General features: G+C 46.8%; 4 protein-coding genes and 1 pseudogene across 4 annotated transcripts; all 5 read left to right on the top strand.

Moving 5' to 3' along the window:
• The first annotated feature begins 8,754 nt into the window (after positions 1-8,754).
• LOC129082615 (leukocyte immunoglobulin-like receptor subfamily A member 5) lies at positions 8,755-11,046 on the top strand (annotated as a pseudogene).
• A 9,758-nt stretch (positions 11,047-20,804) lies between these two features.
• LOC129082470 (leukocyte immunoglobulin-like receptor subfamily A member 5) lies at positions 20,805-24,323 on the top strand. The gene is made up of 6 exons (XM_054588164.1): positions 20,805-20,838; positions 21,002-21,037; positions 21,202-21,477; positions 21,623-21,925; positions 23,927-23,974; positions 24,126-24,323. Exons 1-6 carry the CDS (start codon positions 20,805-20,807, stop codon positions 24,260-24,262), a joined length of 834 nt encoding a protein of 277 aa, XP_054444139.1. The 3' UTR covers positions 24,263-24,323.
• Positions 24,324-36,406: 12,083 nt separating this feature from the next.
• LOC129082467 (leukocyte immunoglobulin-like receptor subfamily A member 6) lies at positions 36,407-41,633 on the top strand. Its single transcript, XM_054588163.1, has 8 exons — positions 36,407-36,458; positions 36,620-36,895; positions 37,038-37,343; positions 37,556-37,852; positions 38,104-38,406; positions 39,693-39,815; positions 40,422-40,474; positions 41,505-41,633. Exons 1-8 carry the CDS (start codon positions 36,407-36,409, stop codon positions 41,631-41,633), a joined length of 1,539 nt encoding a protein of 512 aa, XP_054444138.1.
• A 13,094-nt stretch (positions 41,634-54,727) lies between these two features.
• LOC129082614 (leukocyte immunoglobulin-like receptor subfamily A member 5) lies at positions 54,728-57,539 on the top strand. Its single transcript, XM_054588345.1, has 5 exons — positions 54,728-54,758; positions 54,920-54,955; positions 55,117-55,392; positions 55,525-55,831; positions 57,488-57,539. The coding sequence occupies exons 1-5, from the start codon at positions 54,728-54,730 to the stop codon at positions 57,537-57,539; spliced, it is 702 nt and encodes a 233-aa protein (XP_054444320.1).
• Positions 57,540-63,759: 6,220 nt separating this feature from the next.
• Positions 63,760-68,048, top strand: LOC129082466 (leukocyte immunoglobulin-like receptor subfamily B member 4). Its single transcript, XM_054588162.1, is given in 10 exon segments — positions 63,760-63,790; positions 63,952-63,987; positions 64,151-64,426; positions 64,559-64,861; positions 65,162-65,284; positions 65,504-65,554; positions 66,150-66,257; positions 66,823-66,875; positions 67,660-67,817; positions 67,898-68,048. Coding segments are annotated over 10 exon segments (1,290 nt in total).
• The last annotated feature ends 2,813 nt before the right edge of the window (positions 68,049-70,861 follow it).

Genomic DNA, 70,861 nt, shown 5'->3' with positions numbered 1-70,861 from the left:
CCCAGACTAAAGAAGGCTAAAATAATATACTCCACCAAACCAGCACTGCAAAATATGCTAAAGGGATTACTTCAAGAAGTTGAAGAAAAAGAGTCTATGAATACCCAACTCCTTTCACAGTCACCAATACTGGATATTACCAATATTTTTAATACTTATTAATCTGATTGTGACAATAATGGGTTATTTTAATTGTTTGTTTATTATTTGTTGAAACTAAACCTGTTTTTGTATATTTCTTGCCTATTTCTATTATTTTTAAACAGTTTTAAATGACTTTTTGGTATTCTTTATCCATTTATTGATTAAAGGTTTGTAGAAATTTTTTCCCTAAAAACAAACAAAAATAAATAACTATTAACTCTTTTTTAGATGTGTGGCAAATACATTCCCATTCTATTACTTGTCCTTTAACTTTTTTATATGTATATTACTATACAGTCTTAAATGTTTAATATAGTCATATTGTCAATATTTTACTTTATAGTTTCTGGGTTTGAATATTGTACTTCAGGGTAAGAAAAATATTGTATTTTCTCCTAAAACTTCTTAGATTCTACATATTGATTTTTAACTCACCTGAATATTTCTTGTATAACATGTGAAATAGGGTTCTATATTTGTTTTATTTCAAGCAATAGCAGTTTTATTTCATGCACCTTATTTGTTGAATAAGTCTTATTTTACCCATTTATTTGAAATATCAATTTAATCATATATTATATTTTTAGATAGATATATATGTTTGTTTCTAGAATGCTCATTCTATTTCATTGATCTACTTGATTATTTCTGTGCTGGTGTCATTTTTTTAATTGCTGAGACTTTATAATGGTTTTAAATATTTTAATATTTTATAATTGGTTTTGGCATTTAAAAAAATAAATAAAATAAATCTGTATTTAGAAAGAGAAAGAAAGAGAGAAAGAAAGAAAGAAAGAAGGAAAGAGAGAAAGAAAGAAAAAAGAAAGAAAGATGGAACTCCTACCTTTTGTGAGAACATAGATGGAACCGGAGAATATTATGCTAAGTGAAATAAACCAAGCAGTTAAAGACAAATACCATATGGTCTCACCTCTAAGTGGACTCTATTCAACAAAATAAACTAACGAACAAAATAAACCACAGGCATGGAAACATGAAGCAGACTGAAAGTGACCAGAGGGGATGGGGAAGGAGGACAATGTTGGAAAGAAGGGGAAGGGACTAGACAAAGAACATGTATGAAGAACCCATGGACATGGACAACAGAGTGGGAACTGACTGTGGGAGCTGGAGGTGGGGGTGGGATGGGTGCAAGGGGGTAAATGGGGAAAATTGAGGCAACTGTAATAGAATAAACATGATTTAAATTTTTTTTAAAAATCAGAAAAGAGATGATGTAAGCAATCTTACATCTCCTCTCTCACTTCCTGTCTGTTTTTTTCTTTTCTGAACCAGCTTATGCTCCTGGACGATCACCAAACAATTCAAAATCCAAGTCTAGAGAGTAGGAGACATGCTCAGTTTGGGCTCAGGATGTCAAAACCTGTCATTGAAATGCAGGTGCCCTGGTGGTCATCCAGGGGGACTGGGGTGATTTGAGTCCATCCCAACTTCTGTGACCTCTTTGCCCCAAGGCCACACAGTGGCGAATCCCATCCACATGGGCATGGCTGGCTTGGTGCTGGTGGTCCTCAGGGTGCTGCTGCTTCAGGTTCGAGACAGCGAGAGGAGGGCACACAATGCAGCCAGGACATAAATACAGAGGGAACAGGGCACTGTCCAGAGTGGGGGAGTGTGGAACCCATCTGATGCCCCAGGAGGTAGTGAAGGATGGTCTGGTCCACAGTTGGGGAAACTGCTGATTTGTCTAGGGGAGTGAACAAGGTTTGGGTGAGGGAGTTCCTGAGTGCTCCCTGTGCAGGAATCTTCCTCCATTAAATGTTTTCTCTCCCTTTATCTTTGTCAACTCTGTGTAATGACCCCTCTTCTTTGTTCACCCCATGACATGAGGGTCCATCCATATGGCTGGCTTGAGACCACACATCTAAAACTTCATGCCTTTCTCAACTCTTATGTAATAAAATGGTTTTTTTAATTTCTAATCACTACATTTCCAGACAACGATTACTTATTGCCTGATTCATTTTTATTTTTAGTTTTAGTTTTTAATCATTTTTTCTACTGTTACAGAATAACAGATAAATACAGGGTCCAGCAAAAGTAACGCCATTAAATGTGGTTGGTAGGGTACGTGAACGTCTCGCATCAGATGGGCAGGAATTTAAACATTTCACCTAAAATATCATATGGTGTGCTTGAGCATGATATTGTTATGTTACAGAATTACATGCTTATGATTTTATAATAAAAGATTTGGTACAGATTACCACGTCATAAGAAAGGAATGTTATTTGTGCCAGACCCCTGTGTTATTGAGTCTTCATCTCTTCAGTTCATAGACGTTAACCTGGTTTCAGTAATTAATAAAATGACAGAGTTATTTAATTTATTTAATTAATAAAATAAAACTAAATCTGGTACAAGCCTGAGAAATATAAATCCAAACTGAAGCCACCACCCTCTCTGTTCCCACACTCCTTCCTGTCTCCATCAGATGCCACGTGTGCTGTTTCCACAGAAATGTCATCACTTGAAGGGACAGCAGGTGGTGCTGCTCTGAAAGCACATGTTTTAGAGAGCTCGGATTTGTGATGTTTGCCAGTTTCTGTGGCGTAAGTTCTCCCTTCACGGCCAACCCAAAACTCCAATGTGACTTCACCAAATGCAGAGCTGGGAGACTATGAAACCATCGTCACCGAGGAAGAACCATCTGCCCCACCCCTCCCCATGTGCCCTCTGTTGACCTGACAACATACCGCCTACCTATTCTACCTCAGGGTTCTTATAGGGTTAGGGTGGGAGGGCCCTTTTTCTATCCAGTTATCTGGTTAGCTTTTGGCACACTCCAGCTCTGTCCATTTCTCTGTCTAGCTTTTGGCATGCTCAGTGTAAGAACCTTCCCCTGTCCAATCTTGGCTCAGTGACTGCCTTTGGTAACAGAACTGTCTTAATTCCATTCCCAGATGGAAACTCACTGGATGCCTGACCTTGAAAAACACACACAGTATCGGTAAGACTTACTGTCTTTCACAAATAGTGTTGGATAAATGAATGTATAAAAAATGCAAAAGAATGAAGTTGGATATGTACCACACACCAAAATGACTTCAAAATGGATCAGTATGACAGATGATATAAAACTCAGGAGAAAATAGGTAAATCTTCATGAGTGAGGGCTTACTTATATTTTCTTAGAAATGACACCAAAAATACAACAAAGAAAAATACATGTTAGACTTTATCAAAATAATGATGTATGTGAATCAAAGAACACTATCAAGAGAGTGGGGGGAAATGACATACAAAGTGGTAGGAAATATTTGCAAATTGATCTGGCTCAGAATATGTAAAGCATGCATACAACTCAACCACAAAAATAATCCAATTTATAAAAATGGTCAAAGGACTTGAGTAGGCATTTCCTCAAAAAGATATTCTGCAAAGACAATTTCTACAAATGGAAAAATGAGCTCAGGAAAACATGCTCATTACCACCTGTCACTAGGAGAATGAAAATGAAAATGACTGGCTAACGTCAGCAAGATGGTGGCGAGATAAGAAGTCCTGGCTCCGCTCACCCACAGAAGCCACGATTTGACCACCACCCACGGACAAAACTACATTCACACTCTGGGGTGAAGGTGTGAGGTCCCAGCACCCTGTGGAGCACAAACCCAAGAACCATCACCTTGAAAAGGGCGAGAAGAACAACTTCACTTTACCCACATCTGCCCTCCCACCCACTGGCCCAGCTCCACACAGGGACAAGCCCTCCACCTGCCATTTCTCCTGGGGGTGGGGGAAGGGGGGCTCTGCCCCCACAGCCTTTCCATCACTGCCTGAAGGGCCAGCCTCTGTTTGGCTGGCGAGTCTGCAGGCTGGATCCTCCGGGGGCAGCTGAGAAGACAGAAGTGGGGAGGGTTCTCAGGAACTGATGTGTGGATCTCAACAACCGGCCGCCCACAGAGTCTGCAGTTGGCATGGAGTTCCTCAAAACATGAAAACAGAACTTTCATAGGATCCAGCACTTTCGCTCTGGGCACCTAGTCAGAGGAAATGAAACCAGGGTCTCAAAGAGATACCTGCACTCCTAGATTCACTACAGGGTCATTCACAACAGCAAAGATTTGGAAATCAGCTAAGCGTCCATCACAGATGATGGGAAAAGGAGATGTGGTATCTAGACACACAACGGAATACTATTCAGCTATACAGAACCAGAAATGCTGCCATTTGAAACAACATGGATGAGCCAGGAGGATACTGTGTTGAGGGACACAGGCCGGACACAGTGAGGTAAACCCTGCATGATTTCACTTCTATGTATTTTTTAGAGATCTGAACTCAGAGTAAAATAGGGGAGAGTAGTGGTTACCAGAGGCTGGAGGTTGGAAAAAAAAAAGAAAATATTGATCAAAACATGTAAACTTTCTGTTGTATGATAGAGAAGTTCTGGAGACCTAATGTACAGAGTGTTGTTCATTGTTAAAAAATATGGGGTTACCAGATGCCCCAAAAGTCTGTAGAAAGAAAACCCTTTAAAACAGTCCGTGGGGAGCGGACCACGCTGACAGGGGCGAGCTTATCACCAGCTTCCCAGGGACAGAGCCCTGCTTACTGCTCCGCCCAGTACTTCTAAGTCATGACGTTACTTTATTTTGATCCTATTTCACTTTTTTATTGGTTTATTAACCTATTTTCTAGAAAAAAAAATTTGGGACCTATAACTGTTTTGAGAAGATGTTGGTAACCTTAACATCCTTTTTTTCCCTATCCCTTGTCTTAAAAGAGTATTTGAACAAACCCAGCAAGTGCACCCTGTGCAGGAACAACACAGCTCATACTTGGGAGCTGACCAGAGCTCTGAGCTTGGGGCCAAGCACCCTCTGACCTGGAGACTCATCCCAGTTTGGGTGACAGGCCCTGCTCGGCTGTGTGTTACATGAGACCTGAGGAAAGTGCCCATTATTCTGAGACTTGAGTAGTTTTATGATCACAGGCAGTTATGGAAACTTCCTGTCAGACAGTGTGCCCTCAAATATCTTGTTGGTGACAAGTGTCATTTTCAAAAATTGCATGTCATACTCTGGCCAGGTAGCTCAGTTGGTTGGAATATTGTCAGGTACACCAAAAGGTTTCAGGTTTGATTCCTGGTTGGGGTGACAGAAGATGCAGCCTCTCTCTCTCTCTCTCTCTCTCTCTCTCTCCCCCCCCCCTTTCCTTCTGCCTCTCATCAGTAAACTCATCCTTGGTTGAGGATTAAAGAAATTTTTAATTAATTAATTAATTTTTAGATAGGGGAAGGGAGGGAGAAAGAGAGAGAAATATCAGTGTGTGGTTGCCTCTTGAGTGCCCCCTACTGGGGACCTGGCCCACAACCCAGGCCTGTGCCCTGATTAAGAACCGAACTGGTGACCCTTTGATTCGCAGCCTGGCACTCAATCCACTGAGCCACACCAGCCAAGGGCAAAAGTTAAAAATTGTTTTAATTGCAGTGTATGTTATAAGGACATAACTGTTTGCTCTCTGTGTGTTCACAAAGGAGAGCCCACAGAGATAATGCTCCACCGACACTTCTGTTTTTATTCTAAACTTAATACCACGGCAAAGGTGAACTTGTTTGTGGGTTGTGAGTGAGCCTATGTTTGTGTGCACAGGTGTGTGTGTGGAATTGGGGGGTGAGTATGCAGACAACCAGGCAGATGGTCAAGGGAGGTCATGGTTCTCTGTCCATGGGGCCATGTGGGTAGGGAGACCCTGACCTGATGCATTAGGACAAGAAGCCTAGAAACATGACGTTGCTGTGAGACACTGTCACCTCCTTCTGTGACCCAGATCCTGGCAACCTGGGCTGCAGTGGGTGGGGGGACCATGAATGCACCCCATACAATGCCTTGAAAACATGGTGTTGACTGGGGTATAAGTAGGGGACCCCTGGTTCCACCTCAGCCTGGTGCCAGTGCAGGAAACCCCTGCAGCGGGATTCCTTTAAAGCACAGGCCGGCCCTAGGACGGCTGGCAAGCCCCTCCCAAGGCCACGCCTTCCCTCCCTTTCCCTTCTTGAGGCCTGGCCCCTGGGCAGGTGTCTGACAGGCTGCAAACAGAGTGGATGGCAGGAGCTTCACTAAGTCCTTAAGAATAATTAATGAGCAATACATGCATTTTAGCTGTAAGTACAATTTAACATGACAGGATTGGAGGTAAAAATTTTTTTAAAAAAAGTTAATCGTGTGAGTCAGGTATGAAGTCCCCTGTGTTCCCTACACTCACCCAGCTGGCCCAGAACCATGTGTTTCTGTGTCCACAATCTGCCCACCGCACGGGGAGGGGTTCCGTCATGACCATGTGACTCTACATATTGGTCCAAGTCTGATCCTTCCTTCATTGGACAAGGTATCTCTGCTTTTCAGGTTCTCAAACCTCCAACGTCTACATCTAAATCTGAATGTCTGTTCCTTTCCCCCATATCTCAGGTAGTGAGAATTCTACATTTGTGATGGTGGGTTTAGCATCACTGGGGTATAAATGAGGGAAGTGAGAGCAACAGAGGAAGCAGGGGACTTCAGGGTCCTTCAACCTTTCAGGATGCGGCATCGCAACAACTCATATGTAAAGTGGGTGGGGTGTTTTTCCATGTCTAACAGAGCTCCCATGAATGGCGATTTTTTCCTAAATCTTCAAGAGTCTATGCGGTTTGAATAGGAGGGTGACACCCAGCATCAAATGCGCTCTGAGGAGGGAGAAATGACCCTAATGATTCACCCCAAAGAGAAAGAGAGAAAGAGCCCACTTCTCACAGAGACACAAAGTCAGTGGAAACAGTGTAAGACGCAGCCCCTGCGTTCCAGGGCCAGGAGGGAGTATTGAGCTCTCCTGCGGAAGCAGAGTGTTTGCACAGACCTCCCCATCCCTCTTGACTCATTGTCATAAGGGCTCCTTGTGGTCACCAGTCAACAAGGCAGAGAAGGAAGATCACCCTTCATGTGCCCAAGGCAGCGGTCACGTCCACCACCAGCCTGGGTGCTGAGCTCAAGTCCTCACTTTCTTCTCCTGCTCACCCTTAACCTCAGTCTTTCCAACTCTCTTTCAGAATCTGTCCATTTCTGCCTAAAATCTTTCCATGGTCCTCATTGTCTTCAGGGTAAACTCCAGACTCTTCTTTACCTGCTGAGAGCTGTTCAGGATCATCCTGATGTGACCCTCCAACCTCAGCTTTCACTTCTGCTTCCCTCAACCACACAACTAGTTGATGCACAAACACATACAGTCACACACACACTCACACTCACACTCAAACATTCACACGCAAACACACACAGACACACTCACAGTCACATTCTCTGCCGTTGACCATTTCTCTTCTCCTCTGTACCTGCTTTCTTAGAGTCCAAAGGACTAACAAGTTCCTTCCCAAGTTTCCAGCTAAAAGCACAGGACTAGCAGTAACACTGAAATTTCTTCACCTCCTTTCTCTTCTCTACATGTGTTGAGAACTGTTAAGAGGTATGCAAGGAATTCATGGTAAACCCATGTAAACCAGACATGTAATATGGTTGGAAACCCAAGACTGGAGTGCAATTGTTGTTGATATATTTTATTGATATATGTTGCATTTCTCTAATTCATTGGTGATCCATGGCACATATGATCCTTATGACTCAATCTGACCATAATGGCCCTTTCCTACGTATCCTTCTTGTCTTATAAACCACAATCCAATTGCCTTGCATGGCATCCAACCAAACCCTGACCTTCCTTTGCTCCAGTTTAGAGAGTTGCTTTGTCTCCAGGGTTCTCTACAATGTTGTATTTTGTACTTGGTTACACATTTTCTTTCACAGGAAACCCAGAGGTTTCTATGTTCCATAACCATAGATTTTTAATGCTGCCTTGTTTAATGCCCCCTACAGCATTAAAACCACAGATAATATTTGTTGTAATTCATAAAACTTTTTGTTTATATTTGGGAATAAAGAATGTTCTCACTCCCATCTCTTAGGATTTCCCTGGTAAAACAGACACCATTACCTTAACTGCTCTCTCGTCATGGTCCCCAGTTGTTCTCACATTTTTTTCTGATTTCTCCTATGTAAGAAAATTAAATAATTGCACCATTAACCTGAGAATGCTCTTTCAATGCTAAGAAGAGTTCTCAAAAGGGAGAAAACCATTGTCCTGGATCACGGATGTATTTCTGCTTCTGGCAAATACTCAGCTGCACTAGGTGATGAGTAAATATTTGCTTATGGACAAGTCAATGACCAAAATAAATGCTGATTGTGGGAAGCTGAGAAAATAAGTAGCAAGTTCTATTTAGTGTCAGCTTGTTGAGGGTGAGCTGAGGACCAGAGCCTAGGTCCCGCCCTCTCTGAGCAGGAGCTCAGACCAGGCAGAGGGTTCTGGGAGTGAGAAGAGACCCCAGATCAGGGGCCAGTGTCTCTAGAGGATGAGGAGTCCTCCTGAGCCCTAGTCACAGAAAAACTCAGAGCCGAGTCCACGGTGGGGCCGTCCCCTGGCTGTGGGTCCACAGAGGTGGGAACCCGGGAGGGCAGTGGCAGCCCCTGACTCACCACATCCTGTGCGTCTCTGTCCTTCAGGCCCAGGGTCTTGTCCACCTGCAGAGCGGGTGCACTCAGAGCAGACGGCACGATGTCTATCCTCCCTGCTCTTCTCTGCCTCGGTCAGTTGTGGGGATGGGGCAGCAGAAGGGGATGGTGCAGCTGCACACGCTGTTCACAGGGAACCTCAGGCTCAGGCAGCTGGAGATATGGACCACTGATGTAAGGGAATCAGCTCTGACATCCGGGTGCAAATCTGACAGGGACTCTCTTCCAGGGCTGAGTCTGGGCCAGAAAACACGTGCATGCAGGTGAGTCCTCCCCAGGCTCCCTGCCCACCTCCTACTTCACCCTTAGGTTCAGGAGGGTCCTAGGACAAGGGGATAAAAGAGGAGGTATGTGGGCTGAGCTGGGGAATGAGGGTAGGGAAGGTCTTTCTGATGCCGCCTCTGATTCCTCCAGGGACCCTCCCCAGACCCACCATCTGGGCTGAGCCAGGCTCTGTGGTCCCTTAGGAGAGCTCTTTGACCATCTGGTGTTGCGGTATGCTGGGATCCCCAGAGTGTTGTCTGTATAATGAAGAAATGGATACACCCTTGGATAGACAGAAGGGGCTGGAGCCTGGGGACCAGATCAAGTTCTTCATGGAAGACATCAATGCAGGGAGATATTTTTGTAAATACCAGAGCTCCACTGGCTGGTCAGAGCTCAGTGATCCCCTGGAACTGGTGTTGACAGGTGAGAGGATGCTCAGGGGTCCCAGCCTCAGGTTCTGCTCTCAGGAAGGGGGATGCTCTCAGGGTGTCTCCCCATCACAACCCAGCTCTAGGGGACTGAGCCCCATTTAACACTCTGCCTCCTTCTCTCCTAGGGTTCTGCAAGAAACCCAGCCTCTCAGCCCAGTCGTGACCTCAGGAGGGAAAGCGACTCTACGATGTCGTTCATGGAAGGAATTGGGCAGGTTCACTCTGACAAAGGAAGGGGAAAGCAGGCTTTCCCAGACCCTGGACTCACAGCATCACCCCAGTGGGCAGTCCCAGACCCTGTTCCCTGTGGGCCCCGTGATGCCCGTGCACAGATGGATGTTCAGATGCCATGGATATTTTAGAAAGCAGCCCCAAGACTGGCCTCACCCCAGTGACTGCCTGGAGCTCCTGGTCTCAGGTGAGTGGCTTCTGACCCCATTTGTTCTGAGCTCAGTCGGCTCCGGGTCCTGTCCCCTGGAGATATCGGAAATTTGGTGAAAGTGAGGGTCTCTGAGTGATGGTTGTCCAGCAGAGATCTGCCCCTCAGAGACCCTCCCAGCCCTGCCCACCCCTCCTTCCAGCTTGGGTTAGGAAGGTGGTAGGAGGGAAGGGGGAGTGTCTTGGGGGCCACAGAGCAGATGCAGGAGAAGAGTCTGGATGATCTGCTGACCCCAGGGTTAGTCCCAGACCCTCACCCACTTTTGTCCTCATTCCCAGGACCCTCTGGAGGCCTCAGCCCCCCCACCCACAGCTGGTGGGGCCCTGAGAACCCTGCTCAGAGGGAACACAGAGTAGCCCAGGGAAGTTCTGAGGGTCCATCAGGGGGTCTCATGCCCCCCAGGCACTCAGGGATGGGCGTATGTCCCAGGGGCTGGGAGTCAGGGAGAGATGCTGGAACCACAGGGCCCAGGGAACAGAGGCTGGCAGCCCATTCTCCCTGCCCCCAATTCATGAGTCCTGTGACCTTAGCCCATGGGGGAACTTACAGGTGCTACAACTCATCAACACCTCCCCATTGTTGTGGGGAGCCCTGGAGCTCCTGGTCTCAGGTGAGGGGACATGCATCCTGTCCATCCTGAGCTCATTCAGCTCAGGCTTCTGTCTATTCAGAGTCTGAAACAGTAATAAATGGGGGGTTTAGGGGACTCTACAGAGGAGGATATTTGGGAACCCCTGACTCTAACCCTTAATCCATGGACATGGTTCACCAGCTGTTGAGTTCGTGGGATCTCTCAGGTATAGGGGAATGAACTGATGGGATCTGCCTCTCAGAGAAAACCCAGAACATAGCACTCAGCCATTTCTATATTATTACCATTTTATTACTAATTATGAGCTCTGGGGCACAGCTAACTCTGGTCCAAAGGGAATCCGTGCAGGTTCAGGTTCAGAGACCACAAGAGGCTGAGATAACCCAAGGAGGAGACAGGGAATCTGGCAGAGTAGAGACAGGGCTCATGACAACGACCGTGTAAAAGTTGTGGTCTGAGAGGTGGGGGCATAGGAGGGCACAGGCCCCAGAAAAAAGGGCCATGTCTCCCCAAATCATCATTCACACCCTCATTTCATGATCCCCAGGAACAGCCAACACCATCAGCCCATCAGAAAACAAGTCACACTCCACGGGTGGGGAATAGGAGAAACGTTCAGTTGCGGGGCTGAGTGCAAAGGGTCATCTCCTGCCAGAGGGAAGCAGGTGTCCTGGGTGGTCATCCTGGATCCTGGGGTGACTTTGGTCTGCCATGGTTTCTGTGACCTCTTTACCCATTATTCTTAACCTCCAGCCCCCAGGACCACACAATGGAGAATCTCATCCAGTTCTGTTTGGCTGAAATGATGCTTGGAGGGTTAAAGGTGCTGCTGTTTTAGGCTTTGAACAGAGAGAGAAGGACCTAGGATGAAACTGAGATGTAAAGCAGAGGGAATAGGGCATCGCTCAGAGCGGGGGAGCCATGGAGCCCACCTGATGAACCAGGACTCGGTGAAAGACAGTCTGACCACAGTGGGGGAAACTGTCTGCTGATTTGTCCAGGGGGCTGAACAAGGTTTGGGTGCAGGGAGTGTCTGAGTGCTCCCTGTGCAGGACTCTTCCTCCATTAAATCTGTGTTTTCTCATTTTCTTTGTCGACTCTGTAATGAGCCCCCTTGTTTTCTCACCCCGATGACATGAGCCCAATCCCACATGGCTGTGGGGGTCTACACATCTGAAACCTCATGTCCTCTTCCACAATCATGTCATAAAAAGTTCCTTCTAGTTCTGGATACATGACCAGATGGACATTATTGAGTCCTCATCTCCTCAGTTCACAGGAGTTGACCTGCAACTAATCAATCAATAAATGGGAAGAACTAGATATGACCCTGGAAAGATGAGTACAAACTGATGCCACCACCCTCTCTGGAACCCACCATCCCCCCGTCTTCATCAGTTGCCATGTGTGCCATTTCCCCAGAACAGTCATCTCATGGCATTAGAAGGGACACCTAGTTGGGTACCACCTCAAAAAGTAATCCTTTTTAATAATGACATGATTTGTGGAATTTTCCAGAGTTTGAATATATATAACATGGAATATTTTTCAACCATAAGAAAGATGAACAAACTGGGAACAGATGCACGGACACATGGTGCTGACTGACCACTGTCAGAGGGGAGGGAGGGGCTGGATGAAGGTAGGTGAAGGGATCAGCCAAAGAGCATCGACTCATGATCTATAGGCACAGGCAACAGTGTGGTGATGGCCAGAGGGAGGTGCGGAAGGGGCTGGGTGGAGGCGGACAAAGGTGGTGGGGGGGGGGGGGGGACGGAGATATCTGTAATAGTGTCAACAATAAAGAAAAAAGTCCTGCCTTTTGAGACAACATGTGTGGACCTTGAGGAATTTTGTTAACTCAGCCAGATCACACAGAGAAAGATCAATGCCGAATGATCTCACATACTTGTGGAATCTCTAACAGCCAAACATGCAGAGAGAGAGAGTGGAATGGTCGTTACCATGGGGAGTGTGAGAAAAGGAGGGATGTTGGTCAATGAGCATCAACGTTCAGTTACCAGATCACCACTCCCTGGGGGCCTAACGTACAGCCTGGTGATTACACTTAACAAGTCTCTGTCATATACTGGAAAGGGGCTATGAGAGTGTATCTGAAATATTCTCACCATAAAAAGTAAGTGGCAGGTATTTGACTTCTTGATGCTATTGTTAGCTAAAGCTGAGGTGGTAGCATATTGGAATATATAAATCTATCAACTCAATCCACTGTACACCTTACATTTACACAATGATATAAGTCAATTATATCTCAATAAACCTGGAAAAGTTGTCTGCACTCTTGATTTAAGAAAAACTTACCTAGAGCAAAAAAATTTAATGTGATCTGACGATAGCAAATGTTGAAGAGTTTGTCGATCAATCTACCTATGAGTCCATTTATATACTAACTGAATATCTGTGTATCTGTGTGTCAGTCTCTCTCTTTATCTATCTCTCTATTTATCTACCTATCTATTCATTTATCTGTCTCTATCTGTAAATTACCTCTCTGGTCTCCAGTGTTGAAACAATTAAAAAGAATATGTTGTCTGAAGCCATGCAGTTAGTTGTAATCTGTTGTGACAACTTTACCAAGCCCCCTTCCCTTCCCTTTCTTTCCCTTCTCCTTTATTCTTTCCTCTCTCTCCCTCTCTCTCTCCCCACCACCCCCAATGGGAAAGCAAGAACTGATTTCACTTATACACAAGAAAAGATTTCAGCAAAACCAACACATTGCAAGAATTTTTCTTCTTTTCTAGAAATGCAGAATCAAACTGTCCAGCAAACTGCTTTCTCTTTGTCAGGAGAGTACAAAATATGCAGGTGATACTAGATCTAATAAATATTAGGTGGAAGGCAAATTTCATATTCCTCCTGAAAAGTGTTATATTATTAAATATTTTATACATTAGCTTTGCCAGGGAATATTGACTATTATAAACTGAATAATTGTTATATCTTTCCAAAAAAAACAAGCTCATTTAAAATCCTCATATGATTGTATATCTTAGAAAAAAATAAGTGTGACACTTTAGACATGAGGAGTGTTAGGTGGCGTGGCTCAGCTCAGTCCCTCAGCAGCTGCTACTTTTAGGGTGAGAAGAGCTGGTCCTCTTCCTGTGTGACAATTATCTTGTACTGAACAGACCGTGGTGTGAGGACACTGCCCACCACATCCTGTCAGTTTGGCTCTTGAGCTTCACTTTAACAACTGAAAGTCAAATCATCAAAAGCCCTGCTATAACAATGTCCACTGAGACTTTATCCCTTTTCCTAATGTCAGAACATTAGGAAAATGTTCTGCAAATGATGCTGCAAAGTAAATTCACATCACTTATCATGGAATTCCCAAATCAGGACAGATCGTCTACTATTCAGAAGTCATGCTGACCCAGACTGTCCAGCCATGAACAGAAGTGTGCACGTGTATCCAGGAGGCTTTCCTCAAAATCTTGGGCTACATCCATCTCCCCTGATTCTGTCCTATTTTGTATGTGAATCCCGAGAGGTGGTGGAGAATTCAGCACTGGGTCCTGGACAGCTCCACCCTCATCCTCTGGAGCACACCTGTGTCTCTTTTCTAACATTTCTCTGTGTGTGTGTGTTTCAATATTTTATTGTTATTCTATTACAATTACCCAAATTTTCCCCATGCCCTCCTATATCCATTCTACCCCTCCCCCAACTCCCATGGGAATATACCTAAGACTCCTGAATCACTAATTAAAAAGATATGATGTACGCTTATATTCACAGCAGTTATTTACAATAGCCAAGTGCTGGAATCAGCCTAAGTTCCCGTCAGTAAATGAGTGGATAAAAAAAATTGTGGTGCATTTATGCAATGGAATACTACACAGCAGGAAGAAAGAACAAGCTCCTACCTTTTATGATAGCATTGATGGAGCTGGAAACTAGTATGCTAAGTGGAATCAGCCAGTTGGTAAAAGATAAATACCATATGATCTCACCTATAAAAGGAATCTAATGATTAAAATAAACTAGTGAAGAAAATAAAACCACAGGCATGGAAACACGGAACAGAGGGGAAGAGGGAGAGGGATAATAGTGGGAAAAAGGGGAAGGGACTAGCCAAAGAACATGTATGAATGGCCCTTGGACATGGACAACTGTATGGGGATTGACTGTGGGAGTGGGGGGAGATGAGATGGACAGAGGCAGGCAAAGGGAGAAAATCAGGACAAATGCAATAGAATAAAAATGAAAATTTATTTTTAAAAAAGCTTCCCACAAAGGAAAAAAGGTATTTTTCTACTTTTTTTTTGCTAAAGAAAAAATATTGATTTACTCTTCAGCATGTAGTCCATCTAGCACCAATTTTGTCTATGTCTATGGAGGGAAGCAGGTGTGAGGTTCACCTTGTTCCATTGACTCCCCCAAGCAGGCCCAGCGCCCGTGATGGAAAGACCAGGATCTAACCTCTGCACTGAGAGGGTCTCTGTCATAATCATGTGACCCTGCACTGTGGTCTGAGTCTGATCTTTCCTTCTGCTCCATTGGATGAGGTATCTCTGCTTTTCAGTTTCTCAAACCTCCAACGTCTCCGTCTAAATCTGAATGGCTGGTTTCCTTTCCCTCATACCTCAGGCAGGGTGAATTCTGATCACACTTGTGGGGTTGGGGTTGGCATCACTGGGCTATGAATGAAGGAAGTGAGAGCAACAGAGGAAGCAGGCTGCTCAAGGGTCCTTCAACATTCAGGATGTGGTATTGCAACACTGATATTTAAAGTGTGTGGGATGTTTTTCCGCCTCTAAGGGAACTCTCATGAATGTCAATTTTTTCCTGAATCCTCAAGAATCTCCATAGTTTGAATATGAGTGACACTTAACATCAAAAGTGCTCTGAGGAGAAAGAAATGACCCAAATTATTCACCCCAAGGAGATAGAGAGAGAAAGAGCCCATTTCTCACAGAAACGGTTAGGAGTGCTGAGCTCTCCTGTAAGAGCAGAGTGTTTGCACAGACCCCCAGGCTCCTCCTTCTCCTGTACCCTGGCTCATTTTCATGATGGCTCTTTGGGCTCCCCAGCAATATGACAGAGAGGGAAGGTCACCCTTCATGTCCCCAAGACAGTGGTCACATCCACCGCCTGGCTGGGTTCTGAGTTTCAACTCCTCACTCTCTTCTCCTGCTCACCCGCCACATTAGTCTTTCCAATTCTGTTTCAGAATCTGTCCATTTCTGCTCAAAATCCATCCATAGTCCTCACTGTTTTTAGGGTAAATTTGGACTCTCCTGAGTGGATGGCTGTACATGGTCATCCACGTGTGACCCTCCACCTCAACTCTCACTTTTGCTTTCCTCAACCAGACAGGTGCAGTTACTTGTTTACACACAGTGGTACACTCATGCAATCACACTGACACACGCTTACACACATACACACTCACACATACCCACAGTCACACATACACATACACAAACACACTCAGACACATATACACATACTCACAGAGCACACATGTGTACTCATGAACACACACTCACCCTATGCACACACATTCTAATATATAAACTGACACACATGCACACTCATGTGCACACACTCACACACATGGACTTACACATATATACACTCTCACAGTCACCCACTAACACCTATATACTCACACACATACACACTTACACACAGAGGCAGACACACTCACACCATCTCTTATTGGCCATCTCTGTTTTCTTTCCTATCTGCTATCTTAGAGTTCTATAGAACTAGAAGATTCCTTCCCAAACCCCCAGCTTAAAGCAAGGACAATAAATAACACTGAGATTTCTTCCCTTCATTTCTCTTCTCCACATGTGTTGTGACAGCTAAAAATGTGCACGGATTGTGTGATAAATCCATGCAAGCATTTAATCTAATATTGTTGGACACACAGGATTGTAGTTCAATTACTGGTGACATTATGTTATTTACACATATTGCCTTGCTCTACTCCTTTGTAATACACGGCCCAAATGAGATTCATAGATCACTTTGACCTTAACAGTTCATTCCTGTATATGCTTTTGCCTCACAGACTTAATCCAACATCCTTGTGCAGTGGAGAGCCTGCCCTTCACGAGCCACCATGTCACCCTCCTTCACTGCTGTCAGAGAGTCTCTGTGTCTAGAATTCTCTATAATACTCTTTCCTCTCAAGAATATTGTCACTCCCAGTCCCTAGGGTTCCACTTCATTAAACAGCACTTCCCTCAGCTCTGGCCTAGTGGCTTCCTTGCTTAGAGTGTCAACCATTCACCAGGAGGTTGTGGGTTCCATCCCCAGTCAGGGCACATAGGAGAGCATGACCGATCAATATTTCTCTCCCTCATCAATGTCAGTCTGCCTGTCTCTCATTTCCTCTCTCTATAAAATCAGAAGGGGATATTCAAGATGGCAGAGGAGTAAGTGGAAGTCAAACTGATCTCCTCCCAGGACCAACCTGGAATTAAAACTAAATTGTGAAGAAATCACCTGGAACAAACAACAATAGCGAGAGAGGAGCCTTGTAACCTCGGAGACAGAAGAATCGGTTTTAGTGCAATCTAACTGGTAAGGAGTGCAGTAGAGATTTGAGAAGAAGGACAGGGTGCCCACGGGCAGCAGCACCAGAAAGATATTGAAACCGCCAATTGGACCCCCCTGAGAAGAGTGGGGTCTGAACCAAATGTGGGGATCTCTCGCCCACAACACCAGAGCCCAAAAAGTACATAGAAAACAGCCAGCTATGAAAAGCGGCAGGGTTTCTCTCTGCCAGAGACCGGTGGCTGGAGATGCAAAGAACAGTTTAAAGGACCGACATGTAAATTTTTATTTGCAGCCACTTACCCTGGTCTCCAGCAAAGGCGGGGGCAGAGTGGGCTAGAGATGCCTGAGGAGAGACTGGGGAAGGAGGCTTTGGGGAGAGAACTGAGAGAGTGGCTGGCAGGATCTCTGTGTTGACTCATCCTCTATACGGCAGCAGCCATCTTGCTCAGGCAGAGACCACTCCCTCTGAACGGCACCAGCATCAAAGGACCCAATAGTCCCACCCCGAGGCGGGATGACACCTTGCCTGGTGCTGTCTAAGCTGCCTGCTGAGTGCAGAGTGGCACATACAGACAGTGATACCTGGCTAAAGGGGGCACAGAGAGATCTGGAAACACTTGAGGAGAGACTGGGGATGAAGGCTTTGGGGAGAGAATGGAGAGAGTAGCTGGCAGGATCCCAGTGCAGATTCCTCCCCCATATGGCAGCAGCGGGAGAGGACTCAATAACCCCACCCCCAGGAGGGACTCTGCCCCACCCTGAGCTGTCTAAGGTGATCTGCTGAGTGAAGAGTGACTAGATTAACAGCTGAAGAAGACAGCGACAGACAGTAGATTCCTGGATGTCTCGAACAGACTGCCTAAGGTCAGACAGGGCCAATATCTCACATCCAAAAAGTAAAAACAGCAGTCTCCAACCACAGAGGTTCACACCACAAAGTCAGGAAATCAAGACAGATCAATTTAATAAGCAGACGCAAAAGAGAATAGTCTCACAAATAATGGGAAGACAAAGAAATATGCCCCACTCGAAAGGAAAGGAGGAATCCCTACAAAGAGAACTGAATGAAATAGAGGTAGGTAAACACTCAGATACTGAGTTCAAAACAACGGTTCTAAGGAAGCTCAGTGAGCTCAGAGAGGATTACAAAAAACTACAGGGAAACTACGAGGAACTTACTGCAAACTGTATCAGCATGAAAAAGGACATAGAAACTATCAATAAGAGGCAAGAGGAAATGAAGAATACAATTTCTGAATAAAGAACACAGTAGAAGGAATCAAAAGCAGGCTGCTGAGGACGGAATCAGTGAGCTGGAGAACAAGGTAGAAAAAAGCTCCCAGAATGAGCAAGAAAATGAAAAAAGACTAAAAAAGAAAATGAAGAGGCATTTAGGGAAATGCAGGACAACCTGAAATGTAATAATATCCGTATTATAGGGATACCAGAAGGAGAAGAGGATGAGGAAGGGATATAGAACCTGTTTGAAAAAGTCATGATGGAAAACTTCCCTAATTGGAGGAGAGAAAAAGTCACACAAGTCCAGAAAGCACAAAGGGTCCCATTCAAGAGGAACCCAATGAGGCCCACTCCAAGACACATCATCATTACAATGGCAAACAGCAAAGACAAACAGAGAATCCTAAAACAAGCAAGGGAGAAGGAGGTAGTAACATATAAGGGAGCCTCAATATGACCAGCATCTGACTTCTCAACAGAAACACTGCAAGCCAGAAGGGACTGGCAAGAAATATTCCAAGTCATGAAAAGCAAAGGCCTGCAACCAAGACTGCTCTACCCAGCAAGGCTCTCAGTTAAAATGGAAGGCAAAAGAAGGAGTTTCCCAGATAAAAGAAGGCTAAAAGAATATATCTCCACCAAACCAGCACTGCAAGATATGCTAAAGGGACTAATTAAGATGAAGAAAATATTTCTATGAATACCTAGTTCCTTTCAGAGTTGCCAATACTTGATATTACCAATATTTTTAATACTCATTAATCTGATTGTGACAATGATGTTATTTTAAATGTTCCTTTACTATTTGTTGAAACTAAACCTGTTTTTGTATATTTTTGCCTATTTCTATTATTTTTTAAAAAGCTTTAAATGGCTTTTTGGTATTCCTTATCCATTTATTGATTAAAGGTTTGTAGAACTTTTTCCCTGAAAAAACAAACAAAAAAAAACCCTATTAACCATGTCTTAGATGTGTTGCAAATACTTTCCTAGTCTATTCCTTGTCCTTTAACTTTTTTATATGTATATTACTATATAATTAAATGTTTAACATAGTCATATTGTCAATACTTACTTTATATCTTCTGGGGTTGAAAATTTCACTTCCGGTCATGAAAAATATTAGTTCTATTTTCTTCTAAAACTCCTCAGATTCTACATATTGATTTTTAAGTCACCGGAATATTTCTTGTATCATGTGTGAAATAGGGCTGTATTTTTGTTTTATTTCAAGTAATAGTGGTTCATGCACTTTACTTGTTGAATAAGCCTTATTTTCCCCATTGATTTGAAATATCACTTTAATCATATATTACATTGTTAGACAGATATATACATTTGTCTCTAGAATGTTCATTCTATTTCATTAATCTACTTGATTATTTCTGTGCTCGTGTCATGTTGGTTTAATTGCTGAGACTTTATAATGGTTTTAAATGTTTTTAATATTTTATAATGAACTTTGACATTTAAAAAATAAATAAAATCAATCTACACTTAAGAAAGAGAGAGAGAGAGAGAGAGAGAGAGAGAGAGAACTCCTACCTTTCAGAGAACATGGATGGAACTGGAGAATATTAAGCTAAGTGAAATAAGCCAGTTGATGAAATACAAATACCATATGATCTCACCTATAAGTGGACTCTATTCAATGAAATAAACTAACAAACAAAATAAATGACAGGCATGGAAACATGGAGCAGACTGAAAGTGACCAGAGGGAATGAGGAAAGAGGACAATGGTGGAAAGGAGGGGAAGGGATTAGACAAAGAATATGTATAAATGACCCATGAACATGGACAAGAGATTGGGAATTGACTGTGAGAGCAGGGGGTGGGTGGGGTAGGTGGAGGGGAGTAAAGGGGTAAAAATTGAGACAACTGTAATAGAATAAACATGATTTATAAATTAAAAAATAAAAATTTAAAAAAATTAGAAGATATATCTTTCAATGAGGATTCAAAAATAGCCGTTCCCTCAACCACAGCCTGGTCATGGTTCCAGGTACTCTCACATTTTTTCTCATTTCTTCAGTATAAGTAAAACCATTTCCTCTTTAGTCTTAGAATGCTTATTTTCTGCTAAGAAGAGTTCTCAAGATACAGAAAATCAATCTCCTGGATCATGAATGTATTTCTGGTTCTAGCACGAATACTCGACTATACTAGGTGTTCAGTAAATATAAGTTCATGGAAGAGTCAGACCAAAAGTAAATGCCCATTGTGGTAAGATGAGAAAAAGAAAAGTAGAGAGTTTTATTAAGAGTCAGGCTGTTGAGGGCTGATGAAGGATCAGAGCCTGGGTCCCCCCATCTCAGGGCAAGAGCACAGAACAGGCAGAGGGTCCTGGGGGTGAAAAGAGACCCAATATCTGGGCTGAGTGTCTCCAGGAGGCAAGCAGTCCTCCTGAGACCTTGTCATGGAAAATCTCAGAGCCAGGCCCAGGTAGGGGCCGTCCCCTTGCTGTGGGTCCACAGAGGTGGGAACCCGGAAGGGTGGCAGCAGCCCTGATTGACCACATCCTGCGCGTCTCTGTCTTTCAGGCCCAGGATCCTGACCACTGCAGAGGGGAAGCACTCAGAGTGGACAGCATGGTGTCCATCCTCCCTGCTCTTCTCTGCCTTGGTCAGTTGTGGGCATGGGGAAGCAGCAGCAGGAAGGGATGGGGCAGCTGCATATGCTTGTTCCTGGGGAAGCTCAGAATTCAGGCAGCTGGAGTTATGGGGATCTGAGGTAAGGGAGTCAGCTCAGACAACTGGGTGCAAATCTGACAGGGACTCTTTTCCAGAGCTGAGTCTGGGCCAGAAAACACACGTGCAGGCAGGTGAGTCCTCCCCAGGCCCTTTTCCCCACCTCCTACTCCACCCCTGGGACTCAGGAGGGAACACAGAGGTCCTGGGATGAGGGGATAAAAGAGGGGGGATGTGGGCTGGGCTGGGGAATGAGGGGTGAGGAAGGTCTTTCTAGCACAGCCTCTGATTCCTCCAGGGACCCTCCCCAGACCTACCATTGGAGCTGAGCCTGGCTCTGTGATACCCATGAGGAGCTCTGTGACCATCTGGTGTCAGGGGACACTGGAGGCCCAGGAGTACCACCTGTATAATGAAGAAACAGATATACCTTTGGGAAGACAGAAACCTCTGGTTCCTGGTGACAAAGTGAAGTTCTTCATGGAAGACGTCTATCCAGGGAGATTTTGTTGTAAATACTTCAGCCCCACGGGCTGGTCAGAGCTCAGTGACCCCCTGGAGCTGGTGGTGACAGGTGAGAGGACACCCAGGGGTCCCTGCCCAAGGCTCTGCCCTCAGGAAGGGGGATGCCCTCAGGGTGTCTTCCCATCACAACCCAGCTGGGGAGGGACGAGAGGGAGGTTGAGCCCTATTTAACACTCCCCCTCCTTTTCTCATAGGATTCCATGGGAAACCCAGCCTCTCAGCCCTGCCCAGCCCTGTCGTGACCTCAGGAGGCAACGTGACCCTCCAGTGTGGCTCAGGGGAGGAATTGGACAGGTTCACTCTGATTAAGGAAGGAGAACGCAGGCTCTCCTGGACCCTGGACTCACAGCCGCATACCAGTGGGCAGTCCCAGGTCCTGTTCCCTGTGGGCCCCATGACCTCCAGCCACAGGGGCACGTTCAGATGCTATGGATATTTTAGGAAGTACCCCCTGGAGTGGTCTCACCCCAGTGACCCACTGGATCTACTGGTCTCAGGTGAGGTGCCTGACGCCAGACTGTCAGAGCACAGTCAGCTCAGGGTCCTGTCCCCAGAAGACATCAGAATTCAGTGAGTGAGGGACTCTGATTGATGGTCACCCAGCAGAGTTCTGCACCTCAGAGTCCCTCTAGGTCCTGTCTACCCCCATCTTCACCTGGTATCAGGCGGTAATTGAGCTGGAGGCATATCTGGAAGGGGGCGTGAGCAGATGTAGGAGAGTCTTGGTGATCTGCTGACCCCAGAGAGTCCCAGACCCTCACCCCCTCCTGTCCTCATTCTCAGGACCCTCTGGAGGCCCCAGACCCTCAACCACAGGGCCCATCCCCACAGCTGGTGAGTCCCTGAAAACTCTGTTCAGAGGGAGCACAAAGCAGCCTAGGGAAGACCTGAGAGTCCATCAAGGGGTTACGTGTCACCAAGGTACTACGGTTGCGTGTGTGTCCCAAGGGGTTGGGAGTAAGCCAGACATGCTGAAAACACAGGCCCCAGGGCTCTGAGGCTGGCAGGTGACAGGAAGGGCAGTCACGACAGAGGAACATGTTGTGTCCTGGGCTGGGGGAGGAGCCAGGCTCAAGTGGGAAGAACATAGCCCCACCTCTCACCCCATCCTGAATTTCCAGAAGTCTCTGAGGAACGGTCCCTCCCCAACAAAGAGTCCGACCAGCAGAGCGGTAAGTGAGGATCTCCGGGGGGTGGGGGCAGGTGGTAGGTGTGTCCATGGAGAATGGCAGCTGAGTCCTGGGAAGTTCAGGCACCTCTGGAGGCTCTGACTTGGACACGCCCTTCCTCTCTCTGTGCCTCAGTGTCTCCAAGTGTAAAAGGAGAGAATCGTGGCCCAGAGCTTAGATTACTTTTCAGTCTGACTCTGGCCTCTTGGGAGGGGGACCTCACAGGGAAATACCCAGTACGTGATGTTATGGGGCCTGTCCCCTCTGCAGCAATGATGGTGACAACATACAGGGAGGGACAAGGGACTGACAAGACATGGTTCAGTGTTTCAGGCCCTTTCCTCAGCTCAGATGCTTAGCTGAGGAAGGAACAAGGGCTGGAGTCAGTCCTGGTTTGGGTCCCAGATCTGCTGCTCTCACTGTGGGGCTTGGTGACCCCCTCTTTCCCGACTGTTGGGTTCATGTCTGTTCATCCCTGGTCCCTTCCTGATCAAAGGCCTGTGGTGACATTAGGTGACATAAGGGGCCTCACAATGTCAGGAAGGCAGAGCTGCAGCCTAACCTGACCTCCCTCTTTCTAGAACAGCTCCATGACAGGTCATCCCTCTTGGTCCAGCAAGGCCTCATGGTGACCTTAGAAGAGCAGGGGATCCTGCTGTGTCAGTCACAGAACCTGAGAAACACTTTCCATTGTCCATTGAAGGATCAGCCCATTCTCTCCTCCCACCATTCCTCATGAGTAGTCCCATGACAGCAGCCCATGGGGGAACGTACAGGTGCTGCAGCTCACACAGCACCTCCCCACCGCTGTGGGGAGCCCTGGAGCTCCTGGTCTCAGGTGAGGGGACACAAACCTTATCCATTATTTTCAGAGTATTAAACAGTAATAAATGAGGGAGTTTACAGGGTCCATGCAGGAGGATATTTGGAACCCCCTGACACCACCCTTTAACCATGGACCCTGGCTCATCAGCTGTTGAGTTACTGGGATCTTGGCTTCAGCAGAACAAGCGTCTGGGATCTGCCTCTCAGATGGAACACAGAACACAGCACTCAACCATTTCCACGCTGTGACCATTTATTACTAATTGTGAGCCATGGTGCACAGTAAACTCTGGCCCAAAATAAATCTGTGCAGGTTCAGAGATCACAAGAGGCTGAGATAATCCAAGGAGGAGACAGGGAACCTGGCAGAGTAGAGACAGAGCTCATTACATGACCGTGTAAATATTGTAATCTGAGATTTCAGGCTACTGAGAGCACAGACCCTAGGGGGAAGGCTTGTGTCTCCCCAAGTCCTCACTCACACCCACATTTCAGGATTCTCAGGGGCTTCCAATGCCATCAACCCATCACAAAACAAGTCAGACCCCAGGAGTGGGGAGTAGGAGAAACTCTCACCTATGGGACTGTGTGCAGAGGGTCATGTCCTGCCAGAGGAAAACAGGTGCACTAGGTGAACATCCTAGATTCTGGGGTGACTTTGGCCTGCTCTTACCTCTGTGACCTTTCCTTCCACAATTCCTAGCCTCCAGCCCCCAGGACCACACAATGGAGAATCTCATCCGCTTGGGTTTGGCTGGACTGATGCTCATGGGGTTCGAGGCCCTGCTGTTTCAGGCTTTAAACAGTGACGGAAGGACCCAGGATGAAACTGAGACGTGAGCACAGAGGAAACGGGGCACCGTCCAGAGTGGGGGAGCCGTGGAGCCCATGGGATGACCCAGGAGGTGGTGAAGGACAGCCTGGACCCCAGGTGGGGAACGCTCTGCTGATTTGTCCAGGGGACTGAACAAGGTGTGGGTGAGGGAGTGTCTGAGTGCTCCCTGTGCAGGACTCTTCCTCCATTAAATCTGTGTGTTCTCTCCCTCTACCCTTGGCTCCCTGTAATGACCCCCGTTCTTTTTTCACCCCTAAGTCATGAGGGTCCTTCCCACATGGCTGTTTGTGTCCACACATCTACAACCTGATATTCTCTTCCAGTTTTATGTAATAAAATGTTCTTTGTTTCTAAGAACTACCTGACCAGATGGATGTTATTGACAAATATCTCCTCAGTTCACAGGATTAATCAATAAATGGAAAAAATTAGATATGACTCTGGAAAGATGAATACAAACTGGTGCCTATCACCCTCTCTGGACCCTACAATCCTTCCCATCTTCACCAGATGCCACGTGTGCTATTTCCCCAGAATGGTCATCACTTGGCGTTTGAAGAGACAGCTTAGTGAGGTGCCATCTCAAAGAAATTATGATGTTAAATAAGGACACGATTTGTGGGCTTCCTCCAGAGCTTGATTATATATAAAATAGAATACTGTTCAACCATGAGAAAGAAAAATAAAATAGGAACAGAAGCCTGGACCCATGGAGCAGATGGACATCTGTCAGAGGGGAGTGAGAGAGGTGACTGGATTAGGGGAAGTGAAGGGATCAGCCAAAGAGCAGACATGCATGACCCACAGACAGAGACAACAGGGTGATGAGGCCAGAGGGAGGGTGCAGGTGCTGGGTGGAGGTGGGCAAAGAAGGTGGGGGATTGGGGACATCTGCGAAGTGTCAACAATAAAAATAAAAGAAAAAATCCTGCCATTTGAGACAATATGATTGGATCTGGAGGGCATTTACTTAACTCCAGCAGATCATACAGAGAAAGAGCAATACTGAATGAGCTCATGTATATGTGGAATCTAGAAAGGCCAAATGTGTAGAAACAGACGGCAGAATGATGGTTACCATGGGGAGAGCGGGAAAAGGAGGGATGTGGGTCAAAGTGCACCAACTTTTAGTTACGAGATTACCACTTCCTGGGGGGTCTAACGGAAAGTATGGTGATTACAGTTAACAAGACTGTGTTATATACTGGAAAGGGGCTATGAGAGTGTATCTGAAATATTCTAACCACAAAAAATAAGTGGCAGTTATATGACTTCTTCATATTATTGTTTGCTAAAGCTGAGGTGGTATCATATTGCAATATATAAATGTGTCAAATCAACCCACTGCATATCTTACACTTACATGATGTTATATGTCAGTTGTAAACCAATAAACCTGGAAGTGATTGTTGCAAATTTTAAGGGGTTTTTTTTGCTTTAGTTTTTATTATTTTTATTCTATTACAGCTTTCTCACAACTTTCCCCTTGCCCTCTTCCACTCACCTCTCGCCCCACACTCACACTCTGATGTAGGAAACACTTACCTACAGCAGAGAAAGACAGTGAACTCTGACAACTGCAAGTGTTGAAGAGTTTGTGATTCTATCTAAAATGAATCCTTTCATTTACTATCTTTGTGTCCATGTATCTGCGTGTCAGCTTCTCCCATTATCTCTCTATCCTTCTATCTCTCTGTTTATCTATTTATGTACCTATGTATCTATTCATTTATATATCTCCATCTGTCTATTATCTCTCTGGACTCCAGTTCTGTCACAATAAAAATAATTCTGTTGTCTGGAGCCAAGCAGTTAGTTATAATTTGTTGAAACAACTTTACCAAACTCCCTTCCCTTCCCTTCTCTTTTCTTTTCTCTTTCTCCCTCTCTCCCTACTTTTCCATAGTGAAAGGAGGAACTGGGTTTTCACTCACACACAACAAATGATTTCAGCAAAAACAAAACATTGCAAGTTTTCTTCTCTCCTAGAAATGCAGAATTAAACTATCCAGTAAACTGCTTTCTCTTTCTCAAGAGAGTACAAAATATGCAAGTGGTACTAGACATAATAAACATTATGTGGGAGACAAATTTCATATTTCTCCTGAAAATAGTCTTGTATTATTGTTTTCTACATTAGCTTTATCAGGGAATATTGATTTTGTGAACTGAATAATTGTTATGACTTTCCAATAACAGCAATCTCAGTCAAAATCCTCCTATGATGGAAGAGATCAGGAAAACTAAATGTGACACCTTAGGCATGAAGGGTGTTTAAAGCTGTGGCTCAGGTCAGTCCCTCAGCACCTGCTAGTTTCAGTGTGAGAAGAAGCTGGTCTCCTTCCTGTGTGACATTCACCTTGCACGATACAGACTGTGGTGTGGGGACCCTGCCCACCACATCCTGTCACTTTGCCTCTTGAACGTCACTTTAATAACCGAAAAACAAATCCTCAAAGCTCTGCTACAACAAGGTCCACTGAGACTTTTCCCCTTTTCCTAATGTGAGAACAGCACAAACCTGTTACTGCAAAGCGAATTCACAATAGCCATCACGCAATCCCCAAGTCAGGACAGCTCATCTACTGTCCAGCGGTCATGCTGACCCAGACTGAGTCCAGCCTTGAACATCCATCTGCACGTGTATCTACGAGGCTTTCCTCAAAACCGTGGGTCAACTCAATCTCCCCTGATTCTCTCCGTTTTTGTATGTGAATCCCAAGAGGTGGTGAGAATTCAGCACTGGGTCCTGGACAGCTCCACCCTCATCCAGAGCAAACTGATCTGCATCTCTAACTTGTGTATGTTTCATTATTTTATTGTTGTTCTATTACAGTCATCCTCGTTTTGCCCCTTTGTGTTCCTCCATCCATTCCACTCCTCACTCCCATGGAAATATACCTAAGAATCACTATTCACCAATTCAAAAGAAATTTTTTACCCCTATGTTTGTAGCAGGGTTATTTGCAATAGCCAAGCGCTGGAAGTAGCCCTAGTGCCTATCAGTAAATGAATGAATCAAAAAACTATGGTTCATTTACACAATGGAACACTAAGCAGCATAAAGGAAGAAAGAACTCCTCCCTTCACCACGACATGGATGGAACTGGGGACTACTAATACGCTAAGTGAAATAAGGCAATTGGTTAAAGACAAATACCATATGATCTCACCTATAAGACAATTTGAATGAACAAAATAAACCAATGAAGAAATTGCAACCACAGTCACGGAAACGAGGAATGGACAGACAGTGACCAGAGTGGAGGGGGCTGAGGGATAATGGTGGGAAAAAGGGGAAGGGACGACACAAAGAACATGTATGAATGTCTCCACAGACATGGAGAACAGTGTAGGCATTGACTGTGCTAACAAGGGCGTGGGATGGGCAAAGGGGGGAAAAGAGGGAAAAGTGGGACAACTATAGTAGAATAGCAATAAAAATGATTTTTTTAAAAGCGTCACAGAAAGAGAAAAAGATATTTTCTACATGTTTTGCTAAAAAAATTGAATTGATTTATTCCTCATTCTGTCATCCAGCTAACATTGATTTTATGCATGGAGTGACAAAGGTGTGAAGTTCACCTTGCTCCATAGACTCCCAAGCTGATCCAGCACCCATGAAAGAAGGACCCGGAGCTGCCCACTGCACTGTGAGGGGCTCTCTCATGATCATGTGACTCTGCACTGTGGTCTGAGTCTGATCTTTCCTTCTGCTCCATTGGACAACGTATCTCTGCTTTTCAGTTTCTCAAACCTCCAACGTCTCCACCTAAATGTGAATGGCTGGTTTCCTTTCCCCCAAATCTCAGGTAGGTTAATTCTGATCACACTTGTGGGGTTGGGGTTGGTATCGCTGGGCTATGAATTGGGGAAGTGAGAGCAACAGAAGAAGCAGGATGCTCAAGGATCCTTCAGCCATTCAGGATGTGGTACTGCAACAGCTGACATTTAAAGTGTGTGGTGTGTTTTTCTGCCTCTAACAGAACTCCCATGAATATCAATTTTTTTCCTGAATCCTGAAGAGTCTCTGGAGTTTCAAGAAGAGAGTGATGCCCAACATCAATACTCCTCTGAAGAAGCAGAAATGACCTAAATTATTTACCCCAAGGAAATAGAGAAAGATCCCACTTCTCAAAGGGACAGTGTTGGGTGGAAACAGTTTCAGATGCAGCCCCTACATTCCAGGTCCAGGAGGAAAGTCTGAGTTCTCCGGCAGGAGCAGAGTGTTTGCACAGACCCCAGACTGTCCCTGCCACCACCCCCTGGTCCACTGTCGTGAGGGTTCCTTGGGGTCTACAGTCAACAAGGCAGGAAGGGAAGGTCACCCTTCATGTCCCCAAGGCAGCGGTCACATCCACCGCCTGCCTGGCTTCTCAGTCCCACGTGCTCACTCTTGTGCAGTTCACCCTCCACATCACTCTTTCCAACTCTTTCAGAATTTGCCCATTCTGCTGAAAATCCTTCCATGCTCCTCATTGCGTTTTGGGTAAACTTAGACTCTTTCTTCTGAACTGACAGCTGTTCATGATCATCCACATATGACCCTCCAACCTCAGTTTCCCCTTCTGCTTCCCTCAGCAAGACAGGTGCAGTTACCCTATGAACACAGTCATACACATACAATCACACTCACTGACACACACACTCACAGACACACACACACAAACACACATATACACACTTACACTCACACATACTCTCATGCAATACACACTTTCACATACATGCACTCATGCACACACATGCACGTAGTCACACATGCTCATGCACGCAGACACTCCCACATGCTCACACACACTCTCACTTGCCCACACACAGACACGCACTCACACCATCCCTTCTTGACCATATCTGTTCTCCTTCATATCTGCTTGGAGTTCTGTAGAACTAGCAAATTCCTTCCCAAGTCTCCAGCTGAAAGCACAGGACTAACAGTAACACTGAGATTTTCTCTCCTCATTTGTCTTCTCTACATGTGTTGTGTCAGCTGAAAAATATGGATATACTGAGTGGTGAATCCATATAAGTCTTTCATCTAATATTTTTGGGCACACAGGAGTGGAATTCAATTACTGTCTACATTATATATTATTTACACATGTTGCTGTGCTCTAGTCCTTTGCAATACACGGCCCACATGAAATTCATTACTCAGTCTGACTGTAACAGTTCATTCCTGTATATGCCTTTGCCTCACACATTTCACCCAACTTTCTTCATAGGAGACATGCCTTCCACGACCAGTCACCACCTCCCCCTCCCTTACTGCTATCACAGTTTCTGTCTCCAGAATTCTATATAATATTCATCTATCAGGAATATTCTCACTCCCACCCCTAGGGTTCCATGGTATTAAACAGCCCTTCCCTTAGCCCTGGTCTGGTGACTTACATGCTTGGAGTGTCGTCCTATACGCCAAATGGTTGTGAGTTAGACCCCCAGTCAGGGCACGTATGAGAGACAACTGATTGATGTCTCCCTCTCATATCAATGTCTGTCTGTTTGTCACTACTTCCCATCCTCTATAAAATTAACAAACATATCCTTTGATGAACATGAAAAAACAGCAGTCCCAGGTGTTCTCATATTTTTTCTTATTTCTCCTTTGTAAGTAAAGTAATCTCCACTTAAGACAGGACATTCATTTTCTGCCAAGAAGAGTTCTCAAGATACAGAAAGTTAGTCTCCTGGGTCATGGATGCATTTTTTGTTCTGGCAAAATATTCAAGTGCACTAGATGATCAGTAAATTTTTGTTTATGGATGGGTGAATGACCAAAGTTAATGCTGATTGTGGGAGGTTGAGAAAATGGGTAGTGAGTTCTATTTAGAGTCAGCCCATTGAGAGTCGAAATAGGACCAGAGCCCCAGACTCCCTGAGCATCAACACATTCCAGACAGAGGGTCTCAGGAGTGAGAAGAGACCCCAGGTCTGGGCTGAGCATCTCCTGAGCCCTTATCATGGAAAAACCCAGAGCCAGGCCCAGGGCAGGGCCATCCCCTTGCTGTGGACCCACGGAGGTGGGAACCCGGAAGGGCAGCAGCAACCCCTGACTCACCACATCTTGTGCGTCTCTGTCCTTCAGACCCAGGGTCTCATCCACATAAAGAGTGGGTGCACTCAGAGAAGACCACAGGATACCCACCCTCCCTACTCTTCTCTTCCTTGGTCAGTTTGTGGACATGAGATTGGGGCAGCAGGAGGGAATGGGGAGGCTACACCCCCTTGCCTGTGGAGAACTTCAGCTTCAGGCAGTCCCAGCGTCGGGGCCCTGAGGGGACAGAATGAGCTCAGATGTCCATGTGCAAATCTCTTACAAGGACTCCCTTCCTGGGCTGAGTCTGGGTCATAGGGCTCACGTGCAGGCATGAGAGTCTGTCCCCAAGCTCCAAGTCCCACCCCTGCTTCCGCCCTGGGGCTGGGGACCCTTCCTCCACGAACGGAGTGTTTTCTCCCCTGACCGTGGCTCCCTTAATTCTCATCCCTGTGACACGAGGGCCCATCCCACTTGGAGATTTGGGTCCACACATCAAAAACCTCTTGTTCTCCTCCAACTTTCTATAATACAAATTGTTTTAATTTCTAACAACCACATTGCCAGATAAACATTATTGAGTCTTCAACAGTTCAGTTCACAGGACTTTACCTAAATTCAGTAACTGAATAAATGGCAGAAGTGAGACACAAGCGTGGAGAAAATAAACCTAAAGCGATGCCTATCACCCTCTCTGGACCCCACAACCCTTTTTCTCTCCCCCAGGTGCCACCAGTCTCATTTTTTCAGAAATTTCATCGCTCAGAATCAACACACTGGTGTTTGATGGGGCAGCTTATAGGAGTGCTGCCTCAAAAAAAAAAAAACCACTTTTGGAATGCTCTCATGGGGGCATTTGCAAATTTCTGAGTATACATGAAATGTGGTTCAGCCACAAGTGGGAAGGAAACCCTGCCGTTTACGAGAACCCTGATGGAAACCGAGGGCAATATGCTAAATGAGGTAATTCAGACAGATAAAGACAAATACTGAATCATCTCAAGAATACGTGGAATCTGACAAAGCCAAACTTGTAGAAACAAAGGGTGGAATGGTGTTTACCACAGGGAGTGGGGGGAAAGGAGAGATGGTGCTCATAGAGCATCAAGTTTCAGTTATGAGATTCCCACTTCCTGGGGGTCTAACAGACAGCATACTGACTGTAGTTAACAACACCGTGTTATGTACCCAGAAGTTGAAAACAAATGTATCTCAAATATCCTCACCACAAAAAAGTAGCAATTATGTGACCTTTTCCCTCATACCTCTTTTTTATTTTTTATTTTTTATTGTTATTCTACTACAGTTGCCCAATTTTTCCCTTTGCCCTCTTCCTCCCAACTCACCACCTGCTCCTATTAAAGCAAAGAAGATATATTACAATATTTAAATGTATTCAAACAACACATTGTCACCTAACACTTTTGTCAATTATATATCAATAAAGCTGGAAAAATTATCCTCAGGCTTTATGTAAACACAACTTACTTAAAAAGCAGGACCAGTAATGGAGTTGACGATAGCAAATGTTGGAAAGTTTGTGACTCTATCTACCTACATATCCATTTATCTACTCTCTGTGTATCTATGTATCTGTCTATCTATATACATATTTTGTGTGTGTGTGTAATCTTCTCATCTGCCAATTAATTAGTCTTATACCTGGACTCTAATAAAATTAATGTCTGTTGCCTTGAACCACATAGTTAGTTGTATTTTATTGTAGCAAACTTACAAACTAATTCACTCCCTCTATCTGTCTCTCTCTCCCCTCTTCCTCTCAAGAAGAAACTGAGTTTTGACTCATAAGCAAAAACAAAAAAGATTTTTATAGAACAAGCAAAAAACAAGAGTTTATACGTTTTCATCTCTCCTAGAAATGCAGAATAAAGCTGTTTATTTTGCTTTATGTTTGAAAAGAGAGTAAAAATATGCGAGTGGTAAAACCCCTAATAGATATAAGGTGAAAGAGATCTCATGGTTCTTCTGAAAATAGTTTCATGTCATTAACCATTTCACACATTTGCTTGGCCCACTAATATGGATACTATAGACTAAATAGATGTTATGACTTTCAAATGGCAGCAGGCTATGTTAAAACCTATATGTGATTGTAGAGTTTAGGAAAACTAAAAGTGACACTTTAGACATGAGGGGTGTAGAGTGATGTGGCTCAGCTCAGTCCCTCAGCACCTGCCAGTTTTCGGGTGAAAAGAGCTGGTCCTCTTCCTGTGTGACAGACACCTTGTGCACTGTTTACTCTGTGGTGTGGAGACCCTGCCCACCACATCCTGTTACTGTCTATTGAGCTTCACTTTAACAACTGAAAAACAAAGCATCAAAAGCTCTGTTATAACAATGCCCATAGAGGCTTTACCCCACTTCCTCATGTAAGAATAGCACCAACCCGATGCTGCAAAGCAAATTCACAACAGTCACCACAGAACCCCCAGAACAGGACAGCTCATCTACTGTCCAGCGGACATGCTGACCCAGACTGAGTCCAGCTTTGAACAGGAATGTGTGCATGTATCTAGCAGGCTTTCCCCAAAACCACGGGCCACCCCCATCAACACTGATTCTGTCCTATTTTGTATGCGAATCCCGAGAGGTGGTGGAGAATTCAGCACTGGGTCCTGGACAGCTCCGCCCATCTGGAGCACTCCTAGACGTGTCTACTTTCTAACGCTATTTTATGTATGTGCTTTTCAATATTTTGTTGTTGTTGTATTACAGTTGTCCCAATCTTTCCCTTAGACCACCTACTCCCATCCCAGCCTCTGTTCCTATGGGAATATATCTAAGAACCCTGAATCACCAATTCAAAAGAAGTTAGGTACCCAGATGCTCATAGCAGTGCTATTTACAATAGCCAAGTGCTGGAATCAGCCCGCATCCCCACCAGCAAATGAGTGAAGCAGAAAACTGTGGAACATTTACACAAAGGAATACCATGCTGCAGAAAGAAAGAACTCCTACCTTTTGCAACAGCATGGATGGAAGTGGAAAATATTATGCTAAGTGAAATAGGCCAGTTGGTGAGACAAATAACATCTCATTTCTAAGAGTAATCTAATAAAAAAATAAACTAACAAACAACTAGCCAAGGAATCATGGAACAGACTGACAGTGATCAGAATGGAGGAGGAAGAGGGATGATAGTGAGGAAAAAAGGGGAAGAGAGTAGAAAAACAACATGTATGAATGACTCACAGACATGAACGACAATGTAGGAATTGACTATGGGAGCAAGGGGAGTGGGATGGGCAGAGGAGAGCAAAGGGGGAAAATTGAGACAACTGCACTAGAATAACAATAAAAATATTTTTTTTTAAAAAAAGCTTCTCACAAGGAAAAAAGGTATTTTCTACATTTTTGCTAGAGAAAAATTAACTGATTTATTCCTCAGTCTGTCATGCATCTAACATCGATTCTGTGTATGGAGTGAGGCAGGTGTGAACTTCACATTGCTCCATACACTCTCCCAGAAGGTCCAGTACCGGTGACAGAAGGACCAGGAGCTGCCCACTGCACCGGGAGGGTCTCTGTCATGGTCACGTGACCCTGCACTGTGGTCAGTCTGATCCTTCCCTCTGCTCCATTCGATGAGGTATCTCTAATTTTTCAGTTTCTCAGGCCTCCAATGTCTCCACCTAAATCTGAATGGCTTGCTTCCTTTCCCCCATATCTCAGGTAGAATGAATCCTGGTCACAGTTGCGGGGGTGGGGTTCATGGGCTGCAAATGAGGGAAGTGAGAGCAACAGAGGAATTAGGCCGCTCAAGCGTCCTTCCACCATTGAGGATGTGGAATTGTAACAACTGATATTTAAAGTATGTAGGGTGTTTTTGGCCTCTAACAAAACTCTCCCACTTGTCAGTTGTTTCTGAATCCTCAAAGGACTCCACAGTTTGATGAGGAGAGTGACCCCCAGCATTAAAAATGCTCTGAAGAGGGAAAAATGACTCAAACAATTCACCTTAAAGAGAGAAAGCCCACTCCTCACAGTAATAGAACCAGGTGGAAACTGTTCCAGGGCCAGAAGGGAGCACTGAGCTCTCCTATGGGAGAAAAGTGTTTGCACAGACCCCAGGATCATCCCTCCTGCTCCCTTGGGTCACTGTCCTGAGGGTTCCTTGGGGTCTCCTGTCAATGAGGCAGAGGAAGGTCATCCTTCATCTCTCCTAGGCAGCGGTCATATCCACCTCCTACCTGGTTTCTGAGCTCTTAGTCCTCACTCTCTCCTGCAGATCACCCTCCACCTCAGTCTCTATGCCTCCTTTTCAGAATCTGTCCATTTCTGCTCAAACCCATCCACAGTCCTCACTGTCTTCAGGGTAAATTTAGACTCTTTCTTCTGAATTGATGGCTGCTCATGATCATCCACAAGTGATTCTCCAACCTCAGCTCTCACTGTTGTTTCCCTCACCCAGACAGGTGCAGTTACCTGTGAACACACAGTACACACACAATCACATCCACTACACACACTTACACATACTCACAAACTCACATGTGTATAGATCACAGAAACCAACTCACACATATACACTCACACGCATGCATACTTACACACATAGACACACTCACATCATCTCTACTTGACCATATCTGTTCTCCTTCATATCTGCTTTCTTAGAGTTTATAGAATAAATGAATTCCTTCCCAAGCCCCCAGCTAAAAACACAGGACAAGACATAACACTGAGATTTAATCTCCTCCTTTCTCTTCTCTACATGTGCTATGACAGCTAATATTATTCATGAATTGCATAGTAAATCCAAGTAAGCCTTTCTTCAAATATTGTTGGACACACAGCTTTGAAGTTCAATTACTGTTGACATATGTTATTTATATACGTATTGCACTGCTCTAGTTCCATTGTAACTTGGCGCATATGAGATTTAATTCAGTCTGATTGGAACAGTTCATTCCTATATATTCCTTGACCTCGCATACTTAATCCAACATCCTTGCATGGCTGCGAGCCCACACATGACCAGCCACCACCTCACCCTCCCTCACTGCTATCACACAGCCTCTGCCCCTAGAGTTCTCTATAATATTCTTTCCTTTCAAGAATATTCTCACTCCCACCTCCTAGGGTTCCACCTCATTAAACAGCCCTTCCTTCAGCCCTGACTGAGCAGCTTACTTGTTTGGAGTGTCATCCCATACACCAAAGATTGTGAGTTCGATCACAAGTCTGGCACATATGAGAGGCAACCTATCAATGTGTGTCTCTCTCATCACTGTTTGTCTGTCTCTCCCATCTTCTCTCTATAAAATCAATAAATATATGCTTCAACGAGCATAAAAAATAGCAGTTTCCTCAACTGCAGCCTAGTCATGGCCTCAGGTATTCTCATATATTTTTCTCATTTCTCCTTTGTAACTAAAGTAATTTCCACTTTAATCTTAGAATGCTCATTGTCTGCTAAGAAGTGTTCTCAAGAGACAGAAAATCAGTCTTCTGAATCACAGGTGCATTTCTGGCACAAATACTTGCAAGGTTGTAAGTGATGAGTAGATGTTTGTTTATGGATGAGTCAAACACCAAAAGAAAATTCCATTTGTGTGAGGTTGAGAAAACGAGTGGTCAGTTGTTGGCAAAGTCAGCCTGTTGAGTGACCAGTCAAGATGAGAACCTACCCTCTCTGAGCAGGAGGACAGACCAGATGGAGGGTCCTGGGAGTGAATAGAGGCCCCAGATCTGCGCTGAGCATCTCCAGAGGGCGAGAAGTCCTCCTGAGCCCACGTCATGGAAAAACCCAGAGCCTGGCCTGGGGCGGGACTGTCCCCTGGCTGTGGGTCCACAGAGATGGGAACCTAGAAGGGCAGTGGCCGCCCCTGACTCACCACATCCTGTGCGTCTCTGTCCTTCAGGCCCAGGGTCTCATCCACAGAGCGGGAGCACTCAGAGAAGATCGCATGATGACCATCTTCTATATTCTTTTCTGCCTCGGTCAGTGGTGGATGTGGGGAAGGAGCAGCAGGAAGGGATGGGGCAGCTGCACACACTTGTTCATCAGGAACCTCAGGGTTCAGATAGCTGGTGTGGTTGGGGCCTTAATATATTGGAATCAGCTCAAATATCTAGGAGCTTATCTGACATGGATTCTCTTCCAGGGCTGAGTTTGGGCCAGAAAACACACATGCAGAATGGTGAGTCCTCCCCAAGCCACCTGTCCCACCTCCCACTTCACTGCTGGGGCTCAGGAGGGAGCAAGAGGTCCTGCATTGAGGGGATAAAAGATGGTGGGCATGAGCTGAGCTGGGGGATGAGGGTGGGGAGTCTTTCTAACAAAGCTTCTGATTTCTTCCAGGGACCCTCCCCAAACCCACCATCCAGGCTGAGCCAGGCTCTGTGATCCCCTGGGGGAGCCATGTGACCATCTGGTGTAAGGGGACCCGGCAGGCCCAGGAGTATTATCTGTATAGAGGAAAAAAACATACGTTCTTAGACAGAGAGAAACCCCTGAAGTCAGGAGACAGAGACAAATTCTTCATCAAGATTACTGATGGAGGGAGATATTACTGTAAATACCGCAGCCTCACTGGCTGGTCAGAGCTCAGTGACCCCCTGGAGCTGGTGGTGACAGGTGAGAGGACACTCAGGGGTCCCAGCCCCAGGCTCTGCCCTCAGGAAGGGGGTGATCTCAGGGTGTCCCCCTCACAGCCCAGCCCTGGGGGACAGGAGGGAGGTGTGAGTTCCATTTACCGTGCTGCCTCCTTCTCTCCTAGAATTCTACAACAGCAAACCCAGCCTCTCGGCCCTGCCCAGCCCTGTCGTGACCTCAGGAGGGAATGTGACCCTCCAGTGTGGCTCATGGGCAGGATTTAACAGGTTCATTCTGACTAAGGAAGGAAAACACAGGCTCTCCTGGACACTGGACTCACAGCAACACCCCAGTGGGCAGTCCCAGGCCCTGTTCCCTGTGGGCCCCGTGACCCCCACTCACAGGTGGAGGCTCAGATGCTATGGTTGTTACAGAAACAGCCCCCAGGAGTGGTCTAACCCCAGTGATGCCCTGGAGCTCCTGGTCTCAGGTAAATCCCATTCCAGTTCCATCCATGGATTGAGACACCAGACAAGTTTTGGGATCTTTGCTGGGAGGGGAGCCCCATGTGAGAGGTGGGGAGAGGGGAGGGTAGTGGCTTCTGGGCCAGAGGCACAGAGAGAGACAGTGGGACCTGGGGCCAGGCCAGGGGGACGGTCCATGGGAGGGGCAGCCCCTGTCACTCACCTCTGGTCCCTGCAGGAGGCTCAGGGAAGCCCTCCCTCCTGACCCAGCAGGGCCCCATCGTGGCCGCTGGACAGAACCTGACCCTCCAGTGCCGCTCGGACCTCGGCTATGACAGGTTCGCTCTGTCCAAGGAGGGGGCACAGGACCCCCCCCAGAGCACTGCCCTGCAGCCCCAGGCGGGGCTCTCTCAGGCCGACTTCCCCCTGGACACGGTGCGCGGCTCCCACGGGGGCCGGTACAGGTGCTATGGGGGACACAACCTCTCCTCTGAGTGGTCGGCCCCCAGTGACCCCCTGGACATCCTGGTGGCAGGTGAGGAGCCAGTGGTTTCAGTCAGGGGCCCAGAGTCTGGTCAGGCCCTGCTGGGGGTCTCAGGTGGTGTTGGCCAGGACAAGGGGCCTGGCCTCCCCAGGGAGGGAGAGAGACAGAGAGAGAGGGGATAGGAGGGGAGGGGGAGATGCAGAGAAAAGAGAGACAGAGAGGAGGGTCCTCAGAAAGGGGCCTGGTGACTCTCAGGTCAGAACAGGGTGGGCGGCAGCCCCTCACCCACCCCCTCTCTCTAGGATGGCTCCCTGACAGACCCTCCCTCTCGGTGCAGCCGGGCCCCCCAGTGGCCTCAGGAGAGAAGGTGACCCTGCTGTGTCAGTCACAGAGCCCAAGGGACACCTTCCTTCTCACCAAGGAGGGGGCAGCTGATCCCCCCCTGCGTCTCAGACCACAGCCCCGAGCTCAGCAGCACCAGGCAGAGTTCTCCATGAGGCCCATGACCTCAGCCCATGGGGGCACCTATAGGTGCTACAGCGCAAACCACAGCAGCCCCTACCTGCTGTCGCAGCCCAGTGACGCCCTGGAGCTCATAGTCTCAGGTAAGGGACCCCTGACCATGACTTTCTTGGCTGTTAGCTTAGGTCCTTGTCCCCAGAGGAATTACAGGGTGAAAAGCAAGGGAGAGGGCTCTAGGGATGATCACGAAGTCATGTGTCCCTCAGAGACTCTGTTGCCCTTGCCTGCCATTTCTGCTCACCTGGGTTAGGAAGGCGGTAGGTGGGCAGAGGGAGTGTCTTTGGGGCCACAGAGCCGATGTAACAGAAGAGTCTGGGTGATTTGCAGAATGGTGGGTTAGTCCCAGACCTTGGCCCCACTTCTGTCCTCATTCCCAAAACCTTCAGTAGGCTCCAGCACCACCCCTCAACAGGGCTCATCCCCACATTTTGGGAGTCCCTGAGAACTCTGCTCAGATGAAGCACAGAGAAGCCCAGGGAAGTTCTGAGGGTCCATCTGGGGGTCTCGTGTCCCCCAGACACTCAGGGATGGACCTGTGTCCCAGGGGCTGGGAGTCAGGCAGAGATGCTGGAACCACAGGGTCCCCAGGGCTCTGAGGCTGGCAGGTGATGGTGGGGTGGTCATAGGGTAGAGATATGTTGGGGCCCAGGCTGGAGGAGGAGCCACGTTCCAATGGGCAGAAAGCCTCCCTGAAATCTCACTCCCATCCTGAATTCCCAGAACACTCGGAGGATCAGGAAAACCCCATCACAGATTCAGGTGAGAAGAGCAATACTTGAGATTCTCTGTGGGGAGGAGGTGAGGGCTGGTTCAGGTCCCAGCTCTGCTGCTCCTGCTGTGGGACTGGGAGGTCCTTCTCTTCTCTGAGCCTCAAGTTCATGTCTGTTCATCCCTGGTCTCTGCCTGCTCACAGGCCTGCAGTGACATAAGGGGCCTCACAGAGCTCAGGAAGGCAGAGCCCCCAGCCAGACCTTCCCAAGGGGACATCAGTGTTCACCCCACATTCCGTGTCCCTGCTGAGCTGGGGGGCAGGTCATAAAGCAGGACCCTCGGCTCCAGCTGAGACAGGACAGGCCCCTGCAGAGGAGGAGCCCAGAGTTCGGAGCTGGTGTCCCCAGGGGGCAGCATGGGGACAGGACGGGGAACCCATGTCCAGGGTCCGGTCCCTGCCCTGCCCCGGCCAGGCTGGGGGCCCTGGGGCACGTGGCTCACCTCTCTGAGCCCCCGGAGACTGGGCGGTGGGTCAGCGATCCCTGGTGCACGAGGGCTGTGAGGGTAGAGGAGATGAACCACAGACCCCCAGCACATGCCTTGCACACAGTAGGTGTTTATTAAATGGCATCTTGGCTCATTCATGACATCACTGGAACCCAAGGTCTCCAATGGCCCCTGAACATCCTGATCAGGGTCTCGGTGGCCCTCGCCCTGCTGCTCACCCTCCTCCTCTTCCTCTTCCTCCGACACCAGCGTTGGAGCAAAAACAGGACATCAGGTGAGTAGGGGACGGGGTGACCTGGGCCACAGGAGAGAGGGGCTCAGAGCACCTGCCACAGAAAAAACAAGTAGAGGGGGAAGGTCAGCTGAGAAACAGATTTCTCCAGAATCTCAGATTAGAAATTCTTGAAAGAAAGCACTCAATGTAGCAAAAATGCACAAATAAATGTAAGTTAATATTGCATGGTTTTCCATCTCCTGAAATAGGAAATTCACATGAAAGTGTGTTAAGGTTTCTTTCTTTCCCCTGGAATCACACAGGGTGGGGACCCTACCCTCCCAGGGCAGAGACTGTCCCTCTGGACAAGCCCTCTGGACAGGCTGATGTCTGACCTCCTGCAGATCTGCTGATGCCCAGGAAGGGCCCCTCTTGAGAGGAAGGGACAGAGGCCTTGGGGGTGGGGCACAGGGGTTTCAGAAGGCGATGGGGGAGAGGACACCCTGGGAGAGTGTGGGGTCAGGGGGGAGGGGGACGGAAATCCCCACTGTCTGACCTGGCCCTTCACCTCACCCTGGGTTAGTGGCCCATCTGGGAGCAGGTGGGTCTGCAGTCTTGAGATCGCGGGGACACTGCCAGAAGACACACCCCATTCTGTCCTAGCAGATGCTGCCGTGAAGGACCCACATCCTGGGGAGGGCGTGGAGCTGGACCCTCGGGTGAGACCCCTGCCCCTGTCCAGGCCTCCAAGGACCTTCCTGTTGCCCAGTTCACTCCAATGGTCCCTCCCCTGTGCTCCCCTTCCCTGGTTCTCAGCAGCATCCACACTGACCTCTCCTTCTGGGCACCAGGTCTTCCTGCTGTGACTCGCTCCTCCCATTTTACTCTGACCTCATGGCCCCTCCTGGGAGGTCCCCTGTGCTGGCCCCTCGTCCCCTGTCTGACCTTGGGCAGCCCCAGGTCTCAGGAGGAGGCACGAATGAGTGACTCACCCCAGGCCCCAGGGCCCCTTCACTCAGTCACGCAGCCGCCGTGACGGGAGCTCCCTGGGCACCGGCTCCATGTAGGGGCCGCGGCGCAGCCCAGAGCAGCCTGTCCCCACACTGGTCCAGCCCACCTGTGGGTGAGGGAGACACCTGCACACAGGTGATGGCGTCCTGGAGGGCCAGCTGCTGTGAAGGAGAATAAAGCAAGAGCAGGGGGTGGAGTGCGTGGTGAGGGGGGAGAGCAAACAGCAGGTGCAAAGGTCCTGAGGCAGGACATGCGCTTCAGCCAGATGGGCCGAGTGGGTGGAGCCAAATGAGCAGAGACAGTGGGTTAGGTTACGAGTCAGAACCATCGATGCCCCAGATGCCCCAAGGCTCAGGAAGCCCCTGCAATTCCGTCAGGACAGTGACCTCATCTGACCTGAAGTTTAAACCCTCACTCTGACACCATGTGGATGCTTGACCGGAGTATTCAACAGTGGGATCGAGGACATGCTGTCTCTGTCTCACTGTCTCTCTGCAGCAGAACAGGCCCCGTGACGACCCCCAGGGAGTGACATGTGCCCAGGTGAACTGTTCAAGATCAAGGCTCAGGCCAGGAATGGCCTCCTCTCCTTCTTCGTCATGGAGATTGTGGGACAAGAAGTGCAGACAAGCAGAAGGGGACAGACAGATGGACATTCAGGTGGGTCCCACCCTCTCCAGGCCGCAGGCTTCCCCAGCCCCAGCCACGTCTCATCTCTCTCACTGTCCCCTGCTCCAGGCCCAGGACGTGACCTGCGCCCAGCTGACCCACTTGACCCTCAGATGGGAGACAAGTGCACCCCCTTCCTCCCCATCAGAGGAGCTCCCAGCTGAGCCCAGCGTGTACGCTGCTCTGGCCGTCCACTAGCCCTGGAAGGGCCCAGACCCCACACTCCAGGGAGGGGGCCTGCAGGGTCCCCAGAAGGCACAGGAGCTGCCCCAAAGGACACTCAGCTAGTGACCCTGTCCAACCTGGTGAGCTGACACAAAATCCCAGTAGTTCCTGGGACCCTCTCAGTGTCCCCTGATTGTATAGTCAATGATAATCGCTATCCCCACCTTTTGGAAATAAAGCAAACACACTTCTCTATAATAGATGTGTGAACCAAAAGTGAAGTGAATGCTTTAGATTAACTGATCATGTAAATATTACACATCAAAACTGTGAAATGAGAAAAGTAAAAATCATGAATAAATATATTAGAAATTAAAAGTCATTTAAAAATCACTGCCCCTAGCTAGTATATCAAGACTTTAGAAAAAGGTGAAATGGAATTGTTAGATCCACAGACGATTAGATAGAAAGATGTTGCACGTATGCTCAATAGAATGAAGGTCTGCCATAAAACATGATGCAGTCCTTCCATTTGTGACAACCTGGATGGACCTAGGGGGTGTTATGCTGAGTGCCACAATTTGGACAGAGTAAGAATTCACTTCTATGTGGACTTTTTAACATCATAAAAACAAAAATAGACCTACAGGTGTCAATAAGCACAAATGGTTGCTGGGGGGAGGCACTGGAGTGGTGGGTGGAAAGGGGAAGATATTCAATCACGTGTGGTAACTTTGCATGAGACACATGGTTGCTGGACTTAGTGTGGGGCGCACATCGTGAGAGTCACGAGTGGAAAGGCCATGCAATACAGCTGCGACCAATACAATATTCCATGCCAATTATATTTTAATAACGGTATTCCATTAAAAATAAGTTGTATTCTCTAGGTCCATCCATGCGGTAACAAAAGGAAACATTTTTTTCTTTTTTACGGCTGAGTTGTATCCATGGTGGAATACACCACTCACAGAAAGACAAATACCATATGATTTTGCTTATATGTGGATTCTAATGAATAAAGTAAACTCACAAACAAAACAGAAACAGACTCGGGGATACAGAAAACAGACAGACAGCTGTCAGAGAGGAGGGAATTGGGGGCTGGGTGAAAAAAGTAAAGGAATTAAGCAAGGAAAAAACAACTCACAGGTACAGAAAACAGTATGGTGATTATGGTGGGGAAAGGGGCCAGGGGTATGTAGAGAAGAGAGACGGGGGGGATAAGTAGTGATGGAGACTTGACTTGGGGTGGTGAACACAGTACAACATATAAACGAGGTACTCTAGAAGTGTACTCCCCGAAACCTATGTAACTTTATTAGCCAATGTCACACCAATAAAGTCAATTGAAAAAGAAAAAAAATCCGGAGCAATGAAGGTAATAATATAAAGGTGATAGTTTTTAAATAATAGAATAACAATATAAAAATCTTTTTAAAAAATAATAGTTTTAATTCCTCACAAATAATTGTAAAAGAACAGCAAATTTTTCTAAATAAAAGTGTAAGAGGGAAAATGATAATGACAGGAGAAGTTACTATTGAGGATAAAAAAAAATATGCAGAGAGAAAGAAAAAGACTTAAAAATTCAGTTTTGAGCCCTGGCTTGTGTGGCTCAGTGGAATGAACCCCAGCTTGCGTGCCTAAGGGTCACTGGTTTGATTCTCAGTCAAGACACAGGCCTGGGTTGCAGGTCAGGACCCAGTAGGGGGCACGCGGGAGGCAACCACATGCTGATGTTTCTCTCCCTCTCTTTCTCCCTCCCTTCATCTCTGTCTAAAAATATATAAATTAGGATTTCAAAAGTAAATAAATGAATGAATGGGAAAAAATAAACTGACTTGGGTTTTGCAGAAAATAAAAATAAAAATAAAAATATATAAATTAAATCTTTTTTTAAAAATTCAGTTTTGAAAATGGTAATCACACTGTGGGAGTGGGGACTCGGATGCGTGGAGGAGGGCCAAAGGGGGGAAAATTGGGACAACTGTAATAGAATAATAATAAAAAATCTTAGCTTGAAAGACCAAGACAACACGGAAGAACACACATATTTCTAGTATTAAAGGTGAAACAGCAGAGAGCAGGACACTGTGCAGCCATTAAGAGATCAGAGCAGACCACTGTGAACAATTTGATGCCCATATATTAGGAATGAGAGAGACGCAAATTAAAACCACAATGAGATATCACCTCACAGCTACCTTTCAGGTTCTCTCTTTGCTTTTAAACGTTGAAATTTTACTTATAACGTGTCTTGTTGTAGGACTTTTGGGGTTCATCTTCACTGGGACTCTCTGTGCTTCCTGAACATTTGAGACTTTTTCCTCCACCAGCTTAGGAATATTTTCTGTCATTGTTTCATCAAACACTTTCTGTATCCATTGCTCACTCTCTTCTCCTGGTAGCCTAATGATGCAGATTATGTTACATTTCACATTGTTTCAAAGTTCTCTTACATTATTCTTCTTTTCTCTAAGTCTTTTTTTCCTTTTGCTGCCCAGATTGGGTGTTTTGTCCTACTTTGTTTTTTAATCACTGACACTGTCCTCTGCTTCCCCTAACCTAATTTTTCTCCCTTCCAGTGTATTCTTGATGTCAAATATGCTTTTCTTTACTTCTGACTGTTTTTTTTATGGTTTCTATGTCCTTTTTCATGCTCTTGTAGTTCTCCCTAAGTTCCTTGAGCACCTTTATAACCATTACTTTGAACTCTATATCTGATAAACACTTGCCTCCACTTCATTGAGCTCTTTTTCTGGGGATTACTCCTGTTTCACTTATATTTTATTTATGGCCCATTTCTTTGTCTTCCCTTTTAGCTGTCTCATTGTGTTTTGGGGTATTTTTTTTGTATTACATAAATCTTCTATGAGTCCCAGTCTTTGTGTGGTGGCTTTATATAGGTCAGAGATGTCCTGTGGGACTCATTATTTCAGTCTCCCTGATCTCCTTAGCTGGGTGCTCTAGGAACATTTATTTTGGGGGTTTTGTGAGCCCTCTGGCTGGGGCTGAGATTATTATATGCTGGCTGTGGTACAAGTGCTGATCAAAATGTAAACAATAAGTAAAAAAAGAAAAAGAAGAAAATAAAAAAATATATATGGTAATAAATAATATTATATATCAAAGACCTATATATTAAAAACATAAAAAATGTAGATTACAAAGGAAAAAGTGAGAAAAACAGAAAGGAAAACAAATAAGGGAAAACCCAAAAAGAATAACAAAAAAAGAGAGAGTATTTGTGTTTCTCTGAGCGGCTTATTTTGCTGAGCAGAGTAACCTCCCACCTATCCACACTGTCTCATTGGGCCAGAGCTCCTCCTTGTGTCCCCCATGCACATGGAACCTTGTGTTTCATGGCGTGAATGCACCACAGCTTTTTCATCCACCCATCTGCTTGGGTACTTGGGCTGTTTCCAGATCCTGGCTATTGTAAATAACACTGCAATGGACATAGGGATACATATATTCTTTCTGATTTGTGTTTTGGGATTGTTAGGCTATACTCCCAGAAATGGGTTCACTCAGTCAAAAACAAGCCCATTTTATTTTCTTTTATTTTCATATGGTAAGGAAACTGTACACTGTTTTTCACAGTGGCTGCACCAGTCAGCATTCCCACCAATGGGGTGTTGGGTTCCCTTTTTTCCACATCCTCACTAGAACTGTTTATTTGCTGATTTATTGAAGGTAGCCTTTCTGGAAGGTATGAGGTGATACCACAGTGTAGTTTTAATTTGCATCTTTCTGATGATTATTGATGTTGAGCACTTCATATGTGTGTATTGGCCAACTGTATGCCCTCTTTGGGAAATTGTCTAGTTATGTTGTTTGCCCATTTTAATTGGATTGTTTGTCTTCCTAATGTTGAGTTGTATCAATTGTTTACATCTTTTAGAAATTAATCTCTTATCTGATGTATCATCGGTGAATATTTTCTCCCATACAGTGAGTTCCTTTTTTTTGTTCATGGTTAACTTTGCTGTGCAAAAGCTTTTCAATTTGATGCAGTCCCAGTTATTCATTTGTTTCTTTTTTTGCCCCTTGCCCTAGGAGAGGTATTGGCAATAATGTTGCTCTGCAAAATATCTGCTGTTTTACTGCCTATGTTTTCTTCTAGGAATTTTATGGTTTTACAACTTACATGTAAGTCTTTTGTTCATTTTTAGTCTATTTTTGTGTATGGTGTGAGCTGATGGTCCAGTTTTCCCAACACCATCTTTAAAAGAATTTGTTGTTTTTCCATTGTACATTCTTCCCTTTGTCAAAAATCAATTGACCATATAGTTGTGGGTTCATTTCTGGGCTCTCCATTCTCTTCCATTGATATATGTGCCAGTACTTATGCCATTACCAGGCTGTTCTGATTACAATGGCTTTGTAATATAGTTTGATATCTGGTGTTGTGATACCTCCAACTTTCTTCTTCTTTCTGAAGAGGACTGAAGCTATTCATGGTCTTTTGGGGTTCCATATGAGTTTTTGGAATATTTGTTATAGGTCTATGAAATTTGCCATTGGTTATTTTAAGAAGGATTGTGTTGAATATGTAGATTGTTTTTGGTAGTATGGGCATTTTAATGATGTTAATTCTTCCAACCATGAAGATGGTATATGCTTCCACTTGTTTGTATCTTCCTAAATTTCTTTCTTCAATGTTGTACAGTTTTCCAATTACAGGCTTTTTACCTCCTTGGTTCAGTTTATTCACAGGTACTTTATTTTTTGTTGTTCTTGCTATAGTAAATGGGATTGTTTATTTAGTTTCTTTTTATAATTTTTGATGTATAAAAGTGCCACTGATTCCTGAATATTAATTTTGTATTCTGGTACCTTGCAGAATTCACTTATTAGACCTAGTAGGGGTTTTTTTTGGGGGGGGGGATTCTTTAATGTTTTCTGTGCGCGATATCATACTGACTGAATAATGAAAATCATTCAGTGAATAATGGATAGTGAATAATGAAAGCTTTTCTTCCTCCTTTGGATACCTTTTATTTTTTCCTCTTGACTGATTGCTGTAGCCAGCACTATGTTGAATAAGAATGATGAAAGCAGGCATCTCTTTCTTGTTACTCATTTTAAGGGAGATGTTTCTAGTGTATGTCCAGTAAGTATGATTCTGGCAGTGGGTTTGTCATAAATGGCCTTTATTTATTAAGGTGTGTTCCCTCAATTCCCACTTTGCTGAGAGTTCTTAATCATAAATGAGACCTCCACCTAATGAAATAGTTTTTTATTTATTGATATGATCATGTGCTTTTTACCCTTCATTTGTTTATGTAGCCTACCCTGTTTATTGACTCGTGGATATTGGGCCAACCGTGCATTCCCAGAATACAGCCCATTTGACTATGGTGTAAAATTTTTTAATGTATTGCTGGATCTGGTTTGCTAATATTTGGGGGGATATTTAAACATCTATGTTCATCAGGGACATAAGCTTAATTTTTTCTTTCTTTGTACTGTTTTTTCTGGTAACAGAGGCATGGACACATGGACAAACTGACCGTTGTCAGAGGGAAGGGGGCAGGTGGGACTGGATGGAGGAAGGTGAAGGGATCAGCCAAAGGACATATGTGCATAACCCACAGACACAGACAACTTGTGGTGACAGCTGGAGGGAAGGGGCCTGGGGATGGGTGGAGATGGGCCGCTGGGTGGAAACGTGGATGTCTGTAATAGTGTCAACACTAAAAATAAGGGAATAAAAGAAAAAAGAAATTCCTGACATTTGAGAGATCATGAATGGAGCTTGATCACCTTTTGGTAACTCAGCCAGATCACACAGAGAAAGGTCAATACTGCATGACTTCACATACACGATGAATCTCTGAAAGCCAAATGTGTAGAAACAGAAAGTAAAATGTGGTTACCACAGCGAGTGTAGGAAAAGGAGAGATGTTGGTCAAAGAGCATCAGCTTTCATAGAAGGGACCTTGAGAGAATCAAGATGGCAGAGGAGTGAGTGGAAGGCACACTGACCTCCTCCCAGGACCAACCTAGAATTACAACTAAATTGTGGACAAATCACCTGGAACAAACAACTGAACAATACTGATAGAGGAACCTTGTAACCTCAGAGAAAGAATCAGCTTTAGTGCAACCTAACTGGTAAGGAGTGCGGTAGAGACTCAAGAAGGCAGGCGGGGCCCCCACGGGTGGCAGCACCAGAAGGATATTGAAATGGCCAGTTGGATCCCTCTGAGAAAAGTGGGGTCTAAATCAAAAGTAGGGGCCTCCAGCCTACAGCACCAGAGCCAAACAAGTACACAGAAAACAGCCATCTGTGAAAAGTGACAGGGTTGCTCTCTGCCAGAGACAGGTGGCTGGAGGCGCATAAAGTCATTTAAAGTGACAATGCATAAATTTTTATTTGCAGCCACTTACCCTGGTCTCCAGCAAAGGCAGGGGGAGAGTGGGCAGGAGACTTCTGAGGAGAGACTGGGGAAGGAGTCTTTTGGGAGAGAACTGAGAGAGTGGAGGGCGGGATCACGATGCTGACTAATCCCCCATACGGCAGCAGCCATCTTGCTCAGGCAGAGACCACTCCCCTGAGCAGCAACAGCCTCAGAGGACCCAATAACCCCACCCCCATGAGGAACTCTGCCCCTCCCTGTGCTATCTAAGCCACCTGCTGAGTGTAGAGTGGCAGCCACAGATAGTAGATTTCTGGTTAAAGGGTGCAGAGCGGTCTGGAGACATTTGAGGAGATACTTCGGACAGAGGCTTTGGGGAGAGAACAGAGAGAGTAGCCAGCAGGATCCTGGTGCTACTCCTCCGCCATACAGCAGAAGTGATCGTGCTCAGGCAAAGACCACTCCTCTGAGTGACAGCAGCATGAGAGGACCCAATAACACTGCTCCAGGAGAAATTCTGCCCCATCCTTGCTCCCTAAGCCAGGCTGCTGAGTGCAGAGTGAATAGATGAACAGCTGAAGGGGACAGCCACAGTCAATTCCTGGAAGTCTTGAACCGACTGCCTAAGATCAGACAGAGACAACATCTGACATTATCAGAGGCAGATCCAGAAAGAAAAACAGTGGTCTCCTACCATAGAAGTTCACACCACAAAGTCAGGAAATCAAGAAAGATCAGTTTAAGAAGCAGAAGCAAAAAAGAAGAATCTCACAAATAATGGGGAGACAAAGAAATACCCCCCACTCAAAGGGAAAGGAGGAATCCCACAAAGAGGACAGAATGAAATAGAGGCAGATAAACACTCAGATATTGAGTTCAAAACAATGGTTCTAAGGAAGCACAATGAGCTCAGTGAGCTCAGAGGGAATTACAAAAAAGTACAGGGAAACTACGAGGAACTTACTGCAAACTATATCAGCATGAAATAGGACATAGAAACTGTCAATGAGAAGCAAAAGGAAATGAAGTATACAATTTGTGAATTGAAGAACACAGTAGAAGGAATCCAAAACAGGCTGGATGAAGCTGAAAATCGAATCAACGAGCTGAAGGGCAAGGTAGAAAAAAGCTCCCAGAAAGAGCAAGAAAATGAAGAGACTCAAAAAGAATGAAGAGGCATTTAGAGAAATGCAGGACAATATGAAATGTAATAATATCCGGGTAATAGGGATCCCAGAAGGAGAAGAGGATGAGGAAGGGGTAAAGAACCTGTTTGAAAAAGTAATGATGGAAAACTTCCCTAATTGGAGGAAAGAAAAAGTCACACAAGTCCAGGAAGCACAGAGGGTCCCATTCAAGGGGAATCCAATGAGGCCCACTCCAAGACTCATCATCATTAAAATGTCAAAGAGCAAATACAAACAGAGAATCCTAAAGGCAGCAACAGAGAATGAGGTAGTAACATAGACGGGAGCCCCAATACAGCTAACAGCTGACTTCTCAACAGAAACACTGCAAGCCAGAAAGGAATGGCAAGAAATATTCCAAATCATGAAAAGCAAAGGCCTGCAACCAACACTGCTCTACTCAGCAAGACTCTCAATTAAAATGGAAGATGAAATAAGGAATTTCCCCGACAAAAGAAGGCTAAAAGAATACACTTCCACCAAACCAGCACTGCAAAATATGTTAAAGGGACTGCTTTAATGAAGAAAAAGAATCTCTGAATACGCAGTTTCTTTTACAGTCATCAATATTTGATATTACCAATATTTTTAATACATATTAATCTGATTATGACAATGATGTGTTACTTTAATTGTTTCCTTATTATTTGTTGAAACTAAACCAGTCTTTGTACATTTCTTGCCTATCTATTTTTTTGAAAAAGCTTTAAATGACTTTTTGGTATTCTTTATCCATTTATTGATTAAAAGTTTGTAGAATTTTTTTCCCTAAAAAAAAAGAAAAAACTATTAACCCTTTTTCAGATGTGTGGCAAATATTTTCCTATTCTATTACTTATCCCTTAACTTTTTATATATGTAGATCACTATAGAGTCTTAAATGTTTAATATAGTCATATTGTCAATATTTTACTTTATAGCTTCTTGGTTTGAATATTTTACTTCAGGGCAAGAAAAATAATAGTTTGTATTATCTCCTACAACTCCTTAGATTCTACATATTGATTTTTAACTCACCTGAACATTTCTTGTATCATGTATGAAATAGGGCTCTATATTTGTTTTATTCCAAGTAGTAGTGGTCCATGCATCTTATTTGTTGAATAAGCCTTATTTATTTTATTTTATTTTTTAATTAATTAATTTACTTTTTCAAATACATTTGTCTCTGCCTACCCCCCACCACTTTCCCTTGCCCCCTCCCTCCCTCCATCCCTCCCTCTCTCCCTCAACTCTTCCCCTCTGGTTTTGTCCATGAGTCCTTGCTATATGTTCCTTGACTTTCCCCTTCCCTTCCTTTTCCCCCCGCCCCTGCTCCCTCCTTCCCTCTTGTCTCTGTTGGTTTCTTTTCCTTTCAGTGTTGCTGGTCTTATTTTCCTTGCATCTTTGTATTGTTGGTTAGGTTCCACTTATAGGTGAGATCATATGGTATTTGTCTTTCGCTCCCTGGTTTATTTCGCTTAGCATAATGCTTTCGAGTTCCATCCATGCTGTCGCGAAGTTTAGTAGTTCTTTTTTTCTTTCTGCTGCGTAGTATTCCATGGTGTAAATGTACCATAATTTTTTGATCCAGTCATCTACTGATGGGAATTTAGGTTGCTTCCAACACTTGGCTATTGTAAATTGTGCTTCTATGAACATTGGGGTGCATAGGTTCTTTTGAATTGGCGTTTTGGGATTCTTAGGGTATAGTCCCAGCAGGGGAATCACTGGATCAAAAGGCAGTTCCATTTTCAGCTTTTTGAGGAAATTCCACACTGCTTTCCACAATGGCTGCACCAGTCTGCATTCCCACCAACAGAGTACTAGTGTTCCCTTTTCTCCACACCCTCGCCAGCACCTGTTGTTTGTGGATCTGTTTATGATGGCCATTCTGACCGGTGTGAGATGGTACCTCATTGTGGTTTTGATTTGAATTTCTCTGATGGCTAGTGATGCTGAGCATCCTTTCAAATGCCTCTGGGCCCTCTGTATCTCCTCCTTGGAAAAGCATCTGCCCAGGTCCTTTGCCCATTTTTTGATTGGATCGTTTTTCTTCTTGGAGTGGAGTCATGTGAGTTCTTTATATATCTTGCAGACCAAACCTCTATCTGATATATCGTTAGCAAATATATTTTCCCAGAGTTGGCTCCCTTTTCATTTTGCCGATGTTTTCTTTTGCCGTGCAGAAGCTTCTTATTTTGATGAGGTCCCACTTGTTTATTCTTTCCTTTATGTCCCTTACTTTAGGAGATATATCAGTGAAAAAATTGCTGTGTGGGATATCTGAGAGTTTCCTGCCAATGTTCTCCTCTAGGACTTTGATGGTGTTGCGACTTATATTTAAGCCTTTTATCCATCTTGAGTTTATTTTTGTGTATGGTGTCAGCTGATGACCCAATTTCAATTTTTTGCATGTAGCTGCCCAGCTCTCCCAACACCATTTGTTGAAGAGGCTGTTATTGCTCCATTTTATGCTTCTGCCCCCTTTGTCAAATATTAGATGCTCATATACACCTGGGCTTATTTCTGGGCTTTCTATTCTGTTCCACTGGTCTATAGAACACAGTCGACGATGAACAAAATGAACTAATGAAGATGATCAAACTACAGGCATGAAACCCTGGCACAGAACGACAGAGACGAGAGAGGAGGGCGAGGAGGGACGATAGTGGATGAAAGGGGAAGGGACTAGTGAAAGAACACGTGTGCATGACGCATAGACACGCACTGCAGAGTGGGGATGGACTGTGAGAGCAGGGGGTGTGATGGGCAGGGGAGAGCAAAGGGGGAAATGGGACAACGTAATAGAATGGCAATTTAAAAATTATTTTAGGAAAGCTTACCACAAACAATGAGTATTTTTTACCTTTGTGTAAAGAAAAACTAACTGGCTAACTCTTCAGTCTGTCATCCATCTTGCATTTTTTTGCATATGGGGTAAAGCAGGGGTCAAGTTCAGTTTGGTCCATAGACACCCCCCCAGCTGGCCCTGCACCGGTGACGTGTGGAACAGGGTCAGCCCTCTGCACTCCAGGCGTCTCTGTCATGATCACGTGACTCTGCACTGCCTTCCCTCTGCTCCATCAGGCAAGGTATCTCTGCTTTTCACTTTCTGAAACTTCCTCCGTCTTCATCTACATCTCAATGACTGATTTCCTTTCCCTCATACCTCCGGCAGTGTAAATTCTGAGCCCACTTGTTGCGGGGGGCGGGGGGGGACGTGGGGTTGGTACCACTGGGCTACAAATGGAGGAAGTGAGAGCAACGGAGGAAGCAGGCTGTTCAAGGGTCCTTCAGCCATTCGGGATGTGGTATTGCAGCAACTGATATTTCAAGTGTGGTGGGTATTTTTCTGTCTCTAACGGAACTCCCGTGAGTCTCCATTTTTCCTGACTCCTCAAGAGTCTCCACAGGTCAAATAAGTTCTTGACACTCAACATCAAAAGTGCTCTGTGGAGGGAGAAATGACTCAAATGTTTCACCCCAAGGAGAGGGATTGAGAAACAGCCCACTTCTCTCAGACACACAGAGTTGGGTGGACACAGTGTGAGACATGGACCCTACGTTCCAGGGCCAAAAGGAAGCACTGAGCTCTCCTTGGGGAGCAGAGTGTTTGCACACACTCTCGGGCTCGTCCCACCCCCGTCCCCTTGCTCATCGTCATGATGGCTTCTTGGGTCCCTAGTCATCAAGGCAGGGAGCGAAGGTCACCCTTCATGTTACCAAGGCAGCAGCCACCTTCTGCTGCACCTTCTGCTGGGTTCTTAGTCCTGCACCCTTTGTCTCTTCTCCCAGACACCCTCCACTCAGTCTTCCCAACCGTCTTCAGGAATCTCTCCATTTCTGCTCAAAATCCTTCCATGGTTCTCACTCATTTTAGGGTCATTCATTTTAGTTCTGAACTAATGGTTATTTATGATCATCCACATGGGACCCTACACCATCAGCTGTCCCTTCTGCTGTCACCCACCAGCAGGGGTAGTTACCTGTGAACACACAGTCACTCACACACTCAATCTCAAACACTGATGCACACATACACTTACTCACAGACTGACCCATATACCTCATAGATACACTCACGCGCATACACGTAGTCACACATACTCCTGCAGACATACATACCCACACAACCACACACACCCTCACACACACTCACACAACCACTCCCACATATACACTCACACACATACGCAGTTACACACACCTACAGACACATTCACTCCATTTCCCATTGATCATTTCTATTCTCCTCCGTATCTGCTTCTCAGGGTTATACAGAAGTAGCAAATTCCTTCCCTACTTTCCCGCTAAAAGCCCAGGACCAGAAGTAAAACTGGGATTTCTTCTCCTCCTTCTCTTCTGTACATGTGATGTGACAGCTAAAAACCATGCATGATACATGGTAAATCCTTGTAAGCCTTTGATCTAATATTCTCGGACACATGGGATTGGAGTTCAATTAGTGCTGACATTATGTTTGATTTACACATATTGTATTGCTCTAGTTCCTTTGTAATACACAGCCCATATGAGATTCATAACTCGGTCTGATTGTGGCCATCCATTCCTGCATATGCCTTTGCCTCACAGATTTAATCCTACGTCCTTGCGCGGGGTGAACCTGCCTTTGACCAGCCACCAACTCACCCTGCCTCAGTGCTATCAGCCAGTCTCTGTCACTAGGGTTCCCTCTTTTTTTTTCCTTTCATTCTCACTCCCTCCTCCTCGGGTTTCACCTCATTAAACAGCCCTTCCCTCAGCCCTGGCTTGGGGTCTTACTTAGCTTGGAGTGTCACCAAATACGCTCCAAGAAAAGTTGTGAGCTCACCTCGTGCCCAGTCCGGACACATAGGAGAGGTGAGCAATCAATGTTTTTCTCTCTCATCAGTGTCAATCTGCCTGTCTCTCCCTTCCTCTTTCTATAAAATCAATAAATATATCTTTACATGAGGATAAACGGTCAAAAAAAACAGCTGTTCCTTCACCCACAGCGTAGTCATGGTCCCAGGTGTTCTCATATTTTTTCTCATTTCTCCTGTGTAAGTAAAGTCATTTCCACTTTAGACTTAGAATGTTCACTTTGTGCTACAAAGGAGCTCTGAGGATACAGAGAATCCGACTCCTGAATTATGAGTGTATTCGTTTCTGGCACGAGTATTTGACTGCACTAGGAGACCATAAATATTTGTTTACGGACGAGTCAGATATGGAAGTAAATTCCGTTAGTGGGAACCTGAGAAAAAAGTAGCAAAGTCTATTTAGAATAAGTCTATTGGTGGTCAGCTGAGGATGGCAGCCTGCGTCCGCCCATTCTGAGAAGGAGCACAGAGCAGACAGAGGGTCACGGGGGTGAGAAGAGGCCCCAGATCTGGGCGGAGCGTCTCCAGAGGATGAGGAGTCCTCCTGAGCCCTCGTCACGGAGAAACCCAGAGCCCAGGGCGGGGCCGTCCCCTTGCTGTGGGTCCACAGAGATGGGAAGCCAGGAGGGCGACAGCAGCCCCTGACTCACCACATCCTGCGCGTCTCTGTCCCTCAGGCCAGGGTCTCATCCACCTGCAGTGTGGGGACACTCAGAGCAGACAGGATGATGTCCATCCTCCTTGCTCTTTTCTGCCTCGGTCAGTTGTGAGGACATGGGGACGGGGTAGCGGGAGATGGGGCAGTGGCACATTCTTGTTCATGGGGAACACCAGTCTCAGTAGCTAAAGGGGTGGAGGCTCTAAGAAAAGGGAATTGGCTCCAAAATCTGTGTGCAAACCAGACAGAGATTCTATTCCAGGGCTGAGTCTGGGCCAGGAAACACTCGAGCAGAATGGTGAGTCCTCCCCAGACCCCCTGTCCCACCTCCTACTTCATCCTGCGGCTCAGGAGGGAACAAGATATCCTGGGATGAGGGGATAAATTGGGGAGACAAGGGCTGAGCTGGGGGATGCGGGAGGGGAAGGGCTTTCTAATGCAGCCTCTGATTTCTTCCAGGGACCCTCCCCAGACCCACCATCTGGGCTGAGCCAGGGCCGGTGGTCCCTTCAGAAAGCTCTGTCACCATCTGGTGTCAGGGGTCCCTGGAGGCTCAGGAGTACTGTCTGTGGAACAAAGATATGGATATATTCTGGAACAGACAGAAACCAGTGGCGACGACGGACAAGGCCAACTTCTCCATGGAAGACCCCTATGCAGGGAGATATTATTGTAAATACCGCAGCCCCACTGGCTGGTCAGAGCTCAGTGACTCCTTGGAGCTGGTGCTGACAGGTGAGGGGGTCCCAGCCTCAGGCTCGGCCCTCAGGAAGGGGGATGTTCCCAGGGTGCTTCCCCTTTACAGCCCATCCTAGGGGACGTGCGGGAGGTTGACCACTTCTACCTCGCTGCCTCCTTCTCTCCAAGGATTCTATGGCAAACCCAGCCTCTCAGCCCTGCCCAGCCCTGTCGTGACCTCAGGAGGAAACGTGACCCTCCAGTGTGCCTCACTGGAAGGAGTGGACAGGTTTGCTCTGATTAAGGAAGGGGAAAGCGAGCACTCCTGGACCCTGGACTCACAGCCTGACCCCAGTGGGCAGTCCCAGGTCCTGTTTCTTGTGGGCCCCTTGACCCCCAGCCACAGGTGGACGTTCAGATGCTATGGATATTTTAGGAAGCACCCCGTGGAGTGGTCTCACCCCAGTGACCGCCTGGAGCTCCTGGTCTCAGGTGAGTGGCCTCTGACCCCATTTGTTCTGAGCACAGTCGGCTCAGGGTCCTGTCCCCTGCAGACATCTGAGGTTGGTTGAAGAATGAGGAGCTGTGAGTGATGGTATCCCAGCAGAGACCTTACCCCAGAGACCCTCCCAGCCCTGCCCGCCCCAGTTGGGAAGGTGGAAGGGGAGAAGGGGGAGTGTCTTGGGGGCCACAGAGCAGATGGAGTAGAAGAGTCTGGGTGATATGATGACCCCAGGGTTATTCCCACACCCTCACCCACTCTGTCCTCATTCCCAGGACCCTCTGGAGGCCTCTGTCCCCCACCCACAGGGTCTGTCTCCACAGCCGGTGAGTCCCTGTGAACTCTGCTCAGAGGGAGCACAGAGCAGCCCAGGACGTTTTGAGGGTCCATCAGGGGGTCACGTGTCCCCCAGACACTCTGGGGTAGGGATGTGTCCCAGGGCCTGGGAGTCAGGCAGAGATGCTGGAACTGCAGCATTCCAGGGCACGGAGGCTGGCCGGTGATGGAGGGATGGTGGAGACAGAGGGACATGTTGGGGCCATGGCTGGGGGAGGGACAGCTGGACTCAAGTGGGGAGAAGGCAGCCTGACCCCTCACCCCCATCTGCAATTACCAGGAAGCTCAGAGGATCAAGGAGGCTCCAGCAGACATTCCGGAGAGCAGACCTGTAAGTGAGGGTCTCTGGGGAGCTCATGGGTCCCAGTTCAGGTCCCGCCTCTGTGGCTCTCACTGTGGAGCTCAGGGTCACTTCTCTGCTCTGAGTATGAAGTTCCTGTCTGGCCCCCTCCTGTTCACAGGCTTGTGGTGACATCAGTCACTTCAGGGGCCTCACAGAGCTCAGGAAGGCAGAGCCCCATCCCACCCAACGTCCTTCTTTCTAGAATGGCTCCATGACAGACTCCACCTCGGTCCAGCCAGGCCACGTGGTGGCATAAGGAGAGCATGTGACCCTGCTGTGCCCGGCATGGAACCTGAGGGATACTTTCCTTTGACCATGAAAGAGTCAGAGCATTCCCCCCTTGCCCAGTTCCTCAGGAGTCTTGTGACCTCTCCCCATGGGGGACATCCACAGGTGCTAGAACTCACACAGCACCTCCCCATGGCTGTGGGGAACCCTGGAGCTCCTGGCCTCAGGTGAGCCGACATATAGCCTGCTCTGTCTGTGCTCACTCATTTCAGGGCTCTGTCTCTTCAGAGTCCAAGGGAGTTATAAATGGGGGAGTTGGGAGGTCTCCACAGAAGAGGGTGCTCAGTAAACCCTGACTGCAAACCCTCCATGTATCCGAGATCATCAGCTGTTGACTTAGTGGGAGCTCAGCTAGAGCTGAATAAGCGTGGGGTTTGCCTCTCAGACAGAGCACAGAGCACAGCACTGAAACATTTCTATATTGCGACCACTTTGTTACTAATCCTGAGCTCAGGGGCACAGTTAACTCTTGTCCAAAGTGGCCTGCGCAGGTTCAGAGACCTAGAGGCTGAGATAATTGAAGGAGGAGATAGGGTACCTGGCAGAGTAGAGACAGGGCTCATGAAGGGACCATATAGAAGTTTTGATCTGAATAGTGAGGAATTGGAGACCCTATACCCCACGAGAAAGTCTCCTGTCTCCCCAGGACCTCAATCACACCCTCATTTCATTACTCTCCAGAGAGCCGACCTCAGCCCATCAGAAAAGAAGTCCAACCCTAAGACTGGGGAGTAGCAGAAACGCTCAGTTAATGGGCTGGGTGCAGAGGGGAGGTCATGTCCTGCCAGAGGGAGAAAGGTGTCCAGGGTGGACACCATGGATGGTGGGGTGACTCTGTCTTCTCTGGCCTCTGTCATCTCTTTTCCCACATTTCTGAACCTCCCCCCAGACCACACAGTGGAGGTTTTCTTCGGCATGGGCGTGGCTGGGGGTGCTGGTGGTCCTCGGGGTGCTGCTGCTTCAGGGTTACACGAGTCAGCGAGAGGAGGGCCCACGATGCCGCCAGGACACCAACACAGAGGGGCACTTTTCAGAGTGGGGGAGCCGTGGAGCCCATCAGATGGCCCAGGAGGTGGTGAAGGACAGTCTGACCACAGGTGGGGAACTGTCTGCTGACAATGTCAAGGGGAGTAAATGAGGTCTGGGTGCAGGGAGTGCCTGAGTGCTCCCTGTGCAGGGCTCCTCCTCCATTAAATGCCCACTTTTCTCTCCCTTTATCTTTGCCGACTTTGTGCAATGACCCCCATTCTTTATTCACCCCTATGAAAGGAGGATCCATCCCACAGGGCTCGTTTGGGTCCGCACATCTACAACCTCATGTTCTCTTCCATGGCTCATGTCATAAAGTGTTCTTTATTTCCAATTACGACATGACCAGATGGACATTATTGAGTCTTCATCTCCTCGGTTCACAAGACTTAACCCGGAATCACTCAACCAATACATGGGGAAACATCGCTGTGACCCAGGAAAGACAAGTCCAAACAGATGCCTACCACCCAGTCTAGCACCCCACAATCCTTCCAGTCTCCATCGGATGACATGTGTACCATTTCCCCAGAACTGGCATCGCTTCGTGTTTGAAGGGATAGCCTAGGGGGCTGCCACCTTGAAAAGTATTCCTTTTTTAATGACATGATCTGTGAAATTGCTTCCAGATTTGAATATATATAAAGTGGAATAGTGTTGAACCACCATAAAGGAGCCAAATATGTGAACGGAGGCATGGACACATGGAACAGAATGGACAGCTGTCAGAGGGGAGGGAGGAGGGGGTCGGATAAAGGCAGGGGAAGGGACCAGCCAAAGAGCATATATGCGTGATGCTTAGACACAGACGACGGTGCGGTGATGGCCAGAGGGAAGGGCGTGAGGGCTGGGGGAGGAGGCAAAGAAGGGGGGGAAAGGGACACATCTGTAATGGTCTCAACCAGAAGAATGAAGAAAAAATCCTCACACTTAAGACAAAATGAATAGAACTTAGAGCATTTTGTTAACCCTGCCAGGTCACACAGAGAAAAACAAATAATGATCTCTCATATATGTGGAATCTGGGAGAGCCAGGTGTGTAGAAACAGAGAGTGGAATGCTGGTTACCATGGAGACTGTGGAGAAAGGAGAGAGAATCTCAACTTTCTGTTATGAGATGCCTATTTTATGTGAATCTAACATACAGCATAATGATACAGTTAACAAGACTGTGTTATATACTGGAAAAAGGCTATGAGATTCTATCTGAAATACTCTCACTCAATAAAAAATGTGGCCGTTATGTGACTTTTAAATAGTATTGTCACCTAAGCTGAGGTAGTACCATTTTGCAATGTATACATGTATCCTATCAAACTACTGTACACTTTACACGTATACAATGTTCTGTCAGTTATATCAAAATAAAACAGAAAGATTGTCTGCATCCTTGATTTAAGAATAACTTACATAGCGTAAAAAAATGTAAAGTGTTCTGATGACAGCAAATTTTGGAGAGTTTTTCAGTCTATCCACATATATATCCATTTATCAACTGTGTGTCAGTGTTTCTGTGAGTCAGTCTCTCTCTTTCTATCTCTCTACCTATTTATCTACCTATCTATCTCTTCATTTATATATCTCCATCTGTGAATTTTCTCTCTGGATTCCAGTACTGAAACAATAAAAAAATAAATCTGTTGTCTGAAACAGTGCAGTTAGTTGTAATTTGTTATAACAGCTTTACCAAGTTTTCCCCTTACCTCCCTTCCTTTCTTTTCTTCTCCCTCTTCCCCCTTTGCCCCTACTCACGGGGACTGGGTTTTCACTCACACACAGCACATGATTTCAGCAAAAAACAAGTTTTGCACGTTTTCTTCTCTTCTAAAAATGCAGAACTAAACTGGCCAGTTAACAGCTTTCTCTTTGTCATGAGAGTAAAAAATATGCAAGTGGTACTAAACCATTAATAAAAGCTTAGGTGGGAGACAAATTTCATATTTCTTCTGAAAATAGTTTTCTATCATTAACTACCTTTTATATATAAGTTTGGCCAAAGAACACTGAATGTCATAAACTGTGTAACTGATCGTCGATTTCAAATGGCAGCAAGCTATGGTAAATCAATATGTGATTGGAGAGTTTAGGAACAATAAATGTGACACTTGAGACATGGGGGTGTTTAGTTAGATGTGGCTCAGCCAGTGAACCCTCAGAACCTGCTATTTTTAGAGTGAGGAGCAGCTGGTCCTCTTCCTGTGTGACAGGCACCTTGTGCCCTGAACAGACCGTGGTGTGGGGACACTGCCCACCACTTCCTGTCACTTTGGCTCATGAGCTTCATTTTAAAAACTGAAAAACAAGTCATCAAAAGGTCTGCTACAAACATGTCCACTGAGTCGTTTATCCCTTTTCCCTTATGTGAGCACAGCACAACCTGATGTTGCAAAGCAAATACACAATAGTCACCACAGGATCCCCAAGTCAGGACAGCTCATCTACTGTCCAGACGTCGTGCTGACCCAGACCGAGTCCAGCCTTGAGCGGGACTGGGCACGTGTATCTGGGAGGCTTCCCTCAAAACCATCGGCCAGCCCCATCTCCCCTGAGTCTGTCCTATTTTGTATGTGAAACCCGAGAGGTTATGGAGAATTCAGAACTGGGTCTTGGACAGCTCACCTTCTCCAGAGCAAACTGAGATGTGTCTCTTCTGTAAGGGTTCTGTGTGTGGGGGGGGGGAGAGTTTGATAACTTTACTTCTTTAATGTTAATCCCTCACTATACGTGTTCCAACTGCTACCCTTTCGCCCTCCCCCTTGACGCTGCACTCTAAGAATCCCAAATCAACAATTCAAACGAAATTCCGCGCCTCTATGTTAATGACAGCACTATTTACAATAACCACGATCTGGAAACAGCCCACGTGCCCACCAGGAAATCAGCGGGATAAAATCTGTGGAACCTTTACACAATAGAATACTATGCAGCAGAAAGAAAGAAGGAACTCCTACCTTTCCCATCATGGATGGAACTGGAGAATCTTATGCTAAGTGAAATAAGCCAGTCGGTGAAAGACAAATACCACCTGATCTCACCTATAGGAGGAATATGATGAACAAAATGAACCAATGAAGATGATCAAACCACAGGCATGAAACCCTGGCACAGAACGACAGAGACCAGAGAGGAGGGCGAGGAGAGACGATAGTGGATGAAAGGGGAAGGGACTAGTGAAAGAACACGTGTGCATTATGCATAGACACGCGCTGCAGAGTGGAGATGGACTGTGAGAGCGGGGGTGTGATGGGCAGGGGAGAGCAAAGGGGGGAAATGGGACAACGTAATAGAATGGCAATTTAAAAATCATTTTAGAAAAGCTTACCACAAACAATGAGTATTTTTTACATTTGTGTTAAGAAAAACTGACTGGCTAACTCTTCAGTCTGTCATCCATCTCGCATTGTTTTTGCGTATGGGGTAAAGCAGGGGTCAAGTTCAGTTTGGTCCATACCTCCCCCCCCCGCAGCTGGCCCTGCACCAGTGACTTGAGGAACAGGGTCAGCCCTGTGCACTCCAGGCGTCTCTGTCATGATCACGTGACTCTGCACTGCCTTCCCTCTGCTCCATCGGGCAGGGTATCTCTGCTATTCACTTTCTGAAACTTCCTCCGTTCATCTACATCTCAATGACTGATTTCCTTTCCCTCATTCAGGATGTGGTATTGCAGCAACTGATATTTCAAGTGTGGGGGGTATTTTTCTGTCTCTAACGGAACTCCCGTGAGTCTCCATTTTTCCTGACTCCTCAAGAGTCTCCACAGGTCAAATACAAGCGTGACTCTCAACATTGAAACTGCTCTATGGAGGGAGAAATGACTCAAATGATTCACCCCAAGGAGAGGGAGAGAGAAACAGCCGACTTCTCTCAGAGACACAGAGTTGGGTGGAAACAGTGTGAGACATGGACCCTGCATTCCAGGGCCAAAAGGAAGCACTGAGCTCTCCTTGGGGAACAGAGTGTTTGCACACACTCTCGGGCTGGTCCAACCACTGTCCCCTTGCTCATTGTCATGATGGCTTCTTGGGTCTCTAGTCAACAAGGCAGGGAGGGAAGGTCACCCTTCATGTTACCAAGGCAGCAGCCACCTTCTGCTGCACCTTCTGCTGGGTTCTGAGTCCCGCACCCTTTGTCTCTTCTCCCAGCCACCCTCCACCCAGTCTTCCCAACCGTCTTTAGGAATCTCTCCATTTCTGCTCAAAATCCTTCCATGGTTCTCACTCATTTTAGGGTCAATTTAGACTCTCTTCAGCACTGATGGCTATTCATGATCATCCACATGGGACCCTCCACCGTCAGCTCGCCCTTCTGCTGTCACCCACCAGCAGGGGTAGTTACCTGTGAACACACAGCCACTCACACACTCAATCTCAAACACTGATGCACACATACACTTACTCACAGACTGACACATATACCTCATAGATACATACACGCACATACACGTAGTCACACATACTCCTACAGACGTACACACCCACACAATCACACACACCCTCCCACACTCACACAACCATTCCCACACTTAAACTCACACACATACACAGTTACACACACCTACAGACTCATTCACGCCATTCATTGATCATTTCTGTTCTCTGCCATATCTGCTGTCTTAGAGTTGTAGAGAAGTAGCAAATTCCTTCCCTACTTTCCCGCTGAAAGCCCAGGACCAGAAGTAACACTGAGATTTCTTCTCCTCCTTTCTCTTCTGTACATGTGATGTGACAGCTAAAAATAATGCATTATACGTGGTAAATCCTTGTAAGCCTTTGACCTAATATTCTTGGACACGCAGGATTGCAGTTCAATTAGTGTTGACATTATATATGATGTACACATATTGTATTGCTCTAGTTCCTTTGTAATACACAGCCCATATGACATTCATAACTCGGTCTGATTGGGACCATCCATTCCTGCATACGCCTTTGCCTCACAGACTTACTCCAATGTCCTTGCGAGGGGTGACCCTGCCCATGACCAGCCACCAACTCACCCTCCCCCACCGCTATCAGTCAGTCTCTGTCACTAGAGTTCCCTCTATTTTTTTCCTTTCACTTCTCACTCCCTCCTCCTCGGGTTTCACCTCATTAAACAGCCCTTCCCTCAGCTCTGGTTGGGGTCTTACTTAGCTTGGAGTGTCACCAAATACGCTCCAAAAAAGTTTCTCAGCTTCCGGCCCAGTCCGGACACATAGGAGAGGTGACCAATCAGTGTTTTTCTCTCTCTTCAGTGTCAGTCTGCCTGTCTCTCCCTTCCTCTTTCTATAAAATCAATAAATATATCCTTCCATGAGGATAAACGCAAAAACAGCTGTTCCTTCACCCACAGTGTAGGCATGGTCCCAGGTGTTCTCATATTTTTCACATTTCTCCTTTGTAAGAAAAGTCAATTCCACTTTAGACTTAGAATGTTCACTCTCTGCTACAAAGGAGCTCTGAGGATACAGAGAATCAGACTCCTGAATCATGGGTGTATTCGTTTCTGGTACAGGTATTTGGCTGCACTAGGTGACCAGTAAATATTTGTTTATGGACAAGTCAGATATGGAAGTAAATTCCGTTAGTGGGAACCTGAGAAAAATGTAGCAAAGTCTGTTTAGAATAAGTCTATTGGTGGTCAGCTGAGGATCACAGCCTGGGTCCGCCCATTCTGAGAAGGAGCACAGAGCAGACAGAAGGTCACAGGGGTGAGAAGAGACCCCAGGTCGGGGCTGAGCGTCTCCAGAGGATGAGGAGTCCTCCTGAGCCCTCGTCATGGAAAAACCCAGAGCCCAGGGTGGGGCCGTCCCCTTGCTGTGGGTCGCGGAGATCGGAAGGCGGAAGGGCAGTGGCCGCCCCTGACTCACCACATCCTGCGCGTCTCTGTCCTTCAGGCCTGGGTCTCATCCACATGCAGTGTGGGGACACTCAGGGCAGACGGCACGATGTCCATCCTCCCTGCTCTTCTCTGCCTCGGTCAGTTGTGAGGACATGGGGACGGGGCAGCAGGAGATGGGGCAGCTGTACGTGCTTGTTCATGGGGAACACCGGTCTCAGGAGCTCAAGGGGTCGAGGCTCTAAGAAAAGGGAATCGGCTCCAACATCTGTGTGCAAACCTGACACGGATTCTCTTCCAGGGCTGAGTCTGGGCCAGGAAACCCACGAGCAGAATGGTGAGTCCTGCGCAGGGCCCCTCTCCACCTCCCACTTCACCCCTGGGGCTCAGGAGGCGGCAAAGAGGTCCTGGGATGAGGGGATAAAAGAAGGGGGACAAGGGCTGAGCTGGAGGATGTGGGAGGGGAAGGGCTTTCTAATGCAGCCTCTGATTTCTTCCAGGGACCCTCCCCAGACCCACCATCTGGGCTGAGCCAGGGCCGGTGGTCCCTTCAGACAGCTCTGTCACCATCTGGTGTCAGGGGTCCCTGGAGGCTCAGGAGTACTGTCTGTGGAACAAAGATGTGGATAAATTCTCGAACAGACAGAAACCAGTGGCGACAATGGACAAGGCCAACTTCTCCATGAGAGACCCCTCTGCAGGGAGATATTATTGTAAATACCGCAGCCCCACTGGCTGGTCAGAGCTCAGTGACTCCTTGGAGCTGGTGCTGACAGGTGAGGGGGGTCCCAGCCTCAGGCTCAGCCCTCAGGAAGAGGGATGCTCTCAGAGTTCCTCCCTTCATACCCCAACTCAGGAGATGTGCGGGAGGTTGACTCCGTCTACCTTGCTGCCTCCTTCTCTCCAAGGATTCTATGGCAAACCCAGCCTCTCAGCCCTACCCAGCCATGTCGTGACCTCAGGAGGATACGTGACCCTCCAGTGTGCCTCACTGGAAGGAGTGGACAGGTTTACTCTGATTAAGGAAGGGGAAAGCGGGCCCTCCTGGACCCTGGACTCACAGCCTCACCCCAGTGGGCAGTCCCAGGTCCTGTTCCTTGTGGGCCCCGTGACCCCCAGCCACAGGTGGATGTTCAGATGCTATGGATATTTTAGGAAGCACCCCGTGGAGTGGTCTCACCCCAGTGACCGCCTGGAGCTCCTGGTCTCAGGTGAGTGGCCTCTGACCCCATTTGTTCTGAGCTCAGTCGGCTCAGGGTCCTGTCCCCTGCAGACATCTGAGGTTGGATGAAGAATGAGAGGCTCTAAGTGATGGTAACCCAGCAGAGACCTTACCCCAGAGACCCTCCCAGCCCTGCCCGCCCCTCCCCATCCCCTGGGTTAGGAAGGTGATAGGCGGGAAGGGGGAGTGTCTTTCAGGCCACAGAGCAGGTGCAGGAGAAGAGTCTGCTTGATCTGTTCACTCCAGTGTTAGGCCCAGAAACCCTCACCCACTCTGTCCTCATTCCCAGGACCTTCTGGAGGCCTCAGCCCCTCTACCACAGCATCTGTCTCCACAGCGGTTGAGTCCCTGAGAACCGTGCTCAGAGGGAGCACAGAGCAGCCCAGGGAAGTTCTGAGGGTCCATTCTGGGGGCACGTGTTCCACAGACACTCAGGAGTAGGCGTGTGTCCCAGGGGCTGGGAGTCAAGCAGAGATGCTGGAACCGCAGCATCCCAGGGCACGGAGGCTGGCCTGTGATGGAGGGATGGTAGTGGCAGAGGGACATGCTGGGGTCTAGCCTGGGGGAGGGATAGCTGGACTCAAGTGGGGAGAAGGCAGCCTGACTCCTCACCCCCATCCGAAACTTCCAGGAAGCTCAGAGGATCAAGGAGGCTCCAGCAGAGATTCCGAAGAGCAGAGCAGTAAGTGAGGGTCTCTGGGGAGCTCATGGGTCCCAATTCAGGGTCCTGCTCTGTTGCTCCCACTGTGGAGCTCGGGGTCCCTTCTCTGCTCTGAGTATAAGGTTCCTGTCTGCTGCCCTCTGGCTCACCGGCCTGTGGTGAGATTAGGTAGCATAAGGTAGCGCAAGCTCAGGAAGACAGATCCCCTGCCTAACCTTCCCAATGTGGTGTCAATGTTCACCCACATCCCTGCCCCTCCCGTGTCCCTGCTGGGCTTGGGGGCAGGTCATAACGAAGGACCCTCAGCTCCAGCTGAGACAGGACAGGCCCCTGCAGAGGAGGAGCACAGAGCTCGCTGCTGGGGTCACCCTGAGGGCAGCACTGGGAACCCACATCCAGAGTCCAGGCCCTGCCCCTCCCCGGCCAGGCTGGGGGCCCTGGGGGATGCGGCTCACCTCTCTGAGCCCCCGGGGACTGGGAGGTGGGTCAGCGATCCCTGGTGCAGGAGGCTGCGAGGTTAGAGGAGATGAACCACAGGCCCCAGCACATGCCTCACATACAGTAGGTGCCCATTAAATGGCACCTTGGTTAATTCATGATGTCACTCCATCCGAAGGTCACCCAGGTTTCCTCACTGGGGTCTCGGTGGCCCTCATCCTGCTGCTCTCCCTTCTCTTCTTCCTCTTCCTCCGACACTGGCATCGGAGCAAAGACAGGACGTCAGGTGAGTAGGGGACGGGGTGACCGGGGCCACAGGAGAGAGGGGCTCAGCGAGCTGGGACAGGATAAACAAAAAGTTAGAGAAGGTCAGTTGAGCAACAGATTTCTCCAGAATCTCAAATCAGAAAATGTAGGAAAAAACAATGTCAGCACAGATGTAGGAATAAATTTAGGTCATTTTTGATTTTCAATCTCCTAAAATATGAAACATAGGTCCAAGCAGGTGTTCAACTTTCCTTCTCCCTCTGGAATCTCACAGGGACGTGTCCCTGCCCTCCCAGGACTGAGACTCTCTGTCCACCAGCCCCGCAGCACACACCCCGGAGGGGCCCCTCTGTGAAAGGGAGGGACAGCTGTCTTGGGGGAGGGGACACAGTGATTTGAAGAGGCCATGAGGAAGGGGACACCCTGGGAGGGTGCGGGGTCAGGGGTGAGAGGTACTGAAATCCACACTGTCTGATATGGCCCCTCACCTCACCTCGGTGAGTGGCTCATCAGGGACAGGTGGGTCTCCAACCCAGGGATCACGAGGACCCTGTCAGGAGACACACCCCGTTCTGCCTCCCCAGATGCTGTTGTGATGGGCCCACAGCCAGGGGAGGGCATGGAACTGGACCCTCAGGTGAGACTCCTGCTCCAGTGCAGGCCTCCAAGGTCCTTCCTGTTGCCCAGTTCACTCCAATGATCCCTTCCCTGTCCTCTCCTCCCCTGGTTCTCAGCAGCGTCCACACTGACCTCTCCTTCTGGGCACCACGTCGTCCTGCTGTGACTCACTCCCTCTTTTCTATAACCTCATGGCCCCTCCTGGGAGGTCCTTGTGCTGGCCCTTTGTCCCCTGTCTAACCTTGGGCAGCCCCATGTCTCACGAGGAGGCACGAATGAGTGACTCACCCGAGGCCCCAGGGCCCCTTCACTCAGTCACGCAGCCGCCATGACAGGAGCTCCCTGGGCACCGGCTCCATGTAGGGGATGCGGTGCAGCCCTGAGCAACCTTTCCCCACACTTGTCCAGCCCACCTGTCTGTGAGGGAGACACCTGCACACAGGCCAGCATCCTTCAGGGCCACCTGCTGTGAAGGAGAAAAAAGCAAGAGCAGGGGGTGGAGTGCGTGGTGAGGGGAGGGAGCAAAAAGCAGTTACAAAGGTCCTGAGGCAGGACATGTGCTTCTGCCAGATGGGCCGTGGAGGTGGAGCCAGATGAGTAGAAACAGTGGGTTAGCTTATAAGTCAGAACCGTAGATGCCCCAGATGCCCCAAGACTCAAGAATCCCCCACAGATTCCATCAAGACAGTGACCTCATATGACCTGAAATTTAAACCCTCACCCTAACACCATGTGGATGCTTGATGGGAGGATTCAACAGTGGGATCAAGGAGACCTGTTCCTGTTTCACTGTCTCTTTGCAGCAGAATAGGCCCCATGATGACCCCCAAGGATTGATCTATGCCCAGCTGACCCACTCAAGCTTGAGGCTCAGGCAGGGAATGGCCTCCTCTCCTTCTTCATCATGGAGATTGTGGGACAAGAAGGGCCGACAAGCAGAAAGAGACTGACAGACTGACAGTCAGATGGGGCCCACCCTCTCTGGGCCCCAGGCTTCCCCAGCCCCAGTCACATGTCTCACCCTCTCACTGTCCCCCTGCTCCAGGTTGCTGCACCTGCTGCCCCCCAGGAGGTGACCTATGCCCAGCTGACCAACCTGACCTTCAGACGGGATACGAGTCCACCCCCTTCCTCCCCATCAGAGAAGCCCCCAGCTGAGCCCAGTGTGTATGCTGCTCTGGCCGTCCACTAGCCCAGGAAGTGCCCAGACCTCACACTCCAGAGAAAGGGCCTGCAAGGGCCCCCAAAGGCACAGGAGATACCCCCAAGGACATTCAGCTTGACCCCAGACAGACTCGTGACCTGACATGGATTCCCTGTAGCACTTAGGACCCTCTGTGGTCCCCTAAATCTATAGCCAATGATCATCGATATCCCCACATTATGGAAACAATGCAAACAGACTTCTCAATAATCAGTTGTGAACCAAAAGAGAAATGAATGCTTTAGATTAAATATTCATGTATATATTGCACATCAAACCTGTGAAGTGAGAAAAATGAAAACAATGAATGAATATATTGGGAACTAAAAAGCCTTTAAGAATCAATGGCTTAAGCATTATGTAAAGAATTTAGAAAATGATTGCATGGGATCTTTAGAACCACAAATGGCAGGATAGAAAGATGTGGCATGTATGTACAATGCAATGAAAATCTATCAAAAACTGGAATGCACTCCCTCCATTTGTGACCACCTGAATGGACCTAGAGCTTATTATGCTGAGTGGCACCGTTCACACGGAGAAAGATTTTGCTTATATGTGGAATATTTAAAATCATTAAAACAAACAGAACAAGAGCAGACCTAGAGACACGAAGAAGATCGAATGGTTGCCCAAGGAGAGGTGGTGAAGGGGTCGGTGGAAAGAGGGAGATATTCAATCCTGAGTTATAACTTTGCATGAGACACACAGGTCCTGGAGTTAGTGTGGGGAGCACATCCTGAGATTCCCAAATAGGAGGTCAGTGCTGCACACCTGCAGCTAATATAATATGGCCTGTCCTTTAGATTTTAAAAAAAGTATTCAATTTAAAATAATTTGTATTCTCCGGATCCATCCATGCTGTAACAAAAGGAAACATCTTTTCATTTTTATGGCTGAAAAGTATGCCACAGTGAAATATGCCAGTCACAGAAACACAAATACCATACGATTTTTTGTATGTATGGATCCTAATGAACAAAATAAACCTGCAAACAAAAGAGAAACAGACTCAGGGATAGAGAAAGCAGACTGAGAGCTGTCAGAGGGGAGGCGGCACGGGCTGGGCTTAAAAAGGTAAAGGATGAAGCAAAGAAAAAACAACTCATACATACAAGCAATGGTTTGGTGATTACAGGGGGAGAGGGGATCAGGGGTGTGTAGAAGAGAGTAAAAGGAGGAGAAAAGGTGGTGGGAGGAGACTTAACTTGGGGTGGGGAACACACAATATAGTATATGGATGATGTATTATACTACCGTACCCCTGAAACCTATATAACTTTGTAAACCAATGTCACCACAATGAAGTGAATTCAAAAACAAATAAACCCTGTAGTACAAAGAGTAATGATATACAAATGATCGTTCTTTGTAATAGAATACCAATTTAAAAATCTTTACAAAATGATAGTTTTAATGCCTCAAAATAATTGTAAAAGAATAGCAAATTTTCCTACGTGAAGGTGCAAGGAATGCACTGACAATGACAGAAGTTACTCTTCAAGACAATTAAAAATAGAGAGAAAGAAACTAAGTAAACAATTCGCTTTTGAAAGCATTGATCACACTGTGGGAGAGGTGGATGGAACGGGCACAGGAGGTCAAAGGGGGAAAAACTGGGGCAACTGTGATAGAATAACAATAAAATATCTTAGCTTGAAAGGGCAAGATAATATGGAAGAACACACATATTACTAACATGAAAGGTGAAACAGCACGAGCAGGATACCTTGTACAGGCTTTAAAGAGATCAGAGCAGAACGCTGTGAACCCTTCATTTTGTACTGATGGTGAGCATGTTTATCGACGCGTGGATATTGGGCCCACCGTGCATCTCCAGAATACAGCCCACTTGAGTATGGTGCGAATTTTTTTAATGCATTGCTGAATCTGGTGTGCTAATATTTTCTGAGGATTTAAGCATCTATGCTCATCAGGGACATAAGCTTAAATTTTTCTTTCTTTGTGCTCTTTTTATCTGGTAACAGAGGCATGGACACATGGACAAACGGACCGTTGTCAGAGGGGAGGGGGCGGGTGGGACAGGTTGGAGGAAGGTGAAGGGATCAGCCAAAGGACATATGTGCATAACCCACACACACAGACAACTTGTGCTGATGGCCAGAGGGAAGGGGCCTGGGGCTGGGTCGAGGTGGGCAGCTAGGTGGAAACGTGGACGTCTGTAATAGTGTCAACACTAAAGATAAGGGAATAGAAAAAGGAAATTCCTGCCATTTGAGAGAACATGAATGGAGCTTGAGCACCTTTTGGTAACCCAGCCAGATGGCACAGAGAAAGGTCAATACTGCATAACTTCACATATATCATGAATCTCTAAAAGTCAAATGAGTAGAAAAGAAGAGTGGAATGTGGTTACCACAGTGAGTGTAGGAAAAGGAGAGATGTTGGTCAAAGAGCATCAGCTTTCATAGAAGATGGCAGAGGAGTGAGTGGAATGCACACTGGCCTCCTCCCAGGACCAACCTGGAATTACAACTAAATTGTGGAGAAATCACCTGGAACAAACAACCGAACAAGAGTGAGAGAGGAGCCTTAAAACCTCGGAGACAGAGGAATCAGCAGTAGTACAATCTAACTGGTCAGGAATGCAGTCGAGACTCAGGAGAGGGGGACGGGGCACCTACGGCCCGCAGCACCAGAGAATATTAAAACGGCCAGTTGGATTCCCCTGAGAAGAGCAGGGTCTAAACCAAAAGTGGCGATCTCTAGCCTCCAGCACCAGAGCCCAAAAACAACACAGAAAACAGCCAGCTGTGAAAAGCGGCAGGGTTGCTCTCTGC

The sequence above is a fragment of the Pteronotus mesoamericanus genome, unplaced genomic scaffold (assembly GCF_021234165.1).
Source record: "Pteronotus mesoamericanus isolate MK-2021 breed Mesoamerican mustached bat unplaced genomic scaffold, CSHL_Meso_final scaffold_128, whole genome shotgun sequence".
Lineage (NCBI taxonomy): Eukaryota > Metazoa > Chordata > Mammalia > Chiroptera > Mormoopidae > Pteronotus > Pteronotus mesoamericanus.
The sequence above is the reverse complement of the archived record's forward strand: the minus strand, read 5'-3'. Positions and strand labels throughout refer to the sequence as shown.

Bases quoted from the DNA above. Each gene is read 5' to 3' on its own strand.
- LOC129082470 (XM_054588164.1), top strand. From the start codon at position 20,805: ATGGTGTCCATCCTCCCTGCTCTTCTCTGCCTTG. The intron at 20,839-21,001 runs GTCAGTTGTGGG...ACTCTTTTCCAG, and splicing joins CCCTGCTCTTCTCTGCCTTG to AGCTGAGTCTGGGCCAGAAA. The intron at 21,038-21,201 runs GTGAGTCCTCCC...TGATTCCTCCAG, and splicing joins GAAAACACACGTGCAGGCAG to GGACCCTCCCCAGACCTACC.
- LOC129082467 (XM_054588163.1), top strand. From the start codon at position 36,407: ATGGATTCTCTTCCAGGGCTGAGTTTGGGCCAGAAAACACACATGCAG. The intron at 36,459-36,619 runs GTGAGTCCTCCC...GATTTCTTCCAG, and splicing joins GAAAACACACATGCAGAATG to GGACCCTCCCCAAACCCACC. The intron at 36,896-37,037 runs GTGAGAGGACAC...CTTCTCTCCTAG, and splicing joins CCTGGAGCTGGTGGTGACAG to AATTCTACAACAGCAAACCC.
- LOC129082614 (XM_054588345.1), top strand. From the start codon at position 54,728: ATGTCCATCCTCCTTGCTCTTTTCTGCCTCG. The intron at 54,759-54,919 runs GTCAGTTGTGAG...ATTCTATTCCAG, and splicing joins CCTTGCTCTTTTCTGCCTCG to GGCTGAGTCTGGGCCAGGAA. The intron at 55,393-55,524 runs GTGAGGGGGTCC...CTTCTCTCCAAG, and splicing joins CTTGGAGCTGGTGCTGACAG to GATTCTATGGCAAACCCAGC.